This window comes from Cynocephalus volans, chromosome 3 (assembly GCF_027409185.1).
Source record: "Cynocephalus volans isolate mCynVol1 chromosome 3, mCynVol1.pri, whole genome shotgun sequence".
In the NCBI taxonomy this organism is placed as follows: domain Eukaryota; kingdom Metazoa; phylum Chordata; class Mammalia; order Dermoptera; family Cynocephalidae; genus Cynocephalus; species Cynocephalus volans.
The window spans coordinates 96,599,204-96,668,706 of record NC_084462.1 but is presented as its reverse complement, the minus strand read 5'-3'; the positions used below and the strand labels follow the sequence as shown (position 1 = coordinate 96,668,706).

The window sequence follows — 69,503 nt, the reverse complement described above, 5'->3', positions numbered from 1 at the left end:
AGGTGAATGGCATACTTTTGCTGAAATGTACTCTCATTGAGCTGAAGTCTTCTTTAAAGAATGAGGAAGTGGGGCAGGTACTGTGGGACATCTACATCCTTCTCTAGCGAAGTGAGTTTGAATGCTTGGAGTGCAGGCTTCAGCATGCAGCCTGGCTTTGGAAGTTTTCAGGAAGTTCATCATATTGTCACCTCAGTTTCTGTTTGAGATGAATGGACTAGACATCATATGGTTGGAGGGTGAAGCATGCAGGTTGTACGGGGCACAGGAGACAGGGAGCGGTATTTCTAGTCAGACCGTCTGGTCTGAAGAAGCTGCAGGGAGTTGTTGACGGCTGTGGTAGATGGTGCCTCTCAGGGGATGCAAGGCCATTTCAGGGTAGAGTGTTCACGGTGGGACGGCAGCTCTCTGGCCTTAACTCTCATCCCAGGTAAGTCCCATTCCCCCCATGCCCTCGCTTCCCCTGGCCCGGCTGTCAGGGTGTCATCGCTGACCTGCTTGAGGTAACTAGGAAGAGTGTTCCAGCATATTGACTTGTGACCTCTCTTGGTGACCAGCTGATGCAGGGGAAGATGGCCGACATGTACACCCGCCTCATGGCATGCCGGCAGTATGTGTACAACGTCGCCAGGGCCTGTGATGAGGGCCACTGCACTGCCAAGGTGAGAGCCAGCCCCAGAGAAGGGAGAGGCTGGGGCAGGGTCGGCTGCAGGGCCTCACTCTCTGCATGCCTGGCAGGGCCCTGCTGACCCAAGCCTCCTCCCTAGGACTGCGCGGGGGTGATTCTTTACTCGGCTGAGTGCGCTACACAGGTAGCCCTGGATGGCATTCAGTGTTTTGGTGAGTGGCCCCACTCCCCACTCCCAGGCCTGCCCTCACTCCTGGAGCCTGTGGCTGCCTCGGGAAGAGGTTCCCTCTACTCCCAAGCTGCTTAAGCTAGGCACAGCTGAACTGGTACCTTTAGGCTGTGTCTGCCCCAATTGTGAGGAGGAAGTAGAAAAGCAAATGAGAAAACTGCTAGAGGCCACAAGTTGCCTTTCCCTTCAGCATCCGCTCTCCCCACCTGCTCTTGGGCACACTAGGAAATAGGGAAAGAGGGGTGCCGCCGAGGTGGAGCAGCCTCGTTACAATGCTGCACAATGCTTAAGAGCACACACTTGAGCCAGACGACCAAGGCGTGGACCCAGCTCTACTATGCCACTATCTTCTTGTCCCTTTTCCATGTCTGCCAGTGGGTCTCTCATCTCTCTGCCTGGTATCCTTGGCAGTCTGGGTGGCCTTCCAGCCCCAGACCCTTGCCTATCCTGCCCCCAACAAGGTACTGTAGCTTCCCCTTATCCAAGGTTTTGCTTTCCATGTTTTCAGTTACCCATGGTCCAAAAATATTAAGTGGAACATTCCATAAATAAACAATTCATAAGTTTTAAATCGCATGCAGTTTTGACTAGCATGATGAAATCTCAACACTGTCTTGCTCTGTCCCACCGAGTCATGAATCGTCCCTTTGTTCTGTGAATCCAATAAGTTATCGTTGTTAATCTCTTACGGTGCCTAATTTATAAATTAAACTTTATCATAGATACGTATATTTAGGAAAAGACATGGTATATATAGGGTTTGGTACTATCCGTGGTTTCAGGCATCCACTGGGAGTTTTGGATCGTACCCCCCACCTCTCACCACCCTTGCAGCTTCTCTTTAATCAGTCTGTGCTTCCATGGCCTGTTTCTTTTTTTTTCCTTTTTTTTTTGTCGTTTTTTCCTGACCGGCACCCAGCCAGTGAGTGCACCGGCCATTCCTATATAGGATCCGAACCCGCGGCGGGAGCGTCGTCGCGCTCCCAGCGCCGCACTCTACCGAGTGCGCCACAGGCTCGGCCCTTCCATGGCCTGTTTCTGTGTACTGTACTTGGCCTCTGCTTTCCTTGCTTTGCCCACTGCCCATGACTTCTTTCTTCTCTGCCCAAACCCTGGTTGCAGGTGGCAATGGCTACATCAACGACTTTCCCATGGGCCGCTTTCTTCGAGATGCCAAGCTGTATGAGATCGGGGCTGGGACCAGTGAGGTGAGGCGACTGGTCATCGGCAGAGCCTTCAATGCAGACTTTCACTAGACCCAGGACTTCACCCTCTTTTCCCAGCACCTGGAGGCCTTCCTTTGGAAGCGGACACCCACGGCAGCCGCTATTGCTCAGCTGCCCTTCTTGCCTTAGCCCTGTGGCCTTTGCATGAGATTGAGTTCTCCACAATGGCTGCCACGCCCTGTGGGCCTCACAGCTGGACCAGCCAGCCCGGAAGGCGTTCAGTGGCTTAAAATGGACTCGGCAGGAGGCATACTGGCTTTTCTGGGGGTTGTTAGGATGGGCTTTGGTGACTCTGTGCCCTTCCTCTCTAACTTCCAAGCCTGATGCTCCTATTTCCAAATGCAGGCATCTGGGGGTGTGCAGGCACCCACCCCTTTCTCTTGGGTGAGCCTCAGACAGGGAACCCTCTCTGCTCAAGTACAGCAAAAGCATTGCCTCATCCATTTACTGGAACTTGGTAGTCTCTTTTCTAAGTAAAAAGCCAAAAACCTAGCCCTTGTTTCTGCCAGTTTCTAGAGGCATTGGCTCCCAACTGCTTGTGAACACCTGTGCTGCAAAGAGCCCACAATGGGGCAGAAGGCAGCAAGCTTTTGGGATCAGCTCAACGCTGGCCTCCTTGGCAGCACCTCTGAGCCCTTCCGCACTGCTCTGCCACAGGCACTGCCCAGTCCTGGCCGCGTGACCATCTGCAGCGGACTGGGCAGCAGGGACAGGCCCTGCCCGAGCAGGCCTGAGTTGGCTGGCTCCAGTCAGCCGAGGCTGCCTGCATACATTTCTCTAGACACCCTAACACTAATTTTGTTACAACTGCATAGCGGCTGCTGCCATTTTGTATTTAATACATCGTGAAGCAAATCCACCTGCTTCTAAAGCAGTTTTTGGGGAGAAGCAATCAACTTGCTGCTGCCTCCTGTCTGGATCCAGCGTGTGTCCTTGGAGAGTGGCTGGTCCAGGTCCTATTTCTGCCCTCCAGCCTCCTCTTTGGCAGTGGGTGAAAAGAGGGTAGAATCATCATCCCTTAGGATAGAGAAGGTCTCAGCCTCCCTGTCCCAGATCTCCCAGTAATTTTTAAAGGAAGGAGAGAGCTCAGAGTGGAAGGGTCTTGGAATTAGAAAGAAGCTTATACATTTCTGGAAGTCATCCCTAAGTTTTTTAAAAGATCAAGACAATCTGACTTTCTCAAGGTCAGAACTGGAGCTAGAATCCAGATCTGCTAGCGGCAAAAAAAATGGGGGTGATTTCAGAGAGAATTCTAGTTTGGAGCCCCACTGCACAGCAACCTGGATGGAGCATGGTCTGAGAGTGGAATGGGTCTGGGTTGTTCCACCCCTTCTAAGTTTCTAGAAGAGGGAACTGGTTTTCTTGGCTTCCTAAAGGAAAGCAGATTTTCCTGGCTCGCAGCCCAGCTGCTCCTGGTCCTGGCTTTTGGTCCTGGCCTGTGGCCAAGTGCTGTTGCCAGTATGAGGCTTGACACAGGTGAGGTTAGCTCCTCACCAGCCCCAGCCCAGTCCCATCCAGGGCTCACACGCTGTCTCTTCACTTCTTCATCCTGCCCCCTGCTGTGTTGGAGTTGAGTATGACCAAAATGATCTTTCTGGGTCAATGTGTAGCTGGAACGACCAGATGGAGACACGTGACAGAATGGGTGGTTGTGTCCACCAGAGCCCTGCCAACTTGGGGAGAGGGTGCTTGTTCTCCTGATGCTATGTGTGAAGTAGAAAAATGTTTAAAAATAAAACTAAAAAACAAAGTGAACTGTGTAGCCCGAGTGGTAAATGGAAGAGCAGGGCTATTTCTTTTTTTTTTTTTTTTTTTTTTCTTTAAAGATGACCGGTAAGGGGATCTTAACCCTTGACTTGGTGTTGTCAGCACCACGCTCAGCCAGTGAGCGAACCGGCCACCCGTATATGGGATCCGAACCCGGGGCCTTGGTGTTATCAGCACCGCACTCTCCCGAGTGAGCCACGGGCCGGCCCAGGGCTATTTCTTACTTTGGTTCTGGTGGCAGTTTTTGCTCGTCTGTGTGTATTGTGCAAGTCTACAGCACCAGCTGCCAGCACTGCTCCTTCCTGGGGCCGCCTCTGATTCCACTCCAATTTTGGGCTGGTCATACTATCAGCCCGGTGCTCCTATTGACACTGCCTGCCCTGTGGGAGGGCGACAGAAGCTGATGAAATGTTTAAGTGTGGTCTGGGCACACCCCTTATCAGAATTTGGCCACGCGTATAAAATGCAGACTGCTGGTGCGGGACCCAGGCCTAACCACGTCCCCAGGGTGAGTGGTTCTGAGGCACCACAACCTTTTACAATAGCCGATCTGGGGTCTAGAGGGGGCTTCCCCAGAGGCCTGAGTCCTAATTCTAAAGCAAGTGATAAGAATCCCTGACTATGTAACCCTCTCAAGTCTCCTTTGACATATTAGCTCCTTGATCTGCGAGACAACCGGGTGCGTGCGGGAGGCCGGGTTGTACAGGGCTCCCTTTCTGGAGACCGGTAAGGTGAGTTGCCCACGGGTACCCGAGCGAAGGGCGGGCGGATGAGCCGGCCACGCCCAGACTCCGGGCGGGCCCGGTGCAAACGCGGCGTGGGGGCGGGGGAGGCGCCCAGCCCACGGCCTGCGAGGCGGAGCCGCGGCCCGGGGACCAGGTTGCCGGCTTGTTGCAACCCCTCCAGTTCAGGGCAGTCCCCTCTCTCCCCGCCTCTTCTCGGGCACCACGCGCCGCGGAACGCTGCCCTGGCTCGCGGTACCGGCTCCGGCGCTGCGTGGAGCTCGCCTGACCCCTGCCGGCCGCCCGCTGGGTCGCAGGCGCGCGGAGCCCACCGCTCTCGGGACTTGCCGTCTGGGATTTTAGGAATCGAAGCACTCAGCGACGTTTTATTGTGTCAAATGAGGACATTAAAGGGGGCGGGGGAACGGGGGAAGAAGGCTATCCTCTATCACCATCATTTCACACAAGAAAGGCCACTTTTTTAAAAATTTAAAATATTTTAATATTTATTTGTACACATTTGTGGGGTACAGTGTGTGTTGTTTGTATTCATGGGTTTAGTCCAGTGATTCACTTCAGGTAGATGGCATAGTTTTGTAGCCATTAATTAGTCCACCACTTCTCCTCCCAGAAAAGCCGCTTCTAACAATTAAAAAGAAAAGACAAACTCAGAACATGTTAGTAGTTTTTATTTTAAAATTTTTGTATATGCTTTGTGTTCATGGTTTTAAAAATATTAGGGCTGGGGGTTAGCAGGTTAGAGCATGGTGTTAATAACGCCAAGTTCCAGGGTTCGATCCCTCTACCCGCCAGCTGCAAAATGTGTGTGTGCGTGTGTGTGTGTGTACATATATACATACACATATATTGTTTTTAAAGGCTTATTAAAAAAACTGTCCCTTGTCCCTCCCACTTCCATTCCCACTCCCACTCCCAGGACAAAACCATTTTTGAATCTTTAAGAGTTTTCTTTTGGCAATTCATTTCATGCCTCTAAGTGATATGCTACTTATTGATTTAATCGTAGACTCCTAAGGATAGTTCCTTGAAATGCATACGTTTGATTAATGAGTTCATTACGTGCTTATATATTTTTTCACTTCCGCAGACCAGCCCTGTCCTCCAGCCAGTTTTTGGGAGCCCCGGATTAGATGGTGCTGTCCCCTGCCCCTGGCCACACTCAGTGCACCTCTGTGCCCAGAGTCCAGCGTCACACTAACGCAGGGTGGGAGTTCTCCTCTCCCTGTGTGTTCCACCTGGTTGCTCTCCCAGGGAGCCCTTAGAGAATTTGGCCCCTCCTACACTCACCACCCATCCACTCTCAGACAGAGGCTGGTCTGGTACCTCTTAAATATTTCTTGCATCCACAACAACCTGCCTACTTGCCTCACTTCTTCCAGTCCACGCCCTTCAACCCTTCCTCTGTACTGAGCCAGTGTGAATGATCACACTCCCCGTAAATACTTTAGTGGCTCCCAGCACTTCTAAGACCTAAGGATTTGCAAGGCAAATACTCTGATCCACCTTGGCCTTCCCCTCCTGCTCCCCTCCTTTCCTGCTGAACGCTGTGTTCTTGTTGCAAGCAGCCCTCATTGCTGTTTCTTACCCCTGTGCTTTTGCCCCAGCGGGTCTCTCTGTCCTGGAAGTCCTTCCAGTCCTTTACCTTGCTCTCGCTTCCCTATTCCTAAAGCCTCAGTCCAGGGCCTGCCTCCTTCAGGAAGACCTCCCTTTCCCATCCTTTCCCCACTTCTCTGTCCCCATCTCGGTGGGTCCCCTTCCTCCTTCCTGGGCATATCAGCATCAAAGAGCTTGCCACACAATTGTACTTATTACATATTTGTCTGTTTCCCTGCTTTAGGCTATGAACTTGAGGGCCAGGACTGTGATTTAACTGTCTTTATATGATCACCATCCAGCACAGTTCGTGGCATATAATATGTACTCAACAAAGTTTATCGAGAGAGTAGATGGGTAGTCATGTGATATTTAGCTTACATTTTGCTGGCTACATAGTCATTTTTGTATGTGGTCACCTCTGAGTATACTGTAAGATCTTGAAATCAAAGACCTATCTCTCAGGCTAGCTGGTTAGCTCAGTTGGTTAGAGCACAGTGTTATAACACCAAGGTCAGGGATCAGATCTCCATATCAGCTAGCCACCAAAAGAAAGAAAAAAAAAGACCAAAAGACCATCTCACTTATCTGAACCCTCCCAATAGCACCCAGTGCTCATAGTAAGCACTCAGTGGCTATGTTCATGCTGAATGAGTGAAACAACAGGTGGGCTAGAGCCCTGGCCTAATCCCCAGCGTTGGCAGAAACAGCAGGGCCAGCCGGCTTCTCCTGGCCTGCTCTCCCCAGGCCTTCCCACCCTGGAGTAGCCAGGGCCCAGCTGCAGAAGGGAGGCCCTCACTCCCTATGTTCCTCTGACCCACTCAGAAACAGAAGAAAGGAGCTGTAATAAGGGACCCTGGCCCCTCCTCTGCCAGCCGATGATGAGAATGGGGTCTGGATGGAGAAAGGGGACAGAGCAGAGCCACACACCGTCCTTTTTTTTCTTGTGTAAAATGTGCTGAGATATCCCTGGGTCCAGAATGGTATGTATGAAAGAGTATGTAACATGCATATATGCAGTGTAAAAAATAATGAAACAAAATCCCATGTACCCAGCTTCCAGGTCAATGAAGAGAACATTCCAAGTAGCTTTGAAGCCCATGTGCCCCTCCTTGACATATTCTCCCCAGAGTAGTGATACTCTCCCCTTCCCATTCTTTATGGCTTCCTACCTCTGTATGTATACCTAAACAATATTGTTTAGGTTGCCTGTTTTTAAACTTTTTACAGTTGGACTCATACTATATATCTTCTGCTGTGTCTTGCTTCTTTGGTTCATCATTGTATAGCTTTTAAAGATTCGTTCATGTTAAGGAGCAGAACTGTAATCTGTTCAATTTTTTTCTTGTGTAGTATTCCATTGTGCAGAAATACAACTTAATTATCCATTCTACTTTGATGGACATTTGGGTGGTTTCCAGCTTGGGGCTACTGTAAAACATTCCTATAGGTTTCTTCTGGTGCATGTGTGCATGGTTCCTCCAGGTACATTCCCAGGAATGAAATTTCTCTGTTGTAGGGTATGCACCTGATCAAATTTACTGGGTAATTTAAGACTGTTTTCCAAAGTAGTTGTGTCTATATTTTTTAGAATGATGCCACCAGAGATGACTCAGGGCAAAGGGGGCATTCCAGCCCCAGGGCCAACCCCATGAGGTTATTTTCAGCAAGGGGGAGAAGTCAGATGGCCAGAAAGTGTGTATGGCTGCTTCCCTGGCAAGGCCCATAAACCACATGATCAACAAACCTTTACAGACAAGCTGCAAAGAGTTGTGCACTGGGCCAAGGCCTGGGGAGACAGAGATGAGTTAGCACAGACCAGCCTCAGAGAGGGATGATTATGCTTCCAGTTACTCTGCCAGGCAGCCTGACAGTCCAGCCTTGTCCTGGAAGAGAGAATGAGGGCTGGATGGGTAAGTGGGAATTTTCTTGAAGTGAGGAAAGCTATTCTGGACCCAGGGATATCAGCACAGGCAGTATCTCCCCTCCTTGAAGGTGGACAGTGGATCAGTGGAGAAAGTACAGAGGGAAGGAAGGAAGAAGACTAGAGCTACGCGCCAACAGAGATAGACACATGTCCAGATCCTTGTGCCTGTGCCCATCCAGGAGCAAGCACAGGTGAGCATGCACATGGACATGTGTACTGCTGCACACATGCTCAAGACGGAGGCTGTCAGCCAGGCTGCAAGAGCAGAGGCAAGAGCGCGAACACACACAGCTGCTTGCGGCAGATAAGCCCAGCACTGAGGGCCGTCTGCCTGGCCCTCCTTTAAGTCCCCTTGCGCAGCCTCCCAGGCTCCCAAGAGGCAGTCTCTGCCAAACTGTATGTTTTCAAGACAACCTGCCCCCTTCCCACAGGCTTGTTCTAGTTATGGAAATGGAGTAGCAAAGTCTCTCCATCTGTATGTGAGCCCTGTATGATGCTGCCAGGCTGGGCAGGATTGGGTGTACAGTAGGTCCCTTTACTTGTTGAAGTAAAATTGTTTAATGAAATTTACAATAAGATGAATTCAGGTTTAAAATAGGAGGAAGGAGGAATCTGAAATGAGAAAAACTAGTGACGGGAGACTTGATCTCCTTCATAGTTGGCCCACAGCCTGCCCAGCCCCTCCTTTCTTTCCAGAGTGGAATGGTGGGAAATCGGGGTGTTGCAATGTTGCAAATTAAGACCTAACACATTTGAATTTTATGACTACCGTTGTTTGGAAGAGCTGGGACATGCTCCCTAATCCCAAGACTGATTCCAAGGCACAGAGTTGGCAACAGTTCAGGCTAAAGAATCATCACCTAGATATTCAGACCCAGCAAGTCCCAGCCCCTCTTAGTACCTCTCTCCCTGCCCTACCTCCCAGGTGCCCCTAGACAGAGTACACCTGTGGTCCTTCGAGGCTGGAGAAGGGGTGGAATGGGAAGCAGCCTGCCTTTGGGATCTCCACCTCCCAGGCATACCCTCTCTCCCTGGGAGGCTCCCTTGCTCCAGAGTGAAGGAAGGTGAAGTCCTCACTGGAAAGGAAGTGTGTCCCTCTGTAGTCTTCTCTGTGGCCAGATGCCCAGGTGCTTGATCCTGCCATGCACAGCCCATACCCCATTGAATGACCCGAGGGGCTGTCCGGAGACCTTCATGCTGCAATTTCTCTGCTTTCCGCACCTGATCAGCCATACCTGCAAGGGGACTGGAGCCTCATATCCTGGGACTCCTGATCCTGGAGAGAGATTGTGGGGGTGGGGCAAGAGCCCAGAAGTTGCCTCAGAGGGGAGCCTGTCACCAACAGGTAACAAGACAGTCTCTCTGTAGGGGAGGCTGGTTAGGCCTCCTCAAAGAAAGGTCAGACAGAGAAAGGCAAGCTCCTCAGCCCTGCCTGAGCCATCTGTAGCTGCCTCAGAAATAACATTGTACAGACCCAACTGTATTTCCCTCACTGATGGGTACCCCTTCTCCATCCCATATTCCGCATCCCCAAGAAAACTTCCACATTCCCCTCTCCCAAGTGGCCACCCCTGTGTGCTCAGCCTCATCCCTCCACCCAGCCTGCCCACTCTCACCAGGAACAGCCACCCAATTCACTTCCCTGCTGCCCGATGGAAGCTTCATCTCTCTGCACCTCTGCCGGGGCTCCACACCACCCCCTGCCCGTGGATGTGCCTGCGGGGCCAGCCTCCTCCCTGAGGCACCCTGCCCTCAAGCCCGCACACCCCAGGCTCAGTCCACTTGAGTGATCTGCCCCAGCATCCACCAATCTCCTGCTCAGTTAAGAACAACTGGTATTTGTTGAGTGGTCACTACGTGCCAGGGTGCCAGGGATTCAAAGACAAGTAACAGTTATGGGGTCAAAGGAGCTTACAAGTTAGTTGGGGAGACAGACGTAAAAACAGATCATTTCAATCACTCCAATCTGTTCTTTAACACCCAGCACGAGCACCACCCACCCAGACACATCTCTGGTTTGCTGCTCTATCCCCAGCATCTTTCACCTGGCTTACTGGAGGTGCCCACCAATAAATACTTGCATAATGAATTCCTGCCCTAGGGGGCTGCAGGAGGGGACCATCTCTCTTCCTTTGGCCCTCCACCAAACTAATCTAAATGAAATCAGATTTAACTAAAACATCAAGGGCAGCCTTGGAGTGGGGAGGGGCGGGAGTGGGCAGGGGAAATCTCAAGGCTTTGCCTTGAACTAAATTCTCCCACTTTTTAACAGCAGCTAAAAGAGCAGGGTTCTGGGGTCACAGTCCCTAGCTTCTTGGGGAAGCCATCTGGACTGCCAAAGCCAGAGCTGTAACTTTTATGGCTCCAGATTTCAATGAAATCGGCCTTGTCAAATCCATAACCATTGTAATACAGTCATTGAATGAACCAAGTCAGTAAATTTTATAGTAAAAATGTATGCAAATCACAAAAAGGACAAACAAAATTACTCCTGAAAATAGGCAAACTGGGTCAAGAGGAGTGAGTCTAAGGGCAGCGGGCCAGTGCCTTGTACACAGTGTGGCTGCAGGAGGTAGTTTTCTAAACTAATATGAAAGTCTAGCACTGCAGCCATCTGGCAGAGCAGGCAGAATGCAGAGCCATTGCGGCACAGGCATAGCCTTGATTTGTCTATTCATTCATCACTGAGTACTGGTTACTGAGAACCTATCATGTGCAGGTATGCTGCAGGCCATGGGGAAACAGGTCTTATCCAGGAACCATTGGCTTGCCAGACTTGCTAGGGAGGGAGCAGCACAGGTTTAGCAGTGTGACTGAGCCCAGGATACGGGATCAGAGAGCCTCCCAGCTGGGGCAGAGCAGCCACAGTGGTCAGTTCCAGATTTGGATCTTTATCCTGAGAGTGAGCAGAAGCCACAGAAGGGTTTAATCAGAAGAGGGATATGATGCGGTCTGTTTTGGAAAGATCCCTCTGACTGAGAGCTCTCTGACTGGGGCACAGTGGATATGGGTTCGGGAGGCCAGGACTCCGGTTGGTTGGGCGCTGAGGTGGGGAGAAGGAAGTGAGTGACAGACAGCTGTGGTGATGGATTAGATATGGGCGGTGGTTGGGGAGGGAGAGGGAGGTGTCAGGGATGCTGTGGAAGGTTGCTGGCTTTTGAAATTGGGTGGGAGGTGGTACCTTTACCCTAAAACTGAAACACTGGAAGAGCTCTGGTTTTGCCTGTTGTAGGAAGTTGGGTGGAGTGTTTCTGATGTTCCTGAAAGACCATATTGTTACTTCAATGTCAAAGTGAGTGCAGAGGCTGGGGAAGGGTACTTTCTTTCTTGTTTTTGGTGGCTGGCAGGTAAGGAGATGGAAAAGGTACTTTAGATGAGGTTTGTCAAAGGAATATTCTTTTTATAAAGAAATGTGACAAACCCCTTGCAACATTTTGGCCCCAATCTAATAGTGAGATAATGTTGCTCACAGCAACTTCATATGTAAAATTCGAATGAGTTGCTAAAATACAGTTAGAAAACATAAGAATGGAGAATTGTTTGGGGAAGCTCATTTAGCAACAAGCAATGGAGAAATAATTAAAAGTGATAAGGCTGGCATCTGAACCCTGGCTCAGCTACTTATTAGCTGTGTGACTCTGGGCAAGTTACTGAACTTCTCTATGCCTCAGTTTCCTCATCAGTAAAATGGGAATGATAACAATACCTATTTCATAAGACTGGATGAGGATTAAAAGAGAGTGTATGAAGTACTTAACACAGTGCGTAGCTCCTGGAATCTCTCTAGGAACATTACTTATCACTACAAAATACATCCTGACATAAAGAAATGATGAAAGAGGCACTTGCTGACTTTCCCATAGTGCTTTTCAATAAAGAAGAGTTGTTGCTCATATGATGATTTTTTTACAAATGCCCTCGTAAGATTTTTTTAAAATAGAATGCTATTCACAAAGCAGGAAAAAAAATTGTCAGACTTCATGTGTAAGTCTCAGTGTCACCTGCTCAGCTATTTATTGTCTTGCCCAGTCTTGACTTCGGTCATATACTCTTCAACGGTTCTTCAGTTTCAGAGGGTCTCTTCTGATGGGTGGAGTGGAACCTTTCCAAGGTCAGAAGCAATGCCCCCCTAGGTCTTCCTGGTGCCTGAGCAGTGCTGAGCATGAGTGGCACCATGGTTGGTTAGTACCAAACATCCTTGTGTCCCAGACTATAGACCCTCCAGGGGTGTCTCTGCTGGGAAGGGCTGGTCCTGGATCTTGCTGTGGATTCACTGAGGTTGAGAGAAGATGGCAAAAGAGCCACAGGTGACTCCCTCCCTCCGCTCTGGGTTTCAGAAGACTAGAGGGTCGGTGGCTGTGGCCGGAAGCCTGTAGCAGATGAAGCCACCTCACCTTGTAAATGTGATTAGAGATACCACTGAGAATCTTTCTAAATGTACGGGAAGATGGCAGCGGCCAGGGAGACAGCCCTGATGCTGGGGGTGGGGCATGGAGAAAAAGGTTGGCTGCTCCCCCAGACCCAGCAAAGGGAGACATCCAGCCTCACTGAGGCCAGAGTGGGGTACACTACAGCTGGTGGACAGATGGGAGACAGGGGATGCAAGACTTGATTCCAGCATGGAAGCAAAGCAGGCTGCAGGCATGGCCGGATTGGGGCATGATGAAGCAGATTCACAATTGCTAATGTTTTGGGGGTCAAGCACTGTTCTAAGCACTTTATATGTTTTAAGAAGCTATAGAACCAGGACTCCTACTCAGGAAATCTGGCTTCAGAGCTTCCATTCTTAACCACTACACTATGTGAAATGTAGAAAGAATAAAGGTTTTAGATCTACAAAGTGTTAGACCTCTGCTTAACCTTTATGCTAAACACCATAATGCTAGATCTCAATTTCCTCCTTTGTTTGTAAATTAGAGAATAATATTTACCTACCAGAGTTGTTGAGGATTAAATAAAGAAATGTATGTTGAGTGCCTGTCCACACCTTCTGTAAGACTCCTGGCTTTGGAGGTTTTCAGGACACTGCCTATTCTGGATCTGGATTTCCTCATTATTCCAGGGTTCTGAAGATCTGGATTCAAGGAACCAATGGGTGCACCCCTGGAATTCCAATCCACAGCCTCAGGGGTTCTTCGGGGGAGAAATCCCACTTATACTCCAGTTTGATATCTGAGCAGACAAGTGTCCAGGTAACAGTGAAGGAACTGATCCTCAGGAAGCTGAGGTCCAAAGCAACCCACACCTAGATCATCACAAACATTTCATGCTTCTTGGAATTGTCCTCCCCCTCCATGAATTTATTCATTCAGTTGCTATTTACCAATCATTTACTATTCAGTTCACCAAACATTATTAGGCACCTACTATTTGCCAGGCATTATGCCACGTTCTCCGGAGTAGTCACCTAGAATAGCCCACAAACTCTAGACCATGTTTAATTTCCCTTTTCATCTCCAGCCCTGGATTTGTAGATCTTAGAGTATGCTCAGTAAACATCTGATCCTGGGGCAATAATGAAGGTACTATCAAAGAAAGCAACAAGACTCTCCAAATAGGTCAAGGGAGGTGGACATTCCAAAGGCCTGGACCATGACACCCATCTACGTCTCTGTGGCCCCAGTGCAGGGCAAGGACCACAAACTGGAAAACTTTCAGGGCTCAGGCAGGTCTCATAAATGCCCCAAGTGGGCAAGGGAGGACCACGGCAGAGCATGCCTGCCCCGTAAAGATGGCATTTGCTACTTGGCATCAGCTAATTATTGCAAGTGAAAATGTGGGCCAAGGGTAGCAGATCTAATTTTTCAAGAGAAATTGGAAATCTGGATTTTTATTTTAAATCTCCAAATATTTTTGCATTGGCTCCTAATTTTAATCCTTTTTGAAAGCCTTGTGAGAGCCAAACAATTTGTCTGCCTGATGAATTCTGCTCAAAAGCTACCAGTTTAGGACCCCCAAGTGGGTCTGTGGAAGGGGAGAGGTGAAGGCTGTGTGTCCTGGGGCCAGGTTCTGAAGGACCCTAGAATGCTATCCTTCCTTTTGGCCAGGACTGTGCTAGACACACAGGAAACCATAAAGAGGGCACTGAAGCCATAGTCCTGCTCTCCATGGGTTTATAGTCTCATTACAGAGACCCAAGCAAAGGAGCAGATGGTCAGGAAAGCACTAGCAGGAGACTTTCACCTGAGCTCCCAGAGACCCTTCCAGGAAGTCTGGCTTAAGACTCTGAGAATGAGGGTTCGGGAGGCAGAGTCCGGGAGCTCCAGGAACAAATATGAATGGGCACAACCTATGCTGGAGATCCCCCCCAAAAAGCCCTCGAGAGTTTGCTTCCACCTGTTACAGGGAAATGATTGCTGGAAAGGGGAGGGCTACAGTATGAGGCTTCGCTGATCGCCCCCCCCCCCCCATCGTCCGCCCCATGTCCCATTAGATCTGGCAATCCCTGACAGAGGTCAGAGCAGGAAGGCCAGTGGGGCTAGGCCCTCCAAGCTCAGAGAAGGCAGCACTGTGGGCTGGGGTGAGGAGGACAAATCCCATTGGGATTGAGCCCTAACCTGGGACTCAGGAAGGCTGGGATATAAACCGCACCTGTGTGACTCCTGACAGGCATTAACGGCTCTAAACCTCGATTTCCTAATCTGTGAAATGGCAACAGTAATTGTGCATATCAACCGGCATTGAGGACGAGAGGCCGACTCCCGAAGAAGTCATTTGCCCCGGTTTCTGCATGGCTTTTATCAGCAATGCCTCCCGCCCGAGAGTTCTAGTCTCAAGTGGGGTGGAGGGAAGCACCCGCAGGGCAAAGTTGGTCTCCATGTTTGCGGCGCTGGCGTCTTTCTTGTCTCCGCTCCAGGAAAGAGCATGGATTCTGGGAGGGCTGGGCTGCCTGTTTTAGAAGCAAGGGGGGAGATGAAGGCACTGGGCTCGCCCCATCCTTTCGCTGGGGACAGAGAAGGTAGAGTCCTGCTTGACGGCGGGCGGGACCGGCTGGGATTGGGAGCAGCTCTGCGAGAAGACTCCTCCCTTACCCCCCATGGACCCTTTCCACCCAATCCCCACCCGGGAGGGAAGGCGGAGACCCAAGGTTAAACATACCTGAAGTGAGCGCTGCGAGGAAACTGAGGCGCAACGCTCCCCCAGCTCCCTCGCGGACCTGAGACCAGGAGCTTCCTTCCCTCAGAATCCTTCAGTGTCTTCCAGAGCCTTTGGGACAGAGCTGCTTGGCAGGTCTTACAAAACCTGGTGGCTCCAGCCACCTCTCCAGGCTCACCTCGAACTATTTAGCAGCTCTGCGCCTTTGCTAAATCCGGGTCCCCTGCCTGGGGTGTCTTCATCTTTCCCCCTACCAATGGCAGGTCTGCCTCAAGAATGCCCGGCTCCTTCACAGCAACTCTGCTCACGGCTTAGACCCTCTCAAAACGTTCCCGCACCTCACCCCAGCCCCACATCGGGAGTTAGACCTTGGCAGCCTTGCCCCTCCTCAGCAGCCATTATGTGTTGCTGTCATAAAGTTACTACACTGTTTTCTGTCTGCTTGTCCCTCTGTCCCCAACCACTATAGCCCCCGACTAGAAGCTTCTTGAAAGCAGGAGAACAGTCTGGCTCCTCGGGGTAACCCTGGAGCCAGCCCTCTGCCTGGGGCATTCTGGCCACTCCACAGGCTGGAGAGCTGGGCGGGGGCACCGGCGAGTGGGCGGCTGGATCCAAGAACTAGAGCAGCGGATGGGGCTGCTTTTTGAGAACCGCGGAGGTGGGGGCGGGGTGAGGTTAGTACTTCGCCCTCTGCAGCAGGCTCCCGCCGAACGCAGCCCACCCGGCCCGCTCCTAGAGCCGTGCCCACCGGGCCAGGTGATCTCGAACCTTCTCTTTCACACCCCAACAACAAACAACCCTCGGCGCTCTCCCTCCGGAGAAAGGAGGTGGAGCCTGACCTCAGCCGGAGGCTGCCGCAGCTGCCGGGGGGGAGGGAAGGCTCGGAGCTCCAGTCCTTGGGGGAGTCTCTCCTCCAGGGAGTAGCAAGGGTGGGGGCCTTGGCGGGCTCCCAAGCGCCAAGGAACCCTTCCCCCGGCAGCTTTGACCCTCCACCGGAGGAGGAGAAGGGGCAGAAGGGGGTGGCTTCAGTGAGTGCCCGCTTCCGACTCTGTCCCTCTCTCAGGCTGGAGTGCCCTCGGACCCCTCTCCCCCATTTACACCCACCCCTCCTTGAACCCTACAGCCCCAAGGGGAGGGCGATACTAGGTACCGAGTAAGCTGGAGGGTGAGGATGCGCATCTCCGGGGCTCCCAAGAGCCGGGGTGTGCCCATCCCCCACCCCCTTGACTTGGGGGAGGGCTGGGCGGGTGGGACGGACCCCAGAGACATGCCGACTAGGGCAGGAAAGAGCCTGAAATAGGGTGTAGTCAGCAGTTGCTGATGCTGCTGTGGAAGCAACTTGGGTGAGGGGCAGAGAACGCACCCCAAGGGGAAGGCTTGGGGCCCCAAAGAGGGTAGAAGTCGGCAGCCAGAAGGAGGGAAGGAGAATGCAGCAACAGCTTTTGCGGGGAAAGGCAGCCTGCAAAGACTTCCCCTGGCCAGCAATCTGGAGGCTAGCGCTGGACAGATGGGGGTTTTGGACACAGCGCTATGGACATGTGTTCCCCCAAGTCTGAGCGCATGTGGCCCCCCCCTTGTTCCTTCTTGTGCATAGACTGGGTCCTACACGGGCCCCCACCTCACCTTGAGCCGACCCCATCCCCCCCACGGGTTTTGGCAGTGCGTGCCCTTAAGGGAGGGAGAAGTCTTGTTCTTTGCTGGGCACTCAACAGCTGGCTCCTTGGTGGCAGGAGGGGGCCATTCCCCTCTAGCTCAGAGTCACAGGGGGAGCGCTTGTGTTTCCCCTATCCCTAGGGAAGGGGCACCAGCATGTAAAAACCAACAGACTTCTGCACTTGGGTTTGCCTGGGGGCAAATAATTTCTGGAGATCCCTTTAAGGAGGGGTGTTCCGATCCCTTTAAGAGGGAGTGGGTCACAGCAAAAGGACTATAAAAGTCCAGCTTTCTTTATTTCCCCACCCCCGGGGGCTTCCTATGATGGGGGAGGGGGCAAGTGCTGCAGCCGCATTTAATTGGTGCCCTGGTGTCCCTCCCCCAGAGAGCTGTGCCCTTCAGTTTGTCCAGTGGGGCTGAGGGACCAGGTGGCTCAGAAAGTGTTCCAGGACCTAGAATTCAGGCGCTCTGGGGGGACATGGGAGGAGTTGTCCCACACCCAGGAAAGAAGGTGGAACCTGGGTATGGAATGGAAGGAGGAGAAAATGGTCACTACCACCCCGGCAGGGACTGCACTGCCCGCTGGGGTGCCCTGCCCATGCCAGGTGGCTGGATCTGAGGGCAGGCGGTCTGCAGGGACTGCAGCGGGCAGAGGGGGGAGGTGCTTGGCGGCTGGACTGGAGATGAGGGAGCAGCCAGTCTGTCCCGGCTGTCAGTCTGGTTGTACGCCGTGGGGGAGGGGTGTGTGGCGTGTTCTCTCTGGCCCTGGATGTTTTCCTCCAGGCATCTCCCTCTCTCTGCTCTCCAGCTCCAAGGCAGTTAACCCTTCCTGATGGGTCTGGAGGTGACTGGATAGAGAAAGCCCCTGGACACCTGATGACTCCATTCCTTTTTCCAGACCAAGCACCAAACCCTTTTCAGTGAGGGACCTCTGAGCTGGACGTGCCAGGGAGAGGAAAAGTGATGGGTCCCAGGCATTGGTATAGCTGCCCCGGTGGAGTGGGGTAGGGGCAGCATTTACTCAGGAAAGGTTAGAGGAGCTGAAGGAAGAAGAGCTGGAGCCCTTTCCAGGTGTGGATGGGCTCTGAACTGGGAAGGAAAGAGAACCAGTCACAGAGGTCCCTGGCAGCAGGATGAAGGAGGATAGGAGAGGCCGAAAGGTTCCTTTGGGGCACAGGCAGCGTGTGTAGCCCCTGGCTTCCTCTTTACTGGCTTGTTGACCAGCTTTAACAAGCAACAGGGAGAAGGGGACAACAGGGGTAGTTCAGTGGGCTGGCATAGGAGGAACACCAAGTGCCTTTAGCCAGCCTGTGTCCCCAAACCTAGCCCACTTACAGCCTCCTGGGGCAAAAGACAGCCACCCAATAAGGAGGGAGGCTCTGAGGGTAGAATTCCTCCAGATGCCGGGCAGGCTGGGCGGCAGGAGTGGGCTTGCATGACCACTCTGCTTCCTGTCTAGTCAGTATTCCCTTTTTCCCTCCCACTAGGGCCCCAAATAAGACAATTCTTTCCCCCCCACCCCAGGACCATTGGATCTTCACCCCCGGAAGCCTGAGAAAAGTCCAGTCCTCCAACCTCACCCTGTCACCATTTCCTAGGCTGAGCGTGGGCTTCCTGCCACTTGGGTCTCCTTGCCTGTGACCAGGTACATTTCTTTGCTGACCCTCTCAGCCTCAATCCCTGCCCACTAGTGGGCAAGAAGCGGCTGTCAAGGTAAGTGCAGGCTGAGCTGCTGACAGGACCCCTGTCCCCTCTTCTGCTTTGGCCTGTGGCATGGCCCAGCTCTAGTGGCCACGGCCGATACCCTCTATTACCAATCTCTGATGAGGGGTGGGGGCCACCATGAGGTTAATTAGCCCATGGACAGACTGGGACAGGGAAGGGGGAATTTTATGAGATGGGGAGTAGGGCTGGCCTGGTGTGGGGGGGAGGGGGCTGCTGGGAATCTTTGTCCTGGGAGGCTCAGGGAGGGGAGGATTCCTTTAGTGTCCTACTTCTGTAGGTTCGGGGATTTTGCTTTCCCCAAGGGTGGGACTTGGGAGAAGTAGGGGCAGTTGTCCTAGGAGAACCTGGCCCTTTGAGGAGTTTCCGTGCCACAGTCAGCTTTTAGCTTCCATTCACACTTCCTCTGCTGCATTGGCCCTCCCCTTTAAACATGCCCCCAAAACAGCTAAGACAGTCTGGGCCCCCTTGACAGCTCCGGAGGCAGTTGGGGAACTATTTTGGGGGGTTTTATTTCCCAGCCATAGTGACTAGCAGCCCTGACTGTCTTAAAAAGGCTGCCTGGGTGAGCGCTTGAGTCCCAAGGTCTAGGAAAAGCTGGGCACTGTACAGGGTGCAGGAGGAGCCCCTCAGCCAACACTCCAAAGCTGGGTTTTTCTTGCTTGCCTAGGTGGCCTCAGCATTCTGGGTGCTTCCCTCTGCCCAAGGCTTTCTGGGCCCAGCCCCTCCTTGGGCTGCTCCCAGCGCTCCAGTGACTTGACACTACCCTTACTGCTGCTGCTCCTTTTACCTCCCAAAGCTCCCTTCCCCCCGCCTGAATGCCTGAATTAGGAATGAGGCTTTGTTCAGGGGTGGACTCCGCATTTCTCAAGAACCTACTGTGTGCCCATACACTGCTTGATGAAGTGAAGTCTTATGCGGGCTCTGGTGCTACAAGGTGCCCAAGACATGGCCTCTTCCCGCACTTCCCAGGGACCTCCCATCCCTCCCTGTGACCTCAGCCTGATGTGCCCACCCACCCCATTGACCCCGCGAGCATGCTCGGGCTTGGAAAGGCACGTCTGTGGGTGTGAGAGACAGAGCCACAGCATTCAGTGACTGGGGGAAGCCAGGTAAGTGTCTACACTTGGTCCCATCCTGGCTTGGGAACGCGAGGGAGGGAGTCCAGCCGCGCCTGCCAGGCTGCCCGCCCCCTTCCCCCTCCCCAGGAGAGCTCTGATGTTCCCCGCGGTGGTGGAAGAGGGTGTGTGGGTGTCAAGGACTCACAGACCAGGCTCTGCTGTCAGCTGGAAATGGATGAGGGTTCCACACTCTGCTTCGGAAGAGGGTGAATTAGGAGCTGGGGTTGGGGGTGGTAGGTGAAGGGCAGAAAGAGGAAAAAGAGATGCGGGTGAGGGGTTACCGAGTCAGGACCGACCTTGCTTGAAAGGAAAGGAGACGTGGCAGGCAGGGAAGTCGGAAAGATGAGGCAAGGGCGGGAGGGGCTTCTCAGCAGTCGGGGCCCTTTCGCTGGAGTCTGGGGCCCTTTCTGCAGGAAAGGGAGGGGTGTTCTCGCTTGATTTTCGGCTGGTCTTCCCGAAGCTTTGCCCTGGGGGCAGCAGCCTCTGGCGAGGGTGGGGTGTTCCTTGGCTCGCAGTTTTCTCCTGTGGGTGCTGGAAAGAAGGATAAGCGGGAAGGGGGATGTGGAGGGGTGACGGTCAGGGTGGGGGAAGAGATAAGATTTCTTGGGGGGAGCAGCTGGGGGATTGGGTCCTCAGGGTCGGGTCACCATGGGATACGGGCTCAGGCTCTGGAGACGAAGAGAAAAATCCAAGAAGCCGGCAAAGAAAACCACCCCCCGCCACCACCCCTTGGCACTGTACCCCTCCCCCTAGGCCCCACCACTCCCCGCGCCACCTCCCCCGGCCGCCTCGTGCTGCCCCCTGCGTTGGGACGACCGACCCACGGTTCTGATTGGTCGGAGACAGGGAGGGGGAGCGGAGGGCCGGATTGGCTGGCGGGGCCAGCGCTGGGCGGGGCGGCTGATTGGCGGAGCTGGCCAAGGGGCGCGCCGCTGATTGGCTGGGGACGAGGAAGCAGGAAGGAGGGCGGCGGAGGCTCCGCTCTCGGGGAGTTTGTGGGGGAACCGCGAGCGGCGTAGCGGATCCCGGAGCCCGGCCCCCGTCGCCCGCCCGTCCGGCAGCCTGCCCCGCCCGTCCGGCTCCCGCCGTCCGCCCGCCCCGGCCAGGCGAGCCCGCCCCCCCGACGGCCCCGCCCGGCCGCGGCCCCCGCTCCGCCCGCCCGGCCCCGGCCCCCAGGAGGAGGCGCTGACGCAGCAGCGTGGAGCCCGGGAATTGAGCGCCCCCGGGGGGTTCCAGCCGCCGGATTCCAGCCCGGCCCGGGCCTGCGGGCGCCCAGATCCGCGCCGTCCGCGCCGCCGGTCCGGGTGAGCTAGGGGCCGGGGACGAGGAGGGGGAAGGGGCGAGCAGGCGGGAGGGAGCGAGCGAGGTAGGCGGACGAGCGAAGGGGGAGAGGACCGGCCACCCGTCAGCGCGCCCCACCGAGCGAGCCGCGCCGTCGCCCCCGCCAGCCCGGGAAGGGACGGACGGACGACGCGAAGCAGGTGCGGCCGCCTGCCCGCCCGCGCCGCCTCCCTCCCCCGGGTCCGGCGCCACGGTCCCGCCATCGGGGAGTGCTGCGCGCCTCGAGGTGACAGCCCCCGGGGGCCACCCGCCTCGCAGGCCGGGGGCGGGGTGGGTGGCGGCCTCAGGGTGGCAGCTCGGCCGGGCGGCGGCGGCGGCGCGGGCGTCCCGGGCTGCGGAGGGCGGGAGGACGCTGGTCGTTTCTTCGCAGCCGTGGAGCCGGCTCGCCTCCGAGTGCGCGGGCGGCGAGGCCCCCGCCGCGCCCCCTCCCCCATCGCGGTCCCCGAAGCAAGGGGCCGCGGCCGGGGGCGGCGCCGCGGGATCGCCGGCTCAGGGTGGGGGCCGCCCTCCCGCGCTGGGAGCTGATCGGTTATTGCTGTATGGGGGTCAGGGGATGGGGGCCGCGCCGGGCGGGGGGTAGTGTAGACCCGACCCGATCGGGCTGGGAGGAAGGGAGGCGCCGAAGACGGAAGAGGACCGGTTCGAAAAGCGAGTGTGGGCCGCGGGAGGCCCGGCGGGGACCGTGCGGGGCGGCGGCCGAGTCCGAGGTGGGGCGGGGGAAATCGAAGTTGTCAGACCGCCTCCAAGTGACAGCGGGACCCCGTGCTCGCGTCCCGGCCTGCTCCTGCCCCGTGCGCCCTGCCGCCTCTCCTCCGGGGCTGGGGGCCGGGTCAGGTCGGGCCTGAGGGGCCCGCTCGGCGGTGAAGGGCTGGACAAAGGCGGCGCCCGAGCGGGCGCAGGTGGTGGCGTCGGGGAGGGGAGCGGGTCCGAAGCACTCACCCCGAGGGTGGGCGACGGGGCTGGACTCTGCCCCGGGTACTGCGCGGGCCGAGGCGCCCGCCGGGAGGAGCTGCGGCACTGGCTCATCGCTCCGGTCTCCGATCGCCTCGCGGCTCTGTGAAGAGTGGGGTCGACAGGGCCAGGGCGGAGGGGCAGGGGCGGGGGTGTGCACACAGTGCGCCCTGGCCGGTGGCGACGGAGTTGCTGGACTCATCGAGGCGATAGTCTGCTGAGCCGCTCTAGAGCCTAACAGGAATGAGGGGTTTTTAGCAACAGAGTCTGCCTATAGGCAGAGGTTTAACCCCACCTGGGACGTCTCCTGGTCGCCTATTGTCGAACAGTCTTAAGGCAGAATAGTAGTTGGATTGGAATTAGAATACACCCCCCAAATATGCTCTAGCAATCCCTCCACAACCGCCTTTAGCACTTTTCTTTAGCCAAGAAGGTACCTACATAGGGAAATGAGAAGATGAGTTCATGAATCCCAGCAGGAATTTAATTATTAAGTAAAAAAGCTTTCCAGTCCTTTTTCTTTGTGCCACCTAAGACTTTCCTTCCCACCTCCCTGTCTTCCACAAAAAGGAGAAGGGGGCCCTAGAGGGACCACATGTCTTGGAGGGACACCACTGTCCTCGGCCAGCTGGAGGACACTTGGGAACCACTGGCTTAAGCTGTGAGTGCCACTAACCCCACCAGTGACTAGCTCTAAGCTGGATGCTGTTTACCCATTTGTAAAAAACCACGCAGAACTCCCATGTCCTCTCATGTGACTCCACACCTAAAGGAAGAATTTGGATCATAAGGACAGGGAGACACAGGCTGCTTAGAACGTGGACTTTTGCTGAGAATCTGAGTTCAAGTCCCACTCCAGGTAGGGTAGGTTGGAAGCTGCTCTCATCTGTGGCTGACTGTAATCCCACCCTGGGAAGGCGTCTGTCAGCCTTGCCAGAGAGATAGTATAGACATGGAGTTAATTCATGGTCACCCCCTCTCTCCCTCCACAGGAGGGTCTAGACTCCAGCCTGGATGGAGTTAAGCTTGTGGGAAAGAGAGATATTACCTCGTCCTACAGGAGACTAAAGTTTGTTCTGAGAGAATTTAATAGTATGTCTAAAATCCAGGGAATGATGAAGAATGTCAAGGCCTTCATACCTTGTGTGGGGCTACACAATATGTGATTAGTTTTGGTGGCAATCAGAAGGGGTGACCTGGTCTGGCCACTGGACTATGCAGGGTAGTTGCCAAAGTAACATTTCCCTCTTTGGTAGGGCTCTTACCTGGCAGGATACTCATGCCAATCAGAACAAGTGTTTAGGAGGGTTTGTTCTGGAGAGTTTAGCTAGTAATAAGTTTCTCTCTTTTTGATACTTCCCTCCCTTTTTCCCTTTCTGCCAACCTACTGTTCCCATGTCAGGCCTGTGTTGTTGTCATGGACTCTTTCCCTCCTGTTTCGTCTGGCCCTTCTGATCCAGGCTGTATATAGCTACCAGATCATTCTTCCTAAAGCACCCCTCCCCTGTGTCACTACCCTAACCCCAGACTTGAAGTGGCTCTCCTTTTCCTGCAGTCTGACCCAAGACAGTGTCCCTTAAGGCTCTTCACTAGTTGCCATGCACATCTCCCTCTCTGCATCTTTGCTCCCACTGCTCCCCCCCTTTCTCCTCCTCCCACTGGAATCGCACTTGTCCTTAGTCTTGCTGTTGCTCAGGCTACTCCAGGCCATCGTAGTCATCTGCCTCTGAGCTTGTGACCCTGGATTTTCTAAGCAACATGGTATCTTCTTGAATGGTTTTGTAGGTTGGAAGTTTCTTAAGGACAGAGCCAGTATGAGTGTTAAAGCTTTTGTGTGTTTGTGAATATTCCAATATTCCTGTATAATGCTGTGCATATCATTTTTGTTGATGAATAAAAGTAGTTGGCTGCCAAGTTGGGTGGGAACAGAGGGGAAACCTTCCCTTCTCTTTCTCCAGAAACACTCAGTATGGAGTCCTTGGAGGTTTCCAACCTTTTCTGTCAAAGGCATATAGGTAGAGCACGTTTGAGGTGCTCTAGCATGGGAAATTTAGCTGCTGTTTCTGATATTTCTGCTGAAGTGTCTGTCCTGTGGATTACTCACATGATACCATGTAGACATAAATTGCAAAGGGGCTGCAATCCTGTTTTCCTCCTACCCAACTAGACTATTCTTTCTACCCAGCTTTGCTGCTCTTGTTTAATTTTCCTTGTTGTCCGTGCTAAATGAATCCATATGTTTTATCTCTTCTCAATCCGGGTGTAAATGAGGGAGAAAACACGATTCTGAGAACAGAAAAGAAAAATGCTCCTGGGTCTGGTCTGTGGACGGGACTTTCGACGCTGGTTTTGGAGGAAGTGTTTGTGAGAGTATTGCTGATGTGACGGGAACGATGAGCCCCACATTGGACCTGTCAGAAAGGAAAGCTACAATCCCAGCTGTCTCAGAACTTCCATTTTTGTCACCGTCAACCCTGGACCATGGGGGAAATGGGAAAAAGGACTGGAGACTGGTTTGAGGCTAGACAATGAAAAAATATATTCTGCATCCATCCCCTTTACCCCATACCTCCCTTTGTGCCCCAGTTTGATGATTAATGGACTAGCATTTCCCTTCCAAGCGGGAAGGCCACCCCTCACAGTTGCCATGGCAATGCAGACCGCTCCCCTGTCAATTAAAAAAAATCCCTACTACTTCTCTCCTCCTTTACTGTAGCAGGAGAAAACCTACCTCAGAATGCATCCCCTGTTGCTTTCTCCTCAGCTGCTCAAGCTGTTTTTGCTGTGTGTCCTAGAACACAGTTCTCCTTCTCTTTATGGGGACTGCCTGAGTTTCTTCACCCTGAGCAAATTGTGTCCCTCTTGGAGCCAGCAGCCCCTGGAACACTTCTATCAAGAAGCAGAAAAAAATTCTGTTTATTCATTGCAATGCAAATCAAAAACCAGAAAGAACATTTTCCTTTTGGGTTAAAAAAAAAAAAAATCCCCTCCACACCTTCTCTAGTGTTTGGAGGTGTAAGTTGGGAGCATTTGACATCCATAAGGGAAGTTTCAGTAAACCTGGAAGGAATTCAGCCTCCTAGCATACATACTTCAAATTGGAGTTCTATGGGGGTTTTCAAAATTATTTTCATTCCTCCCCACCTCTCTGTCCTAGCATCCAGAAGGACTTGTATGTTTTCATTTTATCTGTACTTATTCCTCTTGGCTTTGCTCCGGCAACATCTGGCCTCAGCGCCCTGTCGCAAGGTGAGTCATTAAGGAGAAGGAAAAAAAATCTTAAGGGAAAAAAGTCTGGAGTTCAGAAGTAGCCTGTGTTGAACTAAGGCTGCCAGGCGAAGCTGCGGAGTTTATGGAGCATTATACGAACAGCCCCAACATTAAAGGGCCTCCTTTTTATGAATGGTTTGTGAAGAATGTAAATAAAGCAGCATCTCTCAATGGGGAAGCATTTTACATAAGCAGTACTACCCCGGCCCAAGTATTTATGGGAATTTGCTAGCACAGTCTGGCAAGGCTCACTTCCTTTGTGAACTTGCCATTGTGCTGGGGACTTTGGAGGGACAAGGAGAGCGTGCTTCAGTTCTGAAGGCAGCCCCAGCACTCCTGCTCTGCAGGTCTCCTGGCCTTGACTCAATGGGCCAGCTCACGGCTGGAAGTGCCTGTTATCCCTGAAAAGACAGAAAATACATGTGTAGTCATGAGCTCACGGTGATTGGAAGCATAGGCTCCTATTGCCTGGGGTCCCGAGATCCTGCAGTTCCTGACCACTCAGGCTGCTTAGACTACCCCAGGACATGGGACAGGAAGGTGCTGGATGATGAAATCTTGCCTGGTTTTATGGGAGGCACCTAACTGGAGTAAAATGGACTGGTTTGAATTTCAGCTCCTTTATATTTCCCCTGCCCACCTCCCAGTACTTCCACTAATGGGCAGTAAAATGGCTAAAAGGGAGGAGGAGGAAGAGCAGCAGCAGCCAGACTGCGGACAGCAAGCGCCCTGCGTTCCACTGGGTACTGCCTGGCCCTGTGACTTCATGCGGTACTGGTGTCCTGCCCCAACTGACTTAGTCTAAAAGCAGGGAACCAGAGAACTGTGGGTTTGGTGAGCAGACCCCAGGGTGCGGTCATATCCAGGACTTTGTGTTCTCTTGTGGGAGAGTGGCCATCAAATTCCATTTTTCCCAGTGGGAAACACCTGCAAGGATGGTTATTCACCTGACTCAGTGTCCCGCTGCCACAAAAATAGCATCATCCTTGAGAGCCTCTGCAGGCCTGATCCACCAGGGGGGGAAAATGGGTTTGTCTCTTAGCCTTGCTGATTTGAATTGGAAACTTATTTCTGATACACCAAGTTACCCGAATAAAAAAAATGACGTGACTTTTATTAGTTAACAGTATCAATGGCAGGCAGGAACTTGGGTCTAAATATTTTTTCTTGCATCAGTTCCTTTTTCAGTGGGTTTGGGGAGGAGAGGTGCTTGATTCCCTGCCCTTGGGAAAGGAGATGGGACCTGGCATCTTTCTGCCTTTCTTATGACCCCAGGGGTCTTTCCTGGAGTGGTGCTTACCACTCCTGCTTTCTTCCTATCTCCAGTGCCTTTTTAGGACCCCTAACTTCCATTGATGCCGCTTTTTTTGGTTTACTGTCCGCAGAGGAAAGGGGTGGCCCACACTTAGAGCCTTCTCCACCTGTAGCTACTTGTCTAAAATGTTTGGGGATAATTCAGTTGATCACATTCTCATGTGGTCAGATGGTTTAGTAGTGAATTATTGCTTTTTAAAAGAGGATCTTTGTAGAAATCATGGGAAGATGTTATTAGGATGCTGCTTGATGCCAGGAGATCCTAAATATGCCAGAAGGAAGGATGGAGTCACATTTCTGCCATTGTCTGGTTTGGCCAGGCCCTCCTCACCAGAACACTTCTGTCTAGTGAGGGTCCCTTGCTTTGTGCCTGGAGGGGCTCACACAGTTTGGACAGAATGTAGAAAATAATTCTAAAAGTGATGAAATGACTGTAAGAGGTGATCTTCAGAGAAAATTGAAAGGACTTGGACTTTTTCGGCCCAAAGAGAGGTAGCCCAAGAGGTAGCCAAGGGGCAGTTAATGTATCTTCACATTTTAAGATGGCTGTGTGGAGTGTGATGACCAGTTTCAGTCTTTACTGCAGTCCGGGCTGGAGGAAGGGGACTTCACCTGAGGCAAATGTGGCTAGATGTGTGGGGGAAGTTTATAGACTCCTTTTCTGGGCTTACTGTAAAGTCAGGACAACATACATTTGAAGCTTTCACCCCTTTCTAGGATATAAAATGGGTTTGTTTCAAAAGTGCAGAAACAGTTTTTAAAATTATCTTGATGTTCCCTGGCCAGCCCACAGATGCCATTTAATCGGAGTACATCTTCAATACCTTTGTGGTAAAAATTAGGAAAAACTAATAATGTGTTGTTGTAATGCCAATAACTAAAATAACATAGAAAAATTAAGTCGAATGTGCATGTTGTCTTGAATGTTGGTCTGTGACTCAGCTGCTGTCCTGGAAGGCGTTGGACAGAGGCAGCATGTTGTGGTGTGGGAAGTGTGGGCTTTGGGAGGGACACCTGGATGCTTACCTCTACCTCCACTTGCAGTGGGATTATGGCAAGTTCTTTTAACTTATTGTACCTGGTTTCTCCTCGTTAGAATGAGATAGTAACAACTACCCCATAGGACCACTGTGAGGATAAATGAGATAGTGCATGTAGTGTCCTTAGGGCAGTGCCAGGCAGGCACATAGTGCTTGACAAACGTTAGCCATCCTCTTGTAATAGAAGCCTCTGTGGTGAATCAGGAATTCCCTTCCCTGTACACTTAGGGGACTTGGGGACTGATAATGCTACCTCTGATTCTTTACTGCTGGTTTCACCATAGATATTAATCTATGACATTCTTTGTCTTGATACAAGTGTGCCTAGTACTACACTGACTTGCTTAATGGTTTGTGGGTAACAGGTGGAATATTTTCCTGAGGTAGCTGGGTGAGTTGGTAGAAAGAAGAAAGAGGATGGCAGTGAAGGAGGGTTGTGCTGTGTAAACACATGAGATTTCCTGAAGTAAACCTATTGAACTGTGAATTAAATTGAAGAGGCAAAGTGGGCTCCTGGGGATGGGGGAAAGTTTGGGGGTCAGAGGGCTCTTGTCTTGGGCTCCAAGTGGTGCCCCATTAGTCTAGGGTAGAAATGTTATGGGATCGGGGGAGGCGGGCAGCGAGATCTTCATTCACTCAACAAGCTCTTATTAAGCCCTGTGGATGGGATTTAGTGGTAAGGAAGACAAAGCCCACCTGGCCCCATAGAGCTTTCATCCTGTTGGGTGTTGCACTAGTCACTTAGTTGATTATGTAAGAAATTCGGATTGGGGGCCTATAACTCTGGTATGGTCTGCCTTGTGATTCTGCTCCTGCTAGTGGAGTGTTGGGAAGGCCTGGTCTGGGGTCTTTCTCGTCATGTCTGGCTCATTCAGGAAGTTAGCACTATGTTAGGGAGGCTGGAGGCAGAGCTCCCTGCTTGGGCTGGCTGGTCAGTTTCTTCTGTTCAGGACTAGAGATTAGCATCTCCAGTCTGGGCAAGCCATCTTAGAAATCTAAGTTGTTGGTTCCTGAAGTGTCCTGGTGGTTGAACTAGCACACATCCTGTGCCACTCCTAGGCAGGTGCCTGGAGCAGGCTGGTGAGCTGTTGATGTGTTTTTTGAAGAATAGTGCATTGGTAGCACAAGATTTCCGCTGCTTCTGCTGAGGGCCTGTTGCAGAGCTTTGGGTGCCCAGTGCTGAACTCCTCAGAACAAATGCCCCAGACATAGGTTTGCTTCTCGCCCAGCCTGGGCAGTGTGGCGTCTGGGTGGGAGAGTCTGAAGGAGCCTTAGCCCAGAGCTCCCATGTCCCCCAGCCTGAAGTAATTTTACATGGAGCCCATAAGGGTGAGTCTGGGAAATATTTCATTTGTCTTCTGCCTCAAGACTTCAGCTTTTGTCTTTCACCCTTTCCTGCATCCAAACGTTTATGAAACAACTCCCTACTGGGCTTTTGTGCCCACAGTACACCTGGCATGAAGTAGGCCCTCAGTAAGTGTTTGAGTGAAGGACTGACTCAAATGTGCCCCCTGTGAAGCTGCCTTGGTGAGGAAGCTCTCAGTTGAGCTTTGAGTCTCCATCACAGCCCTTGTCACTGTCTTGTCCTGTCTTCCTACCAGCCCAGGCTCCAGTTTTTTTGTCTTCTGCATTTTTCCCCCAGCACTTAGTCTGGTATATGTAGGGGAAAGGGAAAAAAGAATGAGCTTGTATTGAACACCGGCTGTGTACCAGGCACTCTGCTAGGTATTCTACACACATTCTTATTTAACTTAATCCTCACAGCAACTTTGCTGTGTAAACAAGGTAACTGAGGCTCAGAGTTCAAGCCATTGACCAAGCCCACTTAGGATTAGCAGCAGCACGAAGTGGCTTCCAGCCCTGTGTGGTTCTCACTTCTGCTGTTGGGAGCTGTGGTAGGGAGCCAGCAAGTGTTGGCTGAATAGGCAAAGGTCACAAGAGGTGCCATGTGCCTGGGAATGAGTAGCAGGTGCTCTGGCTTAGCTAGGCCAGCATCTGCGGATGCAGATCTACCTTGTGTATGCAGGAGCTGTGCACTGGGAGGAAGCTGGCAGAAGGCAGATCACCTGAAGTAGGGATATGTGCCTTTAAAGAAAGCCTCTAAAGGCTAGTTTTGTATTGCAGGCAATTGCCTTCTAATTTGTCAGATTAGAGAACACTGTGATATGACTAAAATATGATGCTCTCTGCCCACTGCCCTTGCTCAGGGATCTGTGTTACATAGCAACTTAGAGATCCAAGGTGTGTAGCCTTGTCTCTCTCACCCTCAGCCACTACCTATAGTAAGGGCCTTGCCTCAAGACTAGGGCGTTGGCAGTTTCTAACCATATGAGAAGATTCCACCAATTCTACTGTTACTATTTTCCTGTACTTGATTGCATTTCTAATATAAAATGGGGGAGGACACTTTATAGTCTAAGCTGAAACTCCCCTTCCTCCCCAGTGGGATTTGAGTTCTTCTATGGTTATAGGAGGTGGGATGTCTGGCTTTTGTTCCAGAGCTGGAAGTAAGTGGAGCACTTGGAGCTACACTTGGGTGCAGCCCTGGGCCTGTGTGTCTGGGCTCTCCTGCTGGGAGGGCAGAGTGGATGGGAGTAGCTGAAGGTGGGGCCTGGCTGCAGGGCAGGGCTGGGCTGGCTGACGCACCAGATCTTACCTGCGTGGGATGGGTGTGAACCTTCATCGAATAGTTGCTCCTGCCTCTCTGGGCTCCCGGGAGCCCCCCGTCTGAAGTGTGAGGAGCAGGTGTTCTGACTGGCCATACATGGGATTGGTGCTTCCGGGCGACCCTTCCTGATCCTCAGGTGGCCGCCAGACCTACGGGCAGTCTAAAAACAAGACTATGAACAGATGAACCAGGCCATTTCCCCTTGGTTGTGGGCCGCGCTTCCTGCCCAGGGGTTTCTAGGATCCCAGCCTGGCTGCAGGGTGAATTGAGTGCCTGCAGCAAGTGAGACTGAATGGGCACCAAGGAGGCAGGGTTGGTGGCCAAAGCCATTGCTGTCTCTTCAAGGGCAGCGCCCCAGGGCTGGAGCTCCATGCTGCCTGAGCTGAGACTTCCACTCCAGTGGATGCCTGCACTGCGGCCTCAGTCAGGTAGCAGAACAGGCAGACTGCACGCCCTCTGACCCTATGCCCTGGGTCTAGCCCTGCCCTTAGCCTTTCGTTGTAAAAGAGTGGAGTGTTTCTCAGAGGCATGAATCTGTTGTTCAGGGTCTGTTGGGGTAGTTTCTGCCCCTGCCCTCTTGCTGTGTTGTAAACCAAGCCCACCCCCCACAATTCACCCCTCACTGGGCCCTGCAGGGGAAAAGGAGCAGCGTGGTCATCTTTCCTTGGGTAGATACTTATGTGTTTTTGGTGGAATAGTAGGAGGGCAGAGTTCAGGTGCAGGCTGGGCTTCCAGATTCCGTTTAACAGCAGGAGGAAGCTGGCTTCCCTGCTGAAGATGCCCTAGGGCTCCTGCTGTAGGGAAACACCAGGCCGGGGCCTGCTGCCCTCCTCTGTCCCTCCGCGCATCTGGACTAGGGGAGGGATGCTGGCCTGCCCGGTTCCTGTTCTCTGCTAGGCTCCTGCACAGGGACTCATCGTCCTCACCACCACTCTTTTAAGTAAGGTTCGTTTTGGTTTTACCGATGTTAGGTGAGGAATCTGAAGTTCAGAGAAGTTAAATAAGCTGCTCATGAGGTGCAGAGCCAGCATTTAAATCCAGGTCTGCCTGACTCAAAGCTTCAGTTCTTTCTACTTTACCAGCTCTTCAAGAGATTTAAGAGATATCAGCCACGTTTTTCCCTGGCTTTACCATGAGAATTTTAGCAGCTTCACCTCTCTGTTTTTCCATGAAGTAATGTCGACTAAATTTAAGTGAAAGGGAGCCTGCGTTTGTGCTCTTGCCACTTTTCTTCCCTGATAGAAGATTCAAAAAACTCAGTATTCATGACAAGCCTTATTCCTTTCAGGGGTGAGAGAGATTATTCCAAGAGAGAATACAGAGGAGGGTAATGCTTAGCTCAGTTCTAGTTGTGTGACTTGAGCTGTAAATGGTAGGTGGCTTGGGGCAGGGTGACCTCACCCAGGTGACCACTTGATCTGCCCTTACCTAAGACCCCTCTGAATACTCCCCATTAAAAATAAATCAAAATAGCCTGAAAAGCAGAATTTAATGTGTGGTGGATAAGAGGATTCAGGACGGGCAGTGGGACAGAGTCCTGAAAGCTTGGGGATAGGGGTGCAGGGTGCAGCTTAGAGCTGGGTAAGTCAGAGGAGAGCAGTGCCCTTCAGGACCCCACCCTCGTGTCCCCCCAGCAATGCCCACAGCCCATGCTCCTCCAGGCCTCTGACCCTCCTTTGCTCAAGTCTTCAGCGTACACGGCACTGTGAGTGTCCTCTCCCTGAGCTGGTAGGGGTCAGTACACAGTGCTGCCGCAGCTGGAGGACAAGAGACAGGACACCTGTCCCCTTCTGCCTCTGTGGAGATGCCTTCTCCCAGCTTAGGTCAAGCTCGGATAGCACTGAGGCCCAGAGCCTGCCTGTGATACTTCAGCTAATGCACCTGGAGTGGAGATGGCCTATTTGCTGGCTTCCAAGTACACTTATGGGGCTTTAGGATTCCACCTGTGGTTCTCTGGGGGCTTTGGCATGGAGGCTCACTGGCCACTCACTATCTATGGCAGCTGTTCAGGGCTGGGGACAGTCACACTGGTTTTCTCTAGTGAGAGTTTGCTGGACACCTCTAAGTGAGAGGTAATATGCCCTGGGGAGTCCCTCCTAAGGAATCTTCTCCCAACGGGGCCTGGACTACCTGTGCCTGGGAAGACAGGGTTTCCCAGGGAGAAGGAGGGCACTGCTGAGAGAATCCAGTGCACCCTGTCCCTTGGCAATGGTAGAAAGTTCCTGGTTGAGCTGGTGTATAAATTGGAAGGGACAGCAGGAGGATTGGCAGGGCTGGAATGGGAACTAGGCCTACTGCTTCCTGGGATCTTCTTCCCCCAACCAACCCAGCTGGGCCACCTCCTGCAGGTTGAGGGGCCCTGGCAGGCTGAGAGCCCCTCCACCCAGCCCCACCCCAGGGAAAAGCTGCAGTTGAGGTTCTCACACAACCCTTTGGCCTCTGACTTCAAAGCATGACTCATATACGCTCTCCTGCTCTCCTCTGACTGTGCAGTGAGAGGCAGGCAGCAGAGACCCCAGCCTCTCCTCTGGACAGTGAGTGGCTGAGTGACTTCGCAGCCTGAGGCAGCACATGAAAGCTGGGAGTTGTTTCAGAATGTGCTTTTGACTGCCTCGGGTGTTTTAGCTGGTGGCAGGGGATTTGGCAGATTCAGGGGAGGCTAGCAAGAGGCTCTCTTGCTTGCTTTGGAAATGTGACTCCCACCCTGTGATTTAGAGCTCTCCAGCATGTTGTTCTCGGCCGCCCACCCCTAGGCAGTGGGTGTTCCTGAGGGACTGGAGAGCTGAAAGGGAGGTTAAAGAGTTAGACACTCTATAGGGAACAAAAACTCAGGTTTTGGGGACAGGCTTCTGAAAGTGGAAGTTGTATAGTTAAGGCACTGTCTCTCCTTCCCACCTCTTCCTCTCCCTGCTTGGGACATTTTGCATGTTGAGAGAGTAAGACTCTGAGTGGGGGCAGGTGTCCTAGTATCCTGGGACCATCCACCCATGTAGCCAGTCCCCCCAGCAGGGGGTGGGGGTGGGGCAGTCACCCTGCCAATAGCTCTTCCCCTAGCCAGGCCTGAGAGCACCTTCCTGTGCTTTCTCTTTCCTACCTGCCTCCTCTTTGCTCTGTACTTGGTATCCATGTCCTCAAAGGCCACAAGCCCAGGTCACCTCAGCCTTGGGGCCCCCCCATTCCAAGCCCTTCTGATAACTTGGGGCCTGTTGAGGGGCTCACCTACATGGTCTGTTCACTCATCCTCCATCTCATCTCCAGGCCCTTTTGGGGATGCAGCTGTGACTCTGCTACTTCCTGCTCCACCGCCTCCCGCACAGGACTGCCCTGGGCTTGAGAAAAGGGCCTGTGGGTTTATGAGTAGCTGGGAAGCTTTTGAGAGTAGAACAAGGCATTGCTAATAAGAACACTGAGCAGACAGGGACTGGGGTCACCCTGATTAGAAGCAGGAAAGAGTCTTAGGAAGCCTAAGCCTAACAGATTCTTTTTTAGATTTCTTAGCCTGGAATTTTTTTTAGGAGATCTCCAACTCTTTCAGTAATGAATGGATTTGCCGTCTGTGACTCTGTGTCTTCCCTGGGGCTGGGTCTCTGGGCAGTGGCAGGTCCCTGCACGTGGCCAGAGCAAAGCCTGGCACGCTGCCTCTCCTTTCGAGTTTTCTGAGTCCCTTCTCAGGGGTGAGGGTTGCCCACCCTTCCTTCAGCCTGGTTTTCTGAGCACTCTTTCTCAAATAGCGTAGCATGACTCTGGAGAGGAGTCCAGTGACTCCAGCCACTGGTCTAAGGCCACAGGAGGTAGCTGGGAAGGACTCAGGGATCTCTGAGAGCTCTTGGGCTTGGGTCTCTCAGGGTTAAATCCTGGCCAGGCAGGGACTGCTCCCAGCTCCTTGAGTAGAGTGATCGTGAATAACAATGGCAGTGGGGAAATTAAGCTGAAAAGCCTGGGCCTGCTCGGTGGGGAGGGGCTGCAGGGTGCTGGGTAAGGGGCAGAACAGTTTCTGACACCTTACTTGGCAGCACCCTTGCTTTGTGTTTGGGGGGGAGTAGGTAGAGAGTGAACAGCTCAGTAGTAATCTCTGACCATGACTCCTGCTGGCCCCTGTAGTTCTTCATTGTCTTGGCCATTCCAGCTTCCAGCACACAGCCAGCTCTGGCTTCTACACCTAATTAGAACTGGAGCCCAGGCTGCCCCAGGTGTGTGCTGGGGGGTGTTTTGCCAAGCCAAGACAAGTTGGGGTTGATGCCTGGTCATGGGCATTTTCTGTCAGGGGCTCTGGGCTTCCTGAGATTTCCCCCACTTCCTGCCCCCTGCCTGGCATCTTACCTACCAAGAGGGAAAACTGAGGAACATGGCACAACTAACAAGGCAGCCCATTTGTCTCCTGTGTTAATCCTTCTCTTTGATACATTTTTTTCCAACTTTTTGTGGTTGGCGAGGGTTTAAAACTGCACCACAGGACCAGAGCACAGTCCCTGAGTTTCCTACACTACAGGAGCTTGCTGATCTCAACCTTGCTGACACCCTTTCCCCTGGCACTGGCACTCTTTGGGCTGCCTTTCCCTGGGTTTTTAACCTACGGGGGTCTGGCTCCTAGGGCTGGCTGAGACCTCCCCGAAGGTGGGCTCCTCAAAGTCAGGCTTTCCCCCTTCGAAAGGCTTTTTTGGCAAGACCCAGGTTATGGATGTCCTGCTTTATGTGCCAAGTCCTTAGAAACTAGACTCTGCCTTCTGCAAGGCCCGGCTGGCAGGTTCCCCGTCTCAACTCCTTACTGTCCGTCTCCTTATCGTCTTGTGGCCAATCTCAAAAGCTTGTGTTGGGGGAGGGGGTTCATAATGCCTTGGTAATGTTTTTGAAGGAATACATGTGCTCCTACCACTCATGTCCCCATCCTGGCTCAGTGTCTCCAGGGCTGCCTCCTGTCCTGTGATAAGTATCTAGTGGAAGAAGAACAGGTAGCTTTGCCTCCAGCTTCTCCTATCCCCTGACCCTGGGGTCTGTATTGCTCTGTAGGCTCTCCAGGCACTTAGTTCAGAGAGACACTGGGCTAAAAGGAGAGTGGAGGAATCAGTTTTTACACAGCTACTGGTAGCTTGATTCCACTCAATCTTCACGCTCTGGAAGGGGGGTCCCAGGAAATGGGTAGAGGTAGGCTAGAATTACTGCAGGTGGGGCAGGATGGGGAGAAAGCAGATGGGGGCAAGCCAGGGAGGGCTCCTCTCATTGCCTCCCTTCTGTCCTGCAGGTTGGAGATACTCCATGACACATACTCGGAGGAAGTCCCTTCCCATGCTGAGTTCAGGCCCCACTGGCCGCCAAGAGCCCCTGCAGATGGAAGACAGCAATATGGAGCAGGGGGCTGAGGGTGTGGAGCCAGGCATGCCTGAGAGCCCAGAGCATCTCACAGGGCGCCGCAAAAACTACCCACTGCGTAAGCGTCCATTGGCTCCTGAGAAGCCCAAGGCCTGCAAAGTGCTGCTGACCCGCCTGGAGAATGTGTCCGGTCCACGGAGTGCAGATGAGGCTGACGAGCTGCCCCCTGACCTGCCCAAGCCCCCCAGTCCAGCCCCATCCAGTGAGGACATCGGCCTTGCCCAGCCCCGCAAGCGGCGCCTGGCCTCCCTCAACGCCGAGGCTCTCAATAACCTGCTGCTAGAGCGGGAGGACACCAGCAGCTTGGCAGGCACCCGCCGCAGTCGAGGGGGAGACCCCCACCGCAGCCGGGACCGTGACCAGACCACTGGAGGCTGGTCCTCCAAGAAGCGGCCCCGGCTGGGGGACCTTGGAGGAGGAAGTCGGGACCTGTCCCCCGAGCCAGCACCAGATGAAGGCACCCGCCGAGATGGAGACCCAGCTCCCAAGAGACTGGCTAGCCTGAATGCAGCTGCCTTCCTGAAGCTGAGCCAGGAGCGGGAGCTACCCCTGCGGCCACCTCGTGCCCATGCAGAAGCAGATGGTCGCTCTACTGAGCCCCTGGCACCCAAAGCCCTGAGGCCAAAGTGGGCCAAGGTTAATGGCAAGAACTATCCCAAGGTCCGGCAGGGAGCTGGCTCTGGGGAGCCTGCAGGCCCACCTGGCTGGCAAGGGCGCCCTGATGACCCGTGGCCATCTGCAACTCCTCGTGGGCCATCCGTCCAGCCACCTTACCAGCCCCTGAGCAAGGCTCTAGAGAACCCTTTGAGGCTGCGCCCCCATCTGCCTCTGCTGATGGGTGGACAGGCGGCCCTGAAGCCAGAGCCTGGGCGCCCAGGCGAGGAGTCACCAGCCCCCAAGCAGGAACTGCATCAGCCCTCTTTCCCGGCACCTCAGCTGTCCCCCCTGCCGATGCCTGGCAACCCTGCCGACTACAGTGGCCTGTGTGTTGGGCCTGAGCTCACTGCACTAGGCAGCTTCTACCTGTATTGTGGCCAAGACGGGCTGCAGTGTGGGGGTTACTCCCCATGCCCCATGCTCCCTGAGGGAAAGCTGTCCCCAGTGGCTGCACCTAATGAGGGGGTCCTCTTGACCTCCAGCTCAGTGCCTTCAGGCACTCCTTTCCAGCACCCTCCCTGGGGCTCTTCTCCCTACTCCTCCAGTGAGGACACTGGAGTGAATGGCTATGGCATCTGTGGAGTGTTGCCCCTGTCCTTCGCCCACATTGGCACTACCTGTGGTGGCTGTCCCTACAAAATTCCTTTTGCAGCAGGTAAGCCTTCCTGGAGGTGGGATGTGCTAGGGAGTCTTTGAGACATGGCCTCCCAACAGGGTAGGCTGTGGTTTGGGGCAGGGGCTCCTTGGGGTCTAGCTACTACCTGGAAGGTAGGGGGCTTTGAGAAGGGAGGACTTCCCTAGTCTGTGCCCCAAACCTAGGAGCATTCTCAGGAAAGGGGCCCCATGTTTAACTCTTGCAACCCAGCTTTGCCCAGGATGTGAGAGAGATTTCTTGACCTGGTGGTTAGGTAGCATTGCAGTGGCGGAGGGTTCAGGAGGGCCCCTGCCCTCCTCATTGGGATACCTGTTCTTAGACTCTGAGTAGCAAGTTAGATATTGAAATTAGGGCTTTTACCGAGTTGTTCCCATGTCCCTTCTGTCAGTTCTTCGAGGCAAGCTAGAATTCTTTACTTCCCAGAAGCCCAGACCATCTGCATGCTGGCCAAGTTCAGCATTCATGGGAAGGGTGATGGGTTATAGGCTCAGTAGATGGTGCTAACTGCAGTAGGGCAGCTTTACCCTGGCTAAATAGGCCTTGAAAGAGAAGAGGTGCCCAGACTTAGCATTAGCTTACTGGGTGTGGACAGGGTGGGCACATCCTGAGAACATACAGGCACAGTTTCTTGGCTTGGAGGGGATGGTATCCCAGCCCACAGCTTTGGTGTCTGCTTTCCCAGCAAGACCCAGACACCTGAGAGACTCATGCCCCAGCTGATTAGACACTCCCAGAGTCATCTCTCTCTGCTGTGACTGGCAGGCGTATCTTTACCTGCTTTTCCAAGCTTCCTCTCCAGCTATTGGGTGGAAGTGAAGTGATCAAAGCCATCCTGGTCAGCAGGTCTGCCCTGCTGCTAGGGAGGTAGGGCTGGGCCTTCTCAGACCTCTCCTGACCCCTAGTGCCTCTTCTCGTAGGGGTCTATAAAACAACTTTATAGACCAGTTGGCTCTTGCTAGACTGGTTATTTCAGGTTCTGGTGTGAGTTGGAACTCTAAGAAATGAGAATAGTTTTCTTCTTGGGCTTTTTCTTCTCTTTTGTAGCACTCCCCGGGTCTAGACCCTTACCCACTCGCCCCAATAATAAGTACACCAGTAAACTCCACATGCCAGGCACTGATCTAAGTGCTTTACATACAAGAGCTGCATGACATGTAATTGAGCACAGACTCTGGAGCCAGAGTGCCTGGAGTGAAATGCTCTCCCCCATTTCCTTAGCAACATGACCATGGGACATGTCAGTAACTGCTCTGTCTCAGTTTTCTTAACTGTAGAATGGGGGTAATTGTACGTACCTCATAGGGTTGTAAGGATGAAATGAATTAATACATTGATAAGAAAAACAGCAAGGAGATACTGTATGATATTTATAACTACTACTTACATTGTACTGAGGGGCAAACTGATGTGCTTGAGGTCATACACAGCTAGTGACAGGTCTGGAATTCATATCCCAGGCTGTCTGACTCCAGAACCCCTGCTGCTAAGCACTGTGGAAGCGTTAGAGAGGTTTAAGTCAAAGCTAAAGAAGCTATTCCCACTACCTCTCCTTCTTTCAGGCTAGGAGGGAAGATGGAAATGTCTACTGGCTAATCTCCAAGGTCAAGAAATACTCTTGCCCCCTTGGACAGTCACTCTCACAATCCACTGTAAAGGCTCCTGATCTCACCTGCCTCTTCAGTGGCCTTTGGAGGCACACTTAAGATTAAGACAGGAGCAGGTTCTGAAAGCACATGGGTGAGGGGGTTAATGCTTGTCCTTACCTGACCTTAACTATTCTCTCCTTTTCCTAGAAGGCTGTAGGTCTCTGGGCCAGCTGGAATTTCCTCTCCCGGAAGCTGGCCACCCAGCCTCACCCGCCCACCCCCTCCTGGGATGCCCTGTGCCCAGTGTGCCACCTGCAGCAGAGCCTGTCCCCCATCTTCAGACACCCACTTCAGAGCCCCAGACAGTAGCCCGTGCGTGCCCTCAGAGCGCCAAGCCTCCCAGCGGTTCCAAGTCAGGTCTGCGCACAGGCTCTGGCTGCAGGCACACTGCAAGGAGCAAGGCTGCCCGCAGGCCCAGCCACCCCAAGCAGCCACGTGTCCAGCGCCCCCGCCCTCGCCGCCGTCGCCGCCGCCGCACTAATGGCTGGGTGCCTGTTGGGGCTGCCTGTGAGAAGGCTGTTTATGTCTTGGTGAGTGCCAGCTCTTAGCTAATGGGGAGAGGGAGAGCGGCAGTTGGGGACACAGGACCTGCAGTGAAGTGTGGGTCCTAGGAGCCCATGGCCCTTGCTACTCTGAGAGGTGACAAGGGACTCCAATTCACTTGTACCCCAGGAACCAGTCATGTTGGCCCAGCCTGCTCCCCCAGCCCCTACCGATCCTGTACGAGATGTCCTGGGGAGGTCAGGGGACTCACAGTCACAGCTGGTGGCTGCCATCTCTGTCACTGACTCTGGGGTATCTGGGGGTATCAGCCATCTGAGTGTCTTCACCTCTCATCCCTGCTCACTCTGTCCTTTCCATCCTGGATTGAAAATGGAGGACTTTCATGGAGGCTTTTTGATAAGTATGTACAGGAGAAGTTGGGATGGGCAGAGGAAGTTAGTGATACAGGATCATCTGGGATGATGAAAAGAACGTCAGCTAGAATTTATTGAGCACTTCTTAGGTGCCAGAACTGAGCTAAGCACTTTGCATGCATTATCCCCTTTAATCCTCACCACTACCTGTGCGGCATATACCCCATGTTCCTATAATCATCCCCATCTTACAGATGAGGAAACGGAGGCTTAGCAGTAGATTAAATAATTTGCCCAAGGCTACGCCATGTATAATAGTGATTTAAGGGTTCAAACCCAGACTGTCCCATTAAGGAGTATGAGTGTTTAGCCAGTCCAAGAGGGCTTAGAGTGAGCCAGCTGTTGGGTGTGGTGGTCAGAGCTCAGCCCAGAAGCTTCGGGCCACTTTACCCACCCCATTCCTATTTCCCATCCTTTCTACAACCATAGGAATTACCCACCTCCATCCTATTTCTGAAAGCCATGCTTAGGGAAAAGGGTCCACTGTGCAAACGCGCTCAGTGGTTTGACTAACCTCAGGAAATTGCAGAAAGGATGTCATTCCCTTCCTCCTCTTTGTCCTCAACTCTGAGAGTGACCCTGCAAACCTGTTTGTATCATTGGTTTGTTGCCTAGGATGAGCCAGAACCAGCCATCCGAAAGAGCTACCAGGCAGTAGAGCGGCGTGGAGAGACAATCCGAGTCCGGGACACTGTCCTCCTCAAGTCAGGCCCGCGGAAGACATCCACTCCTTATGTGGCCAAGATCTCTGCCCTCTGGGAGAACCCTGAGTCAGGTACCCTTCCCTCAGGCTGGGGATCTCAGGGGAAGCTGCTTTCATGAGGGGACTGTAGGCTCCAGATTAGTCCCTGCCTGGAGTTTGACCTGGCACAAGTCTCCCATGCTCCTAGCACAGAGTCTGCCTTCCACTCAGCTGGGGTCTGCTGCTGAGGGCTGCGGATGACCTTGTGGCTTGAGTTGGATCAGCTCCTTAACCTTTTCAGTCACCAGGGCCCAGGCACCTGTCCCCCAACCTCACCTGTCAGTGCCTTCTCCCCCTTCTTCCTTCATGCCTACCAGCATTCCAGGCCACTGAATACTTGGTCTGGGGCAGGGGACAGGCGTGGCCAGAGCCTGTGGGGTTGGCCCAGGAATTGAGGTTGGATGAGCCTCCAGGGCAGGCGGCCAGCTGTCTGCCTGTCTAAGTACCTCAGGGGTTGCCAGCTCAAGCCATGACCATTTCTGTTGTCCCCCCAGGAGAGCTGATGATGAGCCTCCTGTGGTATTACAGACCTGAGCACTTACAGGGAGGTCGCAGTCCCAGCATGCACGAGGTGAGCTGCCTGGCAGGTGGGTTGGGGATGGCAGAGCTGGCAGAGAGAGGCTGTAGCACTCAAATGTGTGGGGAGGGTAGCTATGGTTAGTCAAGTCCCTGGACTTGTCATCAGGCTCCAGAGAACCTGGAGAAAGGCCTGGGGTTTAGCCTCTTTTCCCAGCACTGCCCCAATTCATGTTTCAAAGGGAATAATAACCTTTGTCTTAAAAGGGGAACAGAAAGGGAGCCCTGGAGGGCAGGGGGTGCCAGAATGGTAGCAAATGGATGTGTCCTCTGGCAACAGGAAAGGTGAGGTGGAGCTGCACACCTTGCCCCCTTTAGTATTTTCTGCAGCATGAGCAAAGGGAGAAAAGATTCCTAACACCTCCTAGGCTCTCCACCAAGCTACAAACAAAGAGATGTGACTACGACTTGGGTGTGATTTGGAATCACCTTTATTTTGTTTCCCCCTGCAGGGACTTTTCATCTAACTGGGAAGATGGGGACCAATTCCCCTCTCCCCTGGGCAGTGGGTTGGGAGGTCACTGACAGTCAGGGGCTAGAGCAGGATGGGACCTGGGAAGATCCTAGAAGGAATGTAGGTGAGGCACTCATAAGCTGCATTTCCAGGGGTGCTCTCTGGCTTTCTGGAGTCTCTGGCTAGAATTATCTCAGGTCAGCAGTCCCAGCAGAGGGGTTAATACTGGCCTTGCTCTTGGAGTTAGGTGCTTTCCAACCTCGGTAACCAGCCTCCTCCTGTCTCCCCTTGAGCCTTTGCAGAATGAAGTCTTTGCCTCGCGACATCAGGACCAGAACAGTGTGGCCTGCATAGAGGAAAAATGCTATGTGCTGACCTTTGCCGAGTACTGCAGGTGGGTGGTACCCTACACGCTCTGGCTGGCCTCCCCCTCAGTCTCTCCAGGGCTGTTTGTAGGCTGCCTGGGATTCCCATGGGGATCTCATTCTTCTCTGGGCCTGATCTCACTCACTGGGCCTAATCTCCCAGAACTTTCTGCCTTACAACCTACCTCTACCATTTGATTTTTTTAGAGGAAAGAAGAAAAATTGTTGCCCCACTGAGGTAGAGTGGTTGATGCAGAGTTGGGGGGTGATAGTTCTTCTCTTGGAGAAAATCTAGGAGAATTGGCTGGTGATTGGAAGGGAGGCCCTGGCAGGTGTGGTTCCCCAGTGACAGAGAAGATGGACTGGTGGTTGGCAGACCAGGCATAGCCCCTGGGACAGGGGTGGAGGCAGCACCAACCCTTGGGGGTGGGAAGGGATGTCTCAGCTCTCTGGGCAGGGTGGGGAAGGAATTGGTTTTCCTGTGAAGGTGGCTGTGGTAAAGAAAGCGAATGGTATGTCACTACAGATTCTGTGCCATGGCCAAGCGCCGAGGCGAGGGCCTCCCCAGCCGAAAGACAGCTCTGGTGCCCCCCTCTGCAGACTACTCCACCCCGCCACACCGCACAGTGCCCGAGGACACGGACCCTGAGCTGGTGTTCCTTTGCCGTCATGTCTATGACTTCCGCCATGGTCGCATCCTCAAGAACCCCCAGTAGCCTCCTCATGCCCACACTGGGGCTGCCCATGGGCAAGTGGGGCTCGGGGCAGGGGACACTGCTTGAAGCACAGCACTTGGTTAAGGGGCCACAGGGACCGGAGGTTGCTGGCCTGTGGTTCTCTTGGGGGGGGAGGGCAGGGGCCTTTATGGGTCTGGGCCCTATGGGAGGGAAGGGGAGGCCAGGGTATAAGAAAAGCATCAGAGCCTTCAGCTTGGCCCAGGGTGCCTTTCACTGGTCCCCTGGGTGGAGACTCCCCAAGAAGCAGTCTTCCCTGAGGCTGGACCAAGACTGAGGGACATGGGGCCCTGGGAGGGGAGGGGGCAGAGACGAGGGGCAAGGTCCTTCAGGAACCAGGCCCAACAGGCCCTTCTTGTAGCCACCCGCCTGGCCCTCCAAAGGGGAAAGGGAGCCAGCTTTACCTCACCCACTGTGACTCCTGTCAGCCTGGGACCAGGCTCTCCCAGATTCTAGCATAGCTCTGAGCTTGTTCCTTTGAGGTAGAAAGAGCCAGAGTCTGGCTTCCAGAGCATTGACTTCCTCATCCTGAACTTGGGGCCTTTCCCTGGCTTTCCTCCTTTGCCCCTGCAGTAGCCACTGGTGCCGGGACAAGTTGACCCGGCCATTACAGTCATGGGTGTGGCCCATTTGTGGGAGTCAGCCTTCTGTCTGCCTCCTGGCACCAGCAAGTCTGGCTTCCCAGAAAGCAAACTGATCAGTATGGGGTTTTTCACATCAGGGAGGGCAGATGGGTGCTGGGAGAGGGTGGGGGGCAGGGGGCAAGGAAAATTGCTACCTGATTTGTTGACGATTTTTCCTCTTGCCTTACACTTGGAGGTTCTGGGAAACCTCTTGCAGAACTTCACACATGACTCTTCAAGCCACACCCACCTGAAATCAAACCAAAGGAGTGCTGTGGCTCCCCTTGCCCTGCCACCCGTGACCCTAGTCTTTTGTAGATTGCACTAATTTACATCCCAGCAAGAATCAACACTGTATCAATCCACAGACCTGCTGAGCTGCAGCCACTCACTCTAGGAGCTAAGGACCTGCATTTTCAGTTTGTTCCTGCCCAGAGGCCCTGTTCTCACCTCATGCTGCTCCCCAGAGTAGAGTAAGAGGCTCAGCCCCCTGTCGTCATTGCCTGCACTAGGCCCTAGCCCTGGCCCTGGCCCTGAGGCTCTTGGTGGGGGGGGTTAGAGTGGCCTGGTTATTCTCTATTTGTACCAAAGAGGAGCATGGTGGGGAGAGGAAGTGTAGTGCAGCGTGGCTTGGGCCTGGCACTGGCGACCTGCTAGCTGAGCACTTCCACCAGGGCATACCCCTGGGGATAGGAGCCAAGGGTCCTGCAGTACTGGGTCCTCCCCCACAGGGAGAAGCAGACAGACTCAGCAGGCTAAGGAGGTGGCACTGTGTGAGGACAGTCCAGCAGGGGCTATAGTGCAAGATGGAAGTGAATCCAGAGGGCAGCCCCCAGGCCCTGTCCTGTCCCTTGGAAGATGGGTTGCTCCTGATTGGTCATTAGGCTTGAGTGTGGCCTGGAGGCTTCAGAAGTGAATTTAGGCTTGGGAAGCCTGATCCCAAACCTGAAGGGAAGGGACTTGGGTCTCCTTGTATTGAATAAGCTGTTTGGAGGAAAGCATCAGTCTGGGAGGGTGGGGCAGTAGGAGAGTTTGTCAGAGTAGCAGTGGGGGCTCTGGAGAGCCAGCCTTGGAGCCTGCTCGTTCCCAGGGTTCTGGGCCCCTGCTGCCCAGGAGCCAGCCTCAGCCAACAGGAGAGGAGACCAAGGCCTTTCCTCCTGGGAGGCAGGGTCTGCTGCCCAGAACTTAAATGCTTTTGAAATCTCTTAGATGTGGAAATATTTTTTCGAACCTGAAAATGCAGCTGGTAGTAATTCAATGGAAGCATAATCCATGTAAAATATATTTTAGTTGGTATTTTGTAAAATGCACTTTTTGTGTGTGTCGATCCTGGTTTCCCAGATCTGTATTTCAGTGTTTACAAGGGAGGGAGGACCTTTTCTCACCTCTCTTTTGACAGAGATTAGAAGTACTTTAAGAAAAAAAATAAATTTGAGAAGTTGTATTGATTTAGAAAAGGATCATTTTCTATGTGTCCTGTCATCTTTTGGTGTGTGGGTGTGGAGAGATTCTCCATTCTTATTTCAGGGGTCCCTCTTAACCCTTGCACACAGGTGCCTACTGAGGCCAGTAAACAAAGAGGGCAGGAAAGTAGGGGGAAAGGAGAATGAAGAGAGGAGACAGAGGGAATGAGAACTCAGAGTTGCTTTCTTGACATCATGCTGACCACAGCCGCCTGCCTGGGTCTGTGTGAAATCCTTGGGTTGCCAGCCCTCACAGACCAGTGACCTGGGAACTGGTTCCTAGCAGGTGCATAGTGAAGATACCACTTCATCACCTTGGGGGACTGGCCGTCAGAAACTGTCCTAGGGCCTCAGTATCTTGCAGCTGGCACTCCTTGCTTCCTGAGGGAATGAAGGCCACATCATGGGGCCAACGGTTTATGACTAGCTGGATCCCTGCATCAGCCCAGCCCCAGTACCAAAAGCCATATTGACCATGCTCAACATGGGGAAGCTTTAAGGCCGTGGGAGTCGTAGGTGGCAGAGCATGGTGTCTCTTCTGCATTTTGGTAAGGACATTTTGGCATGGGGGCAGGTCCATATCCACGGAGGTTATTAGAGGCATAGACAACACCATGGACTTGCTACAGCATAACCATCAGTGTACTGCCCACAAGAAAGAGTCCCTTGAGATGGGTGGTAGCCTATCCTCATTTTACAGACAGGAAACTGGTGTGGAGATAAGTATCTTGCCCAAGAAATCCCCCAGAGTAAGTAAGACTGCCTCACCCTGACTGCTAACACAGAAAACTGCCCTCAAACAGCAATGAGCACATTTGGCCAAATTGTCAAAAACTTTTTCAAAGATCTTTTTTTTTTTCTTTCTCTCCTAGTATAAAGGATTTTTTTTAAATTAATTTCTGTAGAAAATAATTTCACCACCACAAATCTAGACTTTTAATGCTGTTGGAATCAAGGAGAAGTGTGGTGAAAGGAAACCTTTACGCAAACTTCTAAAGTGGCGAATGGGTACGTGGTGGCCTGAGGATGCACCTCAGTGTTCAGACTGGAATGTGGGGAGCTGCAAGGCTACCAGGCTTCCTATTCCTTCCCCCTGGCTCATTCTGTGTGCTCTCACGTTGCTGGGAGTACGGGGCCATCAATGAGCCCTTTAGCTTCATCTAATCCCTTAGAAGCCCCTCATCTTTCTGAATTCATCTGATCAATGGTAGCTCCATTCTCCCACTGGCATCATCTGTTGCTTTTCCTTCACCCCCTCAGTTCAGCTTGTCCTGGGGTCAGCTGTTACCTCCCATTCAATCAGTGTTGTGCTCCATTAATCTCTGAATGATCGTGGTTAGGAATTTAGTTTGTAGAGTCAGACCAACCCATACGGAGTCTCAGTTTCCTGAGCCTCTTTGTTGCTTCAGTTGCACAGTGGGAATACCCATAGTACCTACCTGCCAGGGTGGCTGTGACAAGTGAAAGAGATAATACACTTAGCAAGTGCCTCCCTCAGTGCACCTGGGCTCTAATCATATTGCTGCTCTGCTTCAGAACCTAGCTGGCTCCCCACACGTTGCACAGTGAAGACTAGATACTTAGCTGGGCTCCCAGTTCAGATAGGTGACAGCTGCCTACTGAAGTCCAAAGCACTGCTGGATCTCCCTCTACCCCTCATGGCCAGCCTGGTGCCGTTGTGCACACATTTGACCCCAGGCTAGGACGCTGCTTGCCTTTTTCCTGCTGCTCTGTGCCTTCAGCTCCTCATGCAGCAAAATGTGTGCGGGCCACACCAGTGGTCCTGAGGCACCAACTTGTCATCAGCCCCTCCCCTGTCCCAGTTATCCCACTGCTTCAGGCCTAGGGGAGGGAAGGCAGAGGAGGGAACATTCTATTTCCAGACATTTCAGCATTACCAAGTGGATAAGCACTGGAGTCCCTAGGTATTGCTAAATCCAAGGGTCACCGTGGAGATTGGTCAGTGCCTGTCGGTCTTGTTCCAGTGGCTAAGACCCGCCAGGTTGAGAAGGGTAAGGGCTGGAGGAGGAACACCCTGGGCTCTCTGCTACCAGCTTAGAAAGACGGGCCTCCTACATGTTTGGACTCGTGGAGAGCACTGCGGGCCTCCCTGCCTCCAGACCTGCTGTTGGAGGCAGGGCTCTGCCAGGAGTATGCAGCGGGGTGGTGGGTGCGTGTCCTATCCGCCCAGCTCCCCGAGGGCACGCGCTGCACAAGAGGGGGCCCCGGCCTGGATCTTTTCCACCTTCGGAGTCTTAGCAGCTTTTATCCCTGAGCCTGGGGGACTGAGTGGCCTTGGCTCAGGCGTCCACCCCAGGTAGGGGTCCGCGTGCGCCCTCCTGGGCCTGCTCCAGGGGTGCCCGCCTCTCTCCCCGCCCCTGGCGTGGGCCCGCCTCCGCGCCTGTGTCACTGCGGGGCCGGGGGCGGAGAGCAGCCGGGCGGGACATCCGGCCCGGGTCCCTCGCCGCTCCCGCCCGCCGCCCGCCGCCTGCTCCGGCGCCGCAGGGCAGGAGCTGGCCACCCTCGCGCGAACCGGGGCCGCGGCCAGCCCTCCCCGCCCCGACCCGTTCCCGGCTCTGCCGGCCCAAACTCCCCTCCCGCCCCCTGCTCGAACCCGCGCCCGCCTCCCAGGCAGCCCTCACCCCGGGCCCGCGCAGGCCCCTACCGCGGGAGCACCATGTTCCCCCGCCCGCTGACCCCGCTGGCGACCCCAAATGGCGCCGAGCCCCTGGGCCGGGCACTGAGAAGGGCCCCACTAGGCAGGGCCCGGGCCGGGCTGGGGGGGCCGCCCCTGCTGCTGCCGTCCATGCTGATGTTCGCGGTGATCGTGGCCTCCAGCGGTCTGCTGCTCATGATCGAGCGGGGCATCCTGGCCGAGATGAAGCCCCTTCCCCGGCACCCTCCCAGTCGCGAGGGCGCGGCCTGGCGCGGGGCAGTCCCCAAGCCTGGAGGGCTGTCCCTGGATGCTGGGGACTCGGACTTGCAAGTGCGGCAGGACGTCCGGAACCGGACCTTGCGGGCGGTATGCGGGCAACCGGGCATGCCCAGGGACCCCTGGGACTTGCCGGTGGGGCAGCGACGCACCCTGCTGCGCCACATCCTTGTAAGTGACCGCTACCGTTTCCTCTACTGCTACGTCCCCAAGGTGGCCTGCTCTAACTGGAAGCGGGTGCTGAAGGTGCTGGCGGGTGTTCTGGACAGCGTGGACGTCCGTCTCAAGATGGACCACCGCAGTGATCTGGTGTTTCTGGCAGACCTGCGGCCTGAGGAGATTCGCTACCGCCTGCAGCACTACTTCAAGTTCCTGTTTGTGCGGGACCCCTTGGAACGCCTCCTTTCTGCTTACCGCAACAAGTTTGGTGAGATCCGAGAGTATCAGCAGCGCTATGGGGCTGAGATCGTGAGGAGGTACAGGCCTGCAGCTGGGCCCAGCCCTGCAGGGGATGATGTCACCTTCCCTGAGTTCCTGAGGTACCTGGTGGACGAGGACCCTGAGCATATGAATGAGCATTGGATGCCGGTGTACCACTTGTGCCAGCCTTGTGCAGTGCGCTATGACTTTGTGGGCTCCTATGAAAGGCTGGAGGCTGATGCCAATCAGGTGCTGGAGTGGGTGCGGGCACCACCCCATGTCCGGTTCCCAACTCGCCAGGCCTGGTACCGGCCAGCCAGCCCCGAAAGCCTGCACTACCACCTGTGCAGTGCCCCACAGGCCCTGCTGCAGGATGTGCTGCCTAAGTATATCCTGGACTTCTCCCTCTTTGCCTACCCACTGCCTAATGTCACCAGGGAGGCCTGTCACCAGTGACCATGAGTGTGGGGCCAGCAACTATTGGGGACTAGATTCTATAATGCCAGCTTCCTGTGCTTCTGCCTACCATTCAGGGAAACTCTGGCTCTGGGGCTTGAGGCTTCTCCACATGTTCGGATGGCAGGGACTGCCCTCAGAAATTCCTCGTCCCAGATGGGTTCCCACAGTGGCTCAGAGGACAGGGCTAGACAGGAGGCTTGCTGCTTTCCATTGGGGGGAATCTCTTGGGGGCTAGTGTGATCCTTCTTGCCCTGGCAGGGCCAGACCCATTTGCTAGTGAAGTAACACATGTGATCTGAAGACTGGCTGCAGGGATTGTGCAGTCCACTTGGCCCACCTTAATTTAATCTGTGGCCCAAATCAAGGGGGCACCAGCCAGGAGCATGACCAGAGCTGAGGCCCCTGTGGCTCTGATCCCCCAAGCATCCACCCATGTACCTCAGGACTGAAGTGAGCAGTCGTGCCTTATAAATGACTTTTGTGCCTTTCTCCTCTAGACTCAGAATTTTCTACACCTGCCAGGTTCTTTCGATTTTTCCAAGGAAAGGAAAACTGAAGCAGGGCCTAGTAGCTCCAGGACCCAGTCCTGCAGGCATCCAAAGACCCCTGTGCCCAGCCTCTTCCTAGGGCTCTAGGGACCCCCTCCCTAATCCTCCATCCCTCCACACAAGACCTTCCAGGTTGCTACCATGACTGGTGTATCTGGCTGCCACTTTTCTGATGCATTTATTTAAAATTTGTACTTTTTGGATAGAACCCTAGCAAGGGCTTTATTTACCTAATAGCTGAATTTTTAATAAAGCTGTTTTGTGTACAAAGTGAGCATCTCTGTGATTCCCCCTGTGACTCCTGTGGGTCCAGAAAGTCTCCTAGGTGTCTGTGTCCCCAGGTCAGGAGAGGGAGCTTGCAGGTAGAGAAAGTAAGACAAGATGTAACTTACTTAGGCCAGTCCAGTAGGCTATTCCCACACCATGACACCTTTAGGGGCTTCTAATAGGCCATGTCCTGTCACAGACAACTTCTGGGATGTGGCCAAAGGGCAAGCCCATTTAGGAATGGCCCCAGGTCCAGAACTTACCTCCAGAAATGATTTCCTGAAGAAGAGGGTGGGTAGGAGACCTAGGCCCTGCTCCTGTTAGGGAGGAACACTTGAGTGATGTGCCACTCAGAGCATTTTCAAATGAAAAAGGGGATCATTCTGTGAGCAAAGTGAGTTTATTCCTGACATTGAGAATTACAAGGAGGGAAGGCAAGGAGTTTGAACGAGGGGCAGGCCCTCGCTGACTTAGGTCCAAAGAAAGTTGTGGACTTTGTGGAAGGAATACAGTGTGGCCTGTTCCCTCAGTGCTTTCCAGAGATCCCAGGCCCAAGAGGTGATGCAGAACAGGAGGCTGGGCCTGCTGTGTCCATGGGAGAGTTGCGAGGCCAGAGCTGGCTCTTCCCTGTCTTATTTCGTACACCCCCAGTGGGAACTTCTGTACTTTAGGTACCTGAGGCTGCAGTGAGAGATGGGGCCCAAGGGAGTGAGGGAGGGAGGTGGGGAGGACCCCTTTGCAGGTGCCACTTGTACCTACCCTTGCTATTGGCCTGACTTTGGAGAGGAAAACTAATCCCATTTACCAAATTTGGGGCAGGGACTCCTGTGGGCATTCATGGTTCTCTGTCATGATTCACCAGGTCATGTTGCTTCCAGGAGGCCTTACTGATCCCCTTTCTAAGTTACATGCCCTCCTTTCAGGTCTCAGTGGCTCTGGGGATCACCTAAACTGATCAAGTCCCAGCTCTACTCCTCAGCAGCTGCCTGACTTCCTCTCTGAGCCCCCGTTTTCTCCACTTTATCATGGAAATAATAACATCTATCTGTGTAGACTGCTGGGGGTCCAATGAAGACCAAATGAGTAAAAGGACCCATCCCAGCACCTGGCTCGACAGATGTTCTTTAAGATGCTTGTTGAATACCTGGTCCTTCAGAGGTCCGCAGGGACAGGGAAGTCAGGACACTGTGTCCAGCCCAGCCTAGAGACTGAGCTGCATCTGGACAGAGTCCTGTTGACCCCTCGGTTCACTTCCTCTACCAATGAGTCAGTCCTTCTCTGAGCTTTCCACCCCTCAGGCGTCCCCCACCCCCATCGCTCCCCTGGCTTCTTCCTCCTTGCCCGGGACCTGCAGCAGCTCCAGCCCTATAGCAGCTAATGCACTCCAGACACACAGCAGCTGATCGGTCCCCCTTACAAGGGCCTGCAGCGTGGAAGCCAGAGAACCCAGAGCATGCTGGGCCCAGCTGTTGTATTTACCTCATCTCGCTTAATCCTCACGACAGCCCAATGCCATAGGTGTTATCCTGTTTTACAGACATGGAAACTAGCACAAAGAGGGTAAGTAACCCACCCAAAGTGTCCAACCCAGGTCTGTGCCTTCCAAACAGGAGGGAGGGAGGAAAAGAAAGAGAGAGGGAGAGAGTGTGAAAGGTGGGGGTAGAGAGAAGAAGGTGAATGGAGAGAGAGAGGAAGGTGCCATTAGATGAAGGGTAGGTGGGTTGTAGTTAGGGGTGTTTGCAGACATTCTCCTTCCTCAGTTTTTTCATTCCTTGATTTGCAAAGAATCCAGTTCAGCCCGACTGACTTCTGCCAGTCCCACTACCAGAGGAATGGGGGACGAATGAAGGCCCTTGATGTAGTTAGTGTATTGGCTTTTCTCCTCCCAGGCAGAAGAGGGGTGCTGGGCCATAGGGCATCCTGACAGCCAGAGCTGGACACCAGCGGTGTGGGGAGGAGGGTTTGGGGTAAGAAGAGAGAAGAGGGACTGTTAAGACAAACTGCCCCCTTCTGGGTCATTTTTTCCCTCCAGTCAGCCCCTGAGGAACTTATTTTGTCATTTACCCTTCCTTTCAAGAAAATGGACTTCTTAAAAGAAGTCGCCAAGTAGGTGGTAGAGAGTTGTGGGATCCAGCTGGCCCTAAAGGGATCTGCCTTATACTGGGCACTCAGGCCAGCACTGGAGGGTGCTGTGGGCTCTGGGGTGCTAGGGGTGGAGGCATCCTCTGGACTGTGTCTTCTGAGAAATCCTCCTTTTCACTGGGTCTGCTCTGATCCCCTCATGGAGCCATGCCCAGTGCTACTGCCTGGCTCCTGAAAGGACAAGGGGCCCCTTTAGGACTTCTGCCATCCCGGACAACCCCATTGCCCTGGGCACAGGGGGTGGTGCTGGCAGATGTTTGACTTTTCTCACTGCTAAGGGCCACGAACAAAGGAAAGGGGTGATGCCCAAAGGGGTCTGGCCTTCCAAGTCTGGGCCCTGACTCTGCTTCCAAGCTCCGTGTCTGGTTCATTTCTCATCCTATCTGAAGCTACTGCCCAGAAACCACCTTGAATTCTGAGGTCCTTTCCTCTCCCCTTCCCTTTCTCACTTCTACCCCCTCCCCCAGGAGTGGCCTACCACTCAGGACCCCTACAGGAAGGAATAAAGGCAGAGTGGAGCAGCTGACCCATCCACCTGGGTGAACTCAGAACCCTCACCTTTCCCCGGGACCCATCAGCAAAGGGGGCCAAGCTCCCAAGCCCCCTCCCAGGATGGATCCAGTGCCTTTCTTTTTGAACCAGCCCCTGCCTGGCTTCAAGCAGGAGGAAGGCATCCTTTTGGTAAAAGGAAATACTCATAATTAATAACAGGTACTCTGAATTGAGAGCTCCTGCACCAGTGCTTTTCATGTATTATCCTCTTCATTCTTACAACAGTCCAGCATGGTGAGAAAAATTATACCTGTTTTATAGATGAGGAAAGCAAGCCTAACTGACCTGCCCGAAGAGGTGGTGGGGTTGGGTTTAAAACCCAGCTCCATCTAATGTTTGCTCCCTCAAAGTGAACATGCTTTATAAGTTACCCAGCTCACTGCATTTGCTGATGAGCATTGTGTTCATTTTCTCTGACTTTTGCACCCTTCTTCAGCCCTCCTTCCCAACTGCACAAGCAATTCTGTCCATAGGCCTGTCCAGCTATTACAAAATTCCCCAGATTTACCCATCCTGAGGATTAACTTTCCAGGACTGCTGGACCCAGACCATGAATGTACTAGATTGTCAGTTCAGGTCCTTCAAGAAGCAGATGCAAAGACAGAATTAGATATGCAAGAGATTTACTGGAGAAAACACCTGGGAAGGACAGCGAGGAAGGGAGCAGCAGGAAGAGACTACACCTGTGAAAGGAGAACTGGAAGAACTCTACCCACTCTACTGGGTGGGTAGAGTCTCAGATTACAGTGCAGCTCTGCGAAAGTCTCAGCCAGGCCAGTGGGGAATCTCATGCACAGACTGCCTGTTAGAAAAGTCCTCCATGAGCAGAAATGGTCCAGCTTTAGTACCCCAACTGTGCTCAGACATTGGCTGGAAGCAGCCAGGGGAAACATGAACATAGAAGAAGACAAAAAGGTGCAGCAGCTGGGTGCTGTCAGCCAATTGCACTTCTCCCAACAGGTTGTCTTAAAGAGGGATCTGAGCAGTGCACTCCCATGGCTGCCACACAGATCCAACTTGGCCACTCTGACTTATGGACATTGGCCTCCATGGGTTCTGTTACCATATGATTTTTTGAACAACCAGAAAACAGCTGTTGGCCTAGCAAGAGCCTCTAGATGTCTGGGGCATCCTGAACATCTCTTCCCCATGGCCATCCCCCTGGCTTTACAGTTGGACAGCTGCCCCTGCCCTTCATTTGGACCTTGAAAGACATGTGCCATCACCATGCCCAAATGCCCATGCTATACTTTGCAGGACGTTATCTCTGCAGAGATATTTCAGGAGTTACCCAACTCACTGCAGGTTTGGATTGTTTGGTTTGTGTCTTTGCCATTAATTGGTGGGTGTTGATGATCACTTTTGCCGAGCTGCCCTCTCTCATAGGCTCACATCCTTCAGCTGGGGTGGGGAGAACAGACTCGCCCAGAGGTTGAGTCTAGATGCTGGTGCCGTGGATCTCCCAGGGGATATAGTCCAGGTTTCCTCCCAATGTAATCATCCAGCTGGGCTTAAACTCCAGGGGCAGCCTGAGAGGGAAGGGGAGTTCCCCCCAAAAGAGCATGCATATGAGTGTCAGGTCTTCTGTAGCATTCCCCTACTGAGCTCCTCGGCTCGTTACTGCCTGATCACAGAGGACCCATCTGCAGAGGAGTCCCCACAGAAGCAAAGAGAATCACAGAATTGGTCCTAATTTTGCCATTGTGAGGGGACAAGGGGGACCAAAGTAAAGCCAGTTTATCCACTGCTCCTCACCCCTTTGGCAGGAAAGCTATGCCAGCCTAAGCCTTGGGGTGGTTCTTTGGGGGGCAGAAATGGATGAGGAGTTTCAGGAGCTTGGGAAGGAAGATCCTGTAGTGCCATTCCTGCCAATGCCCCAGCAGTGTCACCACACCTGCTGGGCTGCTGCCTAACTGCCGGTTTGCAGATGGAGAAATCCAGATATTCAGCCTCACAGCAGCCCAAGGAACAGGATGCCACCAGACATTCACCTGAATATTTCTCTGTTCTCAGCCCAGAGAGATTGAGCTGCTCCTGGCACCCCTACCAGAGCAGAGTCCTAAGACTCCAAGCACTGTGGCCAGAGGGGCAATCAGAGCAGAGGAGTCCACAGGAGCTGGAGATTGGGACCTGAAAGTGCTGCTGTGAAGGGCTACAGGCAGCCTGAAGGAAGGCACTTGAGGCGGGCCCAAGAATAGTGGGATCGGCTGGGTGGGGGCAAGGCTTTCTGGCTGAGGAGCTGACTAGGAGTCAGCTGACCCCTGGCAGCGCAGGCATGCCTTTCCCCCACCCCCAGTGAGAAGCTCTAAAGAGCCTCATCCACAGAAACTCCTGGACACAGTAGCAGGCAAGTCCAATGGATGGCCAGTCCCCTGGAAGGTCTTCTGCTGCCTGGGTGCAAATGTCCAGTAGTAAAAAGAGAGCTGTTCTGATGGATGAAAGGGAGAGAGAGCTGGCCCAAGTCAGGAAAGCCAAGAGGGAAAGCCAGCCCCTGTGTAACTTTTGGGGAAGTGTCTTTGATTTTTGTGCACTGAGACTACCCTCAGCCCAGGTACTCACAGATAAAAAAGTGACTAGATGGAAGATGGGAGAGTGATGGCCAGAGAGGAGGAACAGAAGAGAAGGGGACTCATAGTCACAGCTCAGATGCTGGCCCTCCCTGAGGCCTTTCTCAGCCACTGACCAGTTAACCCTTCCTTCCTCTGAAGTCCCATCATTCCTAGTACATTCTTCTAGGAGAGCTTTCAATCTATGGTATTACTTGTCTGTCCCTGCCCTATAGACTGGGGTTTCCCAAAGGCAAAAGCCAAGCTTTATTTCTCTTTGTATTTGGCACATAGTAGGTGCTCAATAAATGTTGAATCAGTGGAAAGCCAGATGATTGGATGGATGAATATATGGATGGATGGATAGGTGAGAGTGTGTATGTGTGTGTGTGTGTGTACATGTGTGAATGGAAGGATGGACGGCTAGATGAAAAAGTGGATGGATGGATGGATAAGTAGATGGTAGCAGGAGAATACAGGAAGAGGAACTTCTTCAGGAAGAGAAATCAAGAATCACAATGGATATCTGGTGGTTGGCATAATGCCTCTTAATAAGAGGAAACAGCTGGAAGGAAAGAGAGATGTTCCACTAAGGAACCAATAACAAAGGTTTGGGTTCCAAGATGGAAGAAGTGGATCAGGAAGCAGGGCTGTATCCTGGGCTTGCTGAGATACAGGAGGGAAGGGGTGAGACCTGGGCTGGCAGAACATTACCAGGTGAGAGAAGGATGTCATGAAAGGTAGAACCAAGGGAGGAGCCCAAGAGTTGAGGGGAGGCCACAGGAATTCCCCGAAGGGAGCAAATTCCAGCAATCAAATGGTTTCAGAACCATTTACTTCCCTGAAGCAGAAGTAAAAGGGGGCCACGTTTATTTGTTCATAACTCACTCAGGCTTCCTAAAGGAGTGAATCTGTCCCAGCCTCTGATCCACCTTAGGGAGCGAGTCCCTTGGGGTATAAAGGACAGAGAGTAAGCCGATTCCTGTGTTCCAGTCCAGGCTCTGCCACAAGCCTCTGATGATCTTGAGCAAATCCCTTCTCTGAGTTTGTCTCTTCACCTGTCGCCTTCACCACCTTATGGGGGCTTGCAGACCACAGGAGGAAAGGAGTTCTGCACAGTATAAAACTGCACAAACAGAAGGGTGGAGTGCAGCTGTGGCTGTGGCATGAGAGCTTATGAGTCAGCAAGTCCTGGATTCAGATTCTTGCCCTATTTCTCAGGCACTTACAAGCCTCTAAATCTTTCTAAACCCATTTCCCTACAAGTGAAATGAGCCAAGTAAGATCTATCTTGAAGAGTTATTGTGACATTTACAAGTAAGTCACAGAAAGTGTCTGACGTTCAATAAATGGAAGCCAATATTACATAGAAGGAATTAATCAGGGCTGGGCAGCAGGTACCCAGACACGGGCTGGCTTGCAGAGGAAGGAGCACCTACTTCTCATTCTCACAAAGATACTATCTGCTCTCCAAGTTCTGCACTGGGAGGGCTGCCTCCAACAAGCCTGGGATTTAAAATGTCATTTCCAGCTCTAATTCCTTATCTTCCACAGAGGAGAAGTCTGAAGGCCGGTCTCTGAAGTTGGCTGACGACCTGGGCTGGGTGGGCCCAGACATCTTCCAAGTGTGACAAACATGATGATACCATCTGTGCAGGGACGTATTAGTCCATTTCTGTTGCTTATAACAAAATACACAGAACTGGGTATTTTATAATGAATGCAAAATTTATTGCTTACAGTTTCTGAGGCTGGGAAGTCTAAAGTCCAGGGAACAAATCTGGTGAGGGTCTTGGTGGTGGTGACAGCGACCCAGGGTGTCACATTGTGAAATGGCACAGCAGAGAGTCCTTCTCACTCCCCTTTTAAAGCCCTCCAAACCATGTCCATGACCACCATTTTTAATCTATTCATTATGGCATGGTCCTACAACCTAATCACCTCTTCAAGGTCCCACCTTTCAATGACCATAACAGGATTTCCCACCATCAACAGTGACAGTGGGGATTAAGCCTCAATGAGGTTGCTGGGAGGGCATCCAGTCTACAGCAGGGGGGCTGTGTCGGGGAGCTCTGTTCGTGCCTCTTGAAGTGCCAGGCAGAGGGGGACAGGGGCTAGCACCCAAGTCCACCATCCCAGGCCAGAGCCTGTCATTCCACTGTTCTACAGCATCAGCCTGTTGGTTTAAGGAATCATCCCATGTGGCTGCTGAAGTCAACCAATCACAGGGAGGAGCCTGTTTACTAAATGCTTCTTTGTGTCAGGCCTGGGGCTAAGACATGTCCGTACCTTTTTTCTCCTTTTTTTGAAAATGCTCAAACCTACATAAAAGTCACAAAAATAGTACAGTGAACAACTATAACCTATACTCACCAGTTAACATTTGCAACTTTTGTTTTATCTTTCTGTATTTGTTATGTTTTGCTAAATCATTTCTGGATAGATTATAGGAATTGCAATGCTTCACCCAAAAAACTTCCACGTGTATCTTCTAAGGAAGGGAACATTCTGCTATGTAACTGGATACCATAATCAAAACTAAGACATTTTACATTAATACAACTGTGCACATTCAAATGTGCACAGTTCAAATTTTCCACATTCAAATTTCCCAGTTGTCTGAATAATGTTCTTTATGACGTTTTTTTAATCCAAGACTCAATCAAGAATCACACACTACATTTTGTTGTCATGGTTCTTAGTCTCCTTTAATCTAAAACAATCTTCCACTTTTTTTTTTTTTTTCGTCTTTCAAGCCATGGACATTTTGAAGCCTTCAAATCAGTTGGTTTGCAGAATGTCCGTTAATTTAGATTTTCTGATGGTTTCTTCGTTAGATTCAAGTTGGCCTGCACATTTGATCCTCATAGTGACTCTGATGGATTTTATTACTTCATTTTATGGAAATGGAGGCTGAGGCTGAGAGAGGGCTGTCACACATCTACGGAGAGGCTGACCTGGGACTGAATGCAGAGAGCTTGTTTCTAGTCTTCGTTTATACCCCATGCTACGAGGAGCAGCTGTGAAGTCTTATCAGTTGGGTTCTTCTCATGATGGGTTCATTTATTGGCCCCTTTTTAGCACCGTGGCCATGAATAGAGAGCCGATTTTGACAGGGTCTGGTATGGGAAGAAGAGGGTACCCTAGGGGAGGGGACACTCTAACACATTCTCTGCATTGAGCGTTGGCCTCCACAGTCAGCACTGTCTGGATCTCCACCCCCTCCCCCAAGAACTCCTCGAGGCCACTTTAGAAATTTGACTTTTTCCACCCCCTTCTGGACCTGCAGGGAAAGTGGTGTGTCACATCACACACATACCACATGCCACATGCTACTGAGGATGTAACAATCCTCTGGGTACAGTCATCACTGAATTCTGTCCTGTTGCCTAGCAACCCTAGGACATTTTAGCCATTTCCAGCCAGAGAGTGGGTGGAGGGGGCAACCACATGACTGGCTGGGTCCTTCTGGCTCTGGGGGTCTCCTCATGACCATTTGCCTAACAACCAAGGAAGTCATTGCGCTCTGGGGAGTTACCCTCCTCTGAACAGGGCTGAGCAGCTCTCTAGGACCCTTCCTCCTGGCCTGGGACCATGCAAGTGTGTTATGGGATGTGGGGCTCCTCTCAGGGGGGAGTGCCTGAGAGCTAAGGGCAGGATGCGCATCTCCCCCTACGGTGACTCTTTGCAGAGTAAAGGGTAAAAGGAGAAGATCCAGGTAAGGATCCCATCATGCCAGGAAAGTTAAGCTCACAGGATGGTTCCTCAGAGGTTCAGGGACCTGCTGGCCAAGAATGCTGAGTCTGGGTCCTGGCCATGCTTCTCTGTGAAAGGAGGGAGATGGATGGTCCATGTATCTGGGCAGCTCCTTAATCATCTAAGTCTGAAGTTAATCTTGACTACATGTGTGTAACTTTAACCATTTGATTTGGGTAAGGTTTAGGCCAAGGGTCATTATCTGGGGTCCTCGAGACCCCTTAGAGGTCTGTGGACAGAATTCAGGGTGTTGGTAAATTTGGGGAGAAAGTTACATCTTTATTTTCATAACCTTTTCTGAAATGTATGAAGTATATTATGAAATATTAGTAAATTCATAGTTTATGAAATATTAGTAAAATCTTTGACTTTGTCATCTATAGAAATCACAGATTTTTTTTTATATTACTTTACAGTGGTCGAAATATCAATTAGAAATCACTACTTAGAAATTTAGAAATTACAGGCGTCATTAGACCTGCCACTAGATCCTTAATGTGTTCACAAAGAAGTATGTATCAATATTACGTACGTTTTTTAAATATTTTGATAACTAAACTTCAATATAGTTATTTCCTTTGTAATCCTATGCATTTTTAATGCAAAACACTATTTTGAGGCTTCGCCAGATCGCCAAAGGGGGCTGTGTTGTGGTACCAAAAAAAAGGTTGAGAGCTTCAGGGTTAGGCTATGGAAGTTTTTGTCAAATCAGAACCCAAGGAAGTGTTGTGGGAAGTCTTACTAATTTTGAATGTTCTATGTTGGTGGAATTCTAAGCAAATTATTATATAATATTCCCAGTGGTTTGAATGACTACCTTATTACTGCGTACTGCCGCGCCATTTCATCTTCCGAGTTTGCATTTACAACAGAGATGGTGCCAAGCAGCTCCACCCAAACTGTTTCATTCTGATGAGAAAAGAACAAAAGTGAACCTAACATGTAAATGGTGATGATATCAAAAGAGAAAAAAATGGAGAAAATGAGCCCTTGGTAAACAAAGTGTGCTGTACTCAGAGAACCTGCATGCTAGCAGTCGACACCATAGTCAGGTGGGCAGAATTCAGTTACAGAAAATCCAGTATCATTTATCACGTAAAATTAATGATGTTAAGCGGCTGGCTGGTTAGCTCAGTTGGTTAGAGCCTGGTGCTGATAATACCAAGGTCAATGGTTCGGATCCCTATACTGGCCAGCCACCAAAAAAAAAAAAAAAATAATAATAATAATGTTAATTTGACTTGTTTTTGTTGTAATTTTGTTTGAATTTGTATATTTGTTTTGATTTTTACAATAGTGTAATAACTATATACACAAGTATCCTTAGCTCCATGTTTGTGCTTACTTGAGTAACAAGTGAACATCAGAGATCTGGGCATTTTTTCTTCTTTAATTGGAGTAATTTACTCAAGGGTGAGAAATGCTGAGCTCTGGTACACTGGTACTTACTGGTAACTCTTCATGTTTCCTTCTCTGGCTCACCCATTTTCCTTTTGAAGAATGAATGAGGTAGGATCTCAAGCATTAGAGTGACTTGATTTCAAAGTCTTCCCAGATATAGGATTAAATAGCAAATTACCCGGTAATCTCTAGAAATGTCAAGTGTGAGATTCTTTGGTTTGTCCCAAGTCACTTTCCCACATTGTGCAGACTGAAGCATATTGGTGTTTTTATTACAGTAAGCATGGCTGGACTGCTATTTGACTTTCCCAAGATATGGCTTCCTTGTGGGGTAAGCACTAATTGTGAGGTGGGAAAACCATACTGTCATGAAGTCAAGAGGACAGGCTGGGCTGAACGTGGTGTACATGAAATATTCCCCTTTCATGATCTACTTCTCGGAAGCATTTAAGTTATGTTTTCTATAGTTGTAGAGTCGTAAGTACAAAAGGACTTCAAAAAGTGCATGGAAAGATTCATTTTTCCATGAACTTTTTGAAGTACCCTCGTATATATACAATATATATAATATGTGTATATATATATATATATATATATATATATTTAATCTGCAGCAGGGCCTATAATTGTTATAATGAAAATTATAAAACCTGCAAAGTGTCGAGGGTTCAACTTTAAAGTCTGCCTCAAAGGATTGAAAAAGTGGTAATTAACTTTGACCCCCTCAAGGATCAAATATCAAGCAATTTACCAATGCTGGTGTTTTAAAATGATGTGTAGCCTTTGCTGAACTCTGAATCCCATTTAATATGGCAATGTCATTCCTAGAACTTCAGGCTGCTCTCTGTCCCCTGCCACCACCACCTTTTGAGCGTCCCAGCTGCCCACATTGCTCCTCCACTGCGTGGGGGCTTTTCTAGTTGTTCTGGTGACCTCACTCTATGTTTCTATGCTACTCAACAGCCTGCAGAGTGGCAGTCAGCCTTGGACAGTGCTCTCGCTCCACGGCTGTGCCCTTCCTCAGGGGTAGCTTCCTCCTGGAATTACCTCCTCCCCAGGCGGCCGGTGTGCACTCTCTCCTCCGCTGTCTGCCCCTGTGCTGTTGTGTTCCCACTTGCAAATACAAGTCTCTGTGCTCCCACACCTGACTCCTCGAAGTATGGTGGTTTCTCTGCTGTCATTCCAGCTCTGGAAACGAGCTCTGGAAGTGTCCAGAAAGCTCAGTTTTACCTTCCTTTTCTAGAAGGAACTTGGAAAATAAGCCTTCTGGGAACTGGCTGGAGGATACTGCTTGAAGAACATCACCCAGAGCAGCATCAGAGGAGGTTTCTAGACCAGGGTTACCCTCTTAATAATTTTTAAATGTACAGAACAATATTGTTAACTATACACACGTTGTTATCCAAAAGATCTCCATAACTTCTTCATTTTGCATGATGGAAACTCTATCCCCATTTCCCCCTCCCCCAAGCCCTTGACAACCACTATTCTACTTTCTGTTTGATTACTTTTTTTTTTTTTTTTTTTTTAAAAGATGACTGGTAAGGGGATCTCAACCCTTGGCTTGGTGTTGTCAGCACCACGCTCAGCCAGTGAGCAAACCGGCCATTCCTATATATAGGATCCGAACCCGTGGCCTTGGTGTTATCAGCACCACACTCTACCGAGTGAGCCACGGGCCGGCCTCTGTTTGATTACTTTAGGTACCTCATACAAGTGGAATCACACAATATTTGTCTTTTCATGACTGACTTATTTGGTTTAGCATAATATCCTCAAGGTTTAACCATGTTGTAGCATATACCAGAATTTTCTTCTTTTTTATAGCTGAATAATATTCCATTGTATGTATATACCACATTTTCTTTAGGCATTCATCCATCAATGGACATTTAGGTTGTTTCTACATCTTGGTTATTGTGAATAATGCTGCAATGAATGCAGGCATGCAAATACCTCTTTGAGATCCTGATTTCAATTATTTTGGATATATACCCAGAAGTAGGATAACTGGATCATATGGCAGTTCTATTTTATTTTTTATAAAGGAATTTATTTATTTTTAATTGAAACATATTGATTGTACATATTTATGGTAGTTCTATTTTTAACCTTTTGAGGAACTGCCATAATGTTTCCCCTGGTGGATGCATCATTTTACAATCCTGCCAACAGCACACAAAGTGTTCCAATTTTTCCACATCCTCACCAACACTTGATATTTTTAAATTTTTTTATAGTGGCCATCCTAATGGATGTGAGGTAATATCTTGTTGTGATTTTGATTTGCATTTCCCTGATGATTAGTAATGTTGAGCATCTTTTTATATACTTGTTGGCCATTTGTATATCTTCTTTGGAGAAATGTCTAAGTCCTTTGCCCACTTTTTAATCAGGTTATTTGTTGTTGTTTTTGCTATTAAGTTGTAGGAGTTCTTTATATATTGTGGATATTAGCACATTATCATATACATGCTTTGCAAATATTTTCTCCCATTCTATAGGTTGCCTTTTCACTCTATTGTTTCCTTCCTTTGCTGTGCAGAAGTTTTAAAGTTTGATGTAGTTTAATTTGGTTATTTTTGCTTTTGTTGCCTGTGCTTTTGGTGTTATACCCAGGAAACCACTGCCCATTCCATTAATGTTTTCCCCTATGTTTTCTTCTAAGAGTTTTATAGTTTCAGGTCTTATATTTAGGTCTTTAATCCATGTTGAGTTAATTTTTGTATATGATATAAAAGAGGGGTCCATATTCATTCTCTTGCATGTGGAAATCCAGTTTTCTCAAAACTGTTTGTTGAAGAGACTATCCTTTCCCCATTGTGTAGTCTTGGCATCTTTTTCAAAGATCATTTGACCATATATATGAGGGTTTATTTCCGTGTTCTCTATTTTGTTCCATTGGTGTGTATGTCTGTCTTTATGCCAGTACATAATGTTTTGATTACTGTAGCTTTGTAAGTCAGTAAGTGTGAGGCCTCCAGCTCTGTTTTCTTTTTGACTGTTGGGATCCTTTTGGATTCCACATGAATTCTAGGATTTTCTTTCTATTTTTGCAAAACATGCCATTGGTAGACCAGGGTTTCTTAACCTGTGGTCCCAGATCCCTGGATAGCATTCAGGGTGCTGAGGGCCCCCTGAAACTGTGTGTGTCTACCTCTGAGCATTTTTATCTGGTCTCTGCTTAGAGATATGAGAGTTCCTTGGAGCCTGCAGGTTAGACTGCTGATCACAAGTTCTTGACAAAAGTTAAGAGTAATGGCCATGGGCAGTCAATTTGTCATGATGCAAGGGGGAATCACAGATAGGCATAAAATCTGAAGGAGCTTATGGAATACAAATCTGGATTTATTGTTACTTAATATTGTTGCTGTTGGATTTTTCAGTTAGCATTATTGACACTTTGGGGAAAATATTACTGTCCTAATCTGTACCCTTGTACAAGACTTTGTTCCAGAGACAGCATTAACTGATTATTGCAATAGTAGTGTTCTGCCCTAAAATGGACATCTGCTTTTCTCAAAACCTGTCCTTTCCTGTTTGGATCTTGGTGGTATATCATCTCAGACTGCAAGTCCCACAGGAGAAGGACAGTATCTTTTTTTTTTTTTAATCTATAAAGAAAAGAGGTTTATTTGGCTCATGATTTGGGGACAGCTGTATCTGGCGCAGGCCTCGGGTTGCTTTAACTTAAAAGTCCAAAGTCTCATCTGAGACCAAAGGCAAAACTCTTCCGAGCTGTGAATGATTCTGGGACAGCTACATCTGGCACGGCCCTCAGGCTACTTCTACCTATGGCAGAAAATGGCAGGGCACCCAGCGCATGTAAGAAGATCACACGGCGAGAGGAAGCAGGAGAGAGGACGGTATCGTTTTAATTGTCCCTGCCTTCATTGTGTTAGGTGTAGGAGTTTGGTGATGAAATTGTTACTGTGCATGCTCCCTGGTGGTGTCCAAGCAGGTTGGGGGACAGTTTCACAATGTGTTGACAGATTTTGCTCAGCAGCTTGTATTCTTAGGCTGCTAATGGGACAACAGACTTTCTAAAATAATTGTTAATGTCCCAGCCGCAACTAGGCAAGCTGCCGCCACCACCCCAGGGCCCGCCGGGGTCCTGAGGTGTGCAGCCAGGGGAAGCCGAACCCAGCTGAAACCAGGTAAAGAACACACCAAAAACACCATTTCCAGGTGGGTAGGCCACCGTAGTCACCTCGACTGCCATGGCTGCTGCAAAAGCAGCTAGTCTCTACAGCAGCAGTCGCAGCAACCATGCAGATGGCATGCCAGACTCTCATCTGCATTGACACAAGGAGAGGCACCAGCGGTGACAAACAACAACAACAACAACAACAACAACAAAAACAGAAAAAGAAAAGGTCCTCTCTCTCCACAAAGCACATTCCAGGGTAATAGAAGCAGCCTCGGATTTACCATAAGGGAAGACTTGATCACACCTGTCTCAGTACTGGACAGATCATCTAGGCACCAAACTAGCAGAGGAACAGTTAATCTATCAGATGAAGAGAACGAGTCTATGGTTATTAGAGGGGGAAGGGGGACAGAAAAGGCGAGGGGAGCCATTAAATAAGGGACATAAAGAGTAAGTATGATTTGTAACAATGAATATGCTACTAAAAAATATAAATAAATAAAAATAAAAATAATTGTTAATGTGATCATTGTTGAGACTCTTACTGATTGAAAACACAGTTTGAGCAACAAGATCTTATGGTTTACTTTCCATAATTTGAGACACCCCTTTGCTCCTGGAAACCACCACCTTAATTGCAAACATTAAGATAATGTTTCCTTGGACCAGCAAAGCAAATGTGCCCATCTTGTGTCAGCTTCCTCCTCTGCCCCTATCTTTGACTAGAGTGGCTGTGGTTTCGTCTCCAATTCCCCCTCCCTCCGGAGCTGTTGCTTTGCTCAGGAGTCTAGAGATATTTTAACATTCAGAGTATGTTGTCATTAGCATCACTGGTAAGAAAAGCACCCATGCATGCCACGGTCATTACTGAGTGTTTAACTCAGGCCAGGCCCATGTGGCATTTTCCCAGAGGAATACAAGTTGCATGCTGGTGATGCCTAGTGAAAAGTTTTGGTGGTCAAACATGTTGGGGAAATCCGGAGTTACACAGAATTTAAAAGACTACTGCAGGATTTTTTTCCCTTTACGTTAATATGTCTTGAAGATTTGTGTGGAAAGTGGAGACAGTAGAACACACACTGTTCTTCTAAACTAATTTGACTACATAATCGCTTTTCAAAGGTCTGGGGTTCCTCTGAATCCACTCTGTGAAAGACAAGTCCCTAGAAAGCTCATACCAGCTCGTACACCCACCTTTGCTATTTTGACTCTCTCCTGTAGATAAACACACGTACTAAATGTTTTCATGTACTTCTAATTTCCTGATTAGTAGGTATGATTCAGGTAGAAAAATGTGGGGTGGGTACATAAGTGTTTATTAATCTTTAAACTGTGCATATATTTTATGCATACTCTTTGGCTTGTATAGTTTTTCAAAAATTATGTTTTTCTCTTAGTTTAATACTAAGTACCATAGCTTTTATAATCCACACACCCTTATTTGTTGACTCTAGACATGGAGAAATGAGCTTCCTGAAATTTGAGGTTATAGTCAACAGGTCTAAAAATTGACCAGAACAGTTTTATTTTTTTCTCACCTATCTATTTTAAATTTGTTTTTTTTTTTTCTTCAAAGTATACATAAAGAGATTGTGAGACTTGGAACGCCTTTAAATATCACTCAGTTGAACTGTATGCCACAGAGCAGAAAACTCCATCCTCCATCCTTGTAAGCCCATGTTCTTTCCAAGATATTTAGCATAATGGTTAATAAAACAGGGTGGAAAATCAATCAGACTTGTCTTCACACCTCCAATTCATTACTTGTCTCTGTGACCTTGGGTAAATCACTTTACCCCTCACAGCCTCAGTTTTTGGATCTGTAGAATGGGGTTTGTTTGGAGATTTAGATGGGATAACACTCTATAAATAGCAGGCATTATTTGTATAAAGTACTCACCAGCACTATTACTGAATCTGGCCTTGTGAACTAGCAGACAGAAATAATGACCGCTTGTTGATTTTAGGGGCAGCAAAATCTTCCTGCTCTCTACTTTCGTGACGGTTAATTTTGTGTGTCAACTTGCCTGGGTCATGGGATACCCAGCTATTTTGTTAAACATTACTCTGGGTGTGCCTGTGAGGGTGTTTTTGGAAGAGATTAACATTTGAGTGGGTAGACTGAGTAAAGCGGATTGCTCTCCCTAATGTGGGTGGACCTCATTCAATCAGTTGAAGGCTTGATAAAACAAAAATACTAACATTATCTCAAGAGTAAGGGGAAACTCCTCCTGAGTGAGATTTTGGTCTTTCCCTGCCTTCAGAGTCAAACTGAAACATTAGTTCTTCTTGGGTCTCAAGCCTGACAGCTTTGAGACTAAAATTTAAGCTATTGGTTCTCCTGGTTCTCGGGCCTTTGCACTCAAACTGGAACCACACCTTTGGCTCTCCTGGGCCTCCAGCTTGCCAACTACAGATCTTGGGACTTCTCAACCTTTATAATCGTGTGAGCTGATTCATTACATTAAATCTCTCGATGTATAGATTCATTCTATTGGTCCTGTTTCTCTGCAGAACCCTGGCTAATACAACTTTGATAGGCATTCTTAAAAATTCACAGTTGAAACAATCAAGATGACTAGAGAAACATCAACCTAAGGATGAAGCATTAAGTATACAGTAACTCACAGAACTAAGACTCAATGAGGGTTCAAAGAGAGAAAATATAGTGTGTAAAGGCCGGATGCTCACATTATGTAGCTATAGAAATGGGGGGAATGGGAGGAATGTATGCAAGAAATAATTTTGACTGCTCTCAGTTATTATACCAAAGGTGGTAGTTTTAATGTTATTCTGAGATTATTATGTGTGTGATGTGGGATAAAGTAGATTGTTTATAATGTGATATTCTTTTTTAAAATTGAAACATTGTACATATTTATTGGGTACAGAGTTATATTAAAATACAGTGTGTGATGATCAAATCAGAGTAATTAGCTAGTCATCATTGCAAAACTTAACCATTTCTTTGTGATAAGAACGTTTGATTTCCTCTCTTCTAGCCATTTGATAACATACAGTAAATTATTGCTAATTATAGTGCTAAGCATCTATATTTTTTCTATATATATATATAGAATCTCTATATATTTATCTATATATATAGCATCTATATATATTTGGCTTATCTAGTTATAATTTTGTGCCCATTAACAACCTCTCCCTATCCCCCTCCCTCTCCCCTTCCCAGCTGCTAGTAACCATAGTTCTACTGTCTACTTCTAAAAGTTCATCTTAATAATGTAATATTGTAATTTTATCCTGCCCTGTGTCCTTGAGAACCAGGCTTCTTGGAATGAAAGAAAGGAGATATCGATGTAGCACTGAGAAAGTCAAGTGAAAACCCTGCGGTCCTGCATTCTTTTTACTAGCCAAGGCTGCCTTCCCTGTGCCCACAGCCTTGAAGCTCTCACACCCAGCATGATGTGGGCTCCAGCCTACTGAGATTCTGCTTGCCTGAGAATTGCCCTTCCCTCTCCCTCCCCAGTTCCTATCCCCAGTAGCCATGTTTATAACATAAAATTGCCCACTAGCTGGAAGTGTTTGGACATCTTTTACTACCCATGTGCATGATGAAACAGAGAAAGTAGGTCTGGAGAAAGAAAAGCAAGAAACTTCCCAGTAAAGAAGGGCTGCCCTGATTCCTGATAACTTTCTTGTCCCTGGTTCTGCTCCCTTCCTGAGGCCTGGCTACAGTTCTATCCTTGGTCTCTGCGTATCCTTATATTAAATTTGCCTTTTCTGCTTAAACTGGCTTGAGAACTTGTGCTCACCTGTCGCTTTGGAGAGGGTCTGACTGAGTCTTTCTTTCTTTCTTTTCCTTTTTTTTTGACTGTTGGCCAGTCAAGTGATCTGAACCCTTGACCTTGGTGTTGTCAGCACCATGCTCTCCCAAGGGAGCTAACCAGCCAGCCCATGATTCTTACTAAAGTATACGTGACTAATAAAACTCCCTAAGATTCAACACGAAACAAAATCAAACCTCTCTTAATCTTGAGTTTGAATTAGAAGTAACAATAAGAACTCATGAGATATTTTATATTTATATATTGATCAATGAATGGACAGATCTATCCATTTATCCATTTATCCATCCTAGCTATATCAACTGAAGAAGTCTAGAAACATTAACCAAGCCAATAGCACTAAGTATCTGTAGTACCCGAATTACAGTCTTCGAATACCATTCCCTACTAAAAGAAATCAGAGCTTCTTAGAGAAATGGTTGATTCCACATCTGGGTAAGAAATGTACAAGATAAGCCTGGACACCTTGTTTCACTGGATAGCAAGGAAGTGATCAAAGACCACTGGGGTCATGTCAAAAGACTTAGGAACCAACCTAAAAAGGCTCCCACCAGCCAAAGATGGGATAATTTTAACTTCAAAAAGAATAATTGTAACGGATTGAAACCATTAGCTGCATTTCTTTTTTTGTTTGTTTGTGCCCAGTAAGGGGATCGTAACCCTTGGCTTGGTGTCGCCCGCGCCGCACTCAGCCAGTGAGTGCACCAGCCATCCCTATATAGGATCCGAACCCGCGGCCTCGGCTCTCCCAGCGCTGCACTCTCCCACGTGAGCCACGGGGTCAGCCCTGTTAGCTGCAGTTAAATCTTTGAGTTTGTACTGCTATTTTTAAAAGTCTTCAGAAAATGATAGTTATTATCTTGAAAACCTGTAAATAAAGGGAAAGAATCAAGCATTTATCTTGCTTTTCTATTGAATTTTACTGCTGGGTAACCAAATAGTAGAAGAAGGGAAGCATGTTTTAAATAAAGTACCCCAATTAATAAATAAAAAATAAGTAATAGAATATCACCATTTTGCAATGCCCAGTGAAATAATGGATCTAGGAACTAAGCATCAACACCTGCTGACATCATAAAATGTGAGATAACCAGATTTTATGTTCCTCCTCATGAAAGGATTATCACCGCCTTTAGATTGAAGGACCTGCCAATTTACAGGAAAGACAGAGGACAGAAGAACATCTCAAGGACCTGGGAAGATATGGGAAGGAAAACCCTAAAACACCAGCAATAGTGGCTAACGTTTATGAGGTATTACTACATGCCAGGCATCGTCCTGGGTTTTCACATATGATCTCACTTAATCTTCATAACAACCCCATAAAACAGGTACAATTATCATGCCTGTTTTACAGATGAGGAAAATGAGGCACAGAGGGGTTTGGTAATTGCCCAAAGTCACACAGCTAGCAAACAGATGAGCTGGAATTTAAACTCTGGCCGTCTGGCTCCAGGGTCTACTCCCCTAAACACTGGGTTATATTGCCTCTCATTAAAAAGTGGTGTTTTGTTTTGTTTTTTTAGTAATAAAATTATAATAGTGGCAAGTGGATGCATACACAGACACATACAAACTCTCAAGATCCTAAATGTTATTTATTTAAGAAGATATGTGCAAGTGCTAAAACCATAACATTAAAGTTGAGATAGTAGAGTTCAGTGGGATCCTTTCCCTAAATCTGGTTTGATCCCCACCAACTACCACCTTGATTCCTTCAGAAAATGAAAGTGGTGAACAGGATCAATTCTCTGAGCATATGCTCCAAAAAGGGTGTCTTACTACAAATTTTAAGGTCCTGTGTTGACATGGAGATTGTCAGACCTGATGAAAAGACGTTGGAGGCAGCCTTGTGAAGGCAAGTGCCTGAAGCTTGTAGACAGGTGCCAAAGATTGGTGGCTTTTGACATTCCTACTATCCAACAACCCATCCAAGCAAGCCCCAGTGCCCACACTTTGCTTGGGCTCCCCACCCCTGAGCTAAAGCTAAAAGGTGGATTCTGTCTGCCTTGCATGGATGCCCTCCCCTTGCAGCAC

At 50.8% G+C, this 69,503-nt stretch overlaps 3 protein-coding genes across 6 annotated transcripts in view; all 3 read left to right on the top strand.

Moving 5' to 3' along the window:
* IVD (isovaleryl-CoA dehydrogenase) overlaps window positions 1-3,838 on the top strand; it is an 11,243-nt gene extending 7,405 nt beyond the window's left edge. Inside the window, exons 9-12 of one of the 3 annotated variants that reach the window (XR_010022890.1) lie at window positions 1-77; window positions 558-662; window positions 739-840; window positions 1,980-2,068. The exon at window positions 1-77 is cut by the window's left edge and continues 80 nt beyond it. Coding sequence is in view for 2 of the 3 variants with exons in the window: in XM_063089146.1 (XP_062945216.1) it covers window positions 1-77; window positions 558-662; window positions 768-840; window positions 1,980-2,113 (389 nt within the window). In the remaining variant the exon portion in view is untranslated. Of the gene's footprint in view, window positions 78-557; window positions 663-738; window positions 841-1,979 lie in introns of all 3 variants that reach the window. The other 2 variants (XM_063089147.1, XM_063089146.1) reach the window with 2 other exon arrangements.
* Window positions 3,839-20,877: 17,039 nt separating this feature from the next.
* Window positions 20,878-42,466, top strand: BAHD1 (bromo adjacent homology domain containing 1). Of its 2 annotated transcripts, none has more exons than XM_063091153.1 (7): window positions 20,878-21,008; window positions 35,528-36,967; window positions 38,761-39,143; window positions 40,146-40,305; window positions 40,767-40,843; window positions 41,605-41,696; window positions 42,194-42,466. In XM_063091153.1, exons 2-7 carry the CDS (start codon window positions 35,542-35,544, stop codon window positions 42,381-42,383), a joined length of 2,328 nt encoding a protein of 775 aa, XP_062947223.1. In that variant the 5' UTR covers window positions 20,878-21,008; window positions 35,528-35,541; the 3' UTR covers window positions 42,384-42,466. The 2 variants fall into 2 exon arrangements, with proteins under 2 accessions (XP_062947223.1, XP_062947222.1); XM_063091152.1 differs by having other exon boundaries at window positions 41,596-41,696.
* Window positions 42,467-47,164: 4,698 nt separating this feature from the next.
* CHST14 (carbohydrate sulfotransferase 14) lies at window positions 47,165-48,560 on the top strand. The gene has a single exon (XM_063091980.1). It carries the CDS (start codon window positions 47,165-47,167, stop codon window positions 48,293-48,295), a length of 1,131 nt encoding a protein of 376 aa, XP_062948050.1. The 3' UTR covers window positions 48,296-48,560.
* Window positions 48,561-69,503: the final 20,943 nt, after the last annotated feature.

Excerpts from the sequence above, each read along its gene's own strand:
- BAHD1 (XM_063091152.1), top strand. The coding sequence starts at position 35,542 with ATGACACATACTCGGAGGAAGTCCCTTCCCATGCTGAGTTCAGGCCCC. Across the intron at positions 40,306-40,766 it reads CTGGGAGAACCCTGAGTCAG|GAGAGCTGATGATGAGCCTC; the intron begins GTACCCTTCCCT and ends TTGTCCCCCCAG. Across the intron at positions 40,844-41,595 it reads GCAGTCCCAGCATGCACGAG|CCTTTGCAGAATGAAGTCTT; the intron begins GTGAGCTGCCTG and ends TCTCCCCTTGAG.
- CHST14 (XM_063091980.1), top strand. The coding sequence starts at position 47,165 with ATGTTCCCCCGCCCGCTGACCCCGCTGGCGACCCCAAATGGCGCCGAG.